This window comes from Saccopteryx leptura, chromosome 3, assembly GCF_036850995.1.
Source record: "Saccopteryx leptura isolate mSacLep1 chromosome 3, mSacLep1_pri_phased_curated, whole genome shotgun sequence".
Lineage (NCBI taxonomy): Eukaryota > Metazoa > Chordata > Mammalia > Chiroptera > Emballonuridae > Saccopteryx > Saccopteryx leptura.
This window is the reverse complement of record NC_089505.1, coordinates 365,562,438-365,626,144: the sequence shown is the minus strand read 5'-3', so window position 1 is coordinate 365,626,144 and position 63,707 is coordinate 365,562,438. Positions and strand designations below refer to the sequence as shown.

At 54.8% G+C, this 63,707-nt stretch overlaps 1 protein-coding gene across 2 annotated transcripts; it reads right to left on the bottom strand.

Moving 5' to 3' along the window:
• Positions 1-5,386: 5,386 nt before the first annotated feature.
• CCN4 (cellular communication network factor 4) lies at positions 5,387-32,464 on the bottom strand. Of its 2 annotated transcripts, none has more exons than XM_066379560.1 (5): positions 32,252-32,464; positions 19,951-20,230; positions 12,546-12,806; positions 9,256-9,446; positions 5,387-7,359 (listed from the first exon to the last, which is right to left on the bottom strand). In XM_066379560.1, exons 1-5 carry the CDS (start codon positions 32,318-32,320, stop codon positions 7,060-7,062), a joined length of 1,101 nt encoding a protein of 366 aa, XP_066235657.1. In that variant the 5' UTR covers positions 32,321-32,464; the 3' UTR covers positions 5,387-7,059. The 2 variants fall into 2 exon arrangements, with proteins under 2 accessions (XP_066235657.1, XP_066235656.1); XM_066379559.1 differs by having other exon boundaries at positions 9,256-9,449; positions 32,252-32,462.
• Positions 32,465-63,707: the final 31,243 nt, after the last annotated feature.

Below are 63,707 nucleotides of genomic sequence, written 5' to 3'. Positions count from 1 at the left end.
AGTGATCTCAGGGTCCCAAACCTAGGTCCTCATCGTCCCAGGTTGACCCTCTATCCACTGCACCACCACCTGGTCAGGCATACCATGTACTTCATTAACACATTAACTAGTAATGCGGAGGCAGGCATGGCATGATTTCCAAGCAGCAATAAGCACAATATCTTGGCTATCTACCACAGCTGTGCTAAGTAAAATAGGTGTGGTTTCAACTGGTGGTATTAGGGTTTGTGCCTATATTTATATAGAGCAAAATGCTCAGTTGCAATGAGAGGTTAGTAAAGAGAAAGATGCATTTCCTCCCATCCTACTACATGGCCCCTGTACTTTCTCCATGGATTCTTGGTCCGAAGACTCCAGGTTAATAAGACCTGCTCCAGGTGCAGGAGGAGGAGCATGTAGGCTCATAAGTATCCAACATTCATAGTGAGCACCTTCTCTGTGTCAGCTCCTGGTGGGAGTCAGAATGAAAAAAAGGCAGGTTGGCCCAGTGGTAGAGTGTCGGCCCAGCCTATGGATGTCCTGGGTCCTGGGTTTGATTCCAGGCCAGAGCACACAGGAGAAGCTTCTCCACCCCTCCCCCTCTCACTTCTCTCTCTCTCTCTCTCTCTCTCTCTCTCTCTCTCTCTCTCTCTCCTCTTACAGCCATGGCTTGATTGGAGCCAAGCTGTGGCCAAGCTGTGTCTAGCAGCTTCCTCTGCCTTCTCATGGGGTGAACGAAGACACCCACTTTGTGAAGGCTCTATGACAGACAAGAGTGGTCAGGTGTAGCATGGGGGTCTGGAGGCAGGATTTACGAAATGCAGACTATGAAACTGGCCATGGGCTTGGTGCCCACGTTCTCATCTCCTCAGAAGCCATTTGTGCTCAGTCCTACAGTTAGAAAGAAGCCAGGTTCAGCGAGAACGCGGACCTCTGGAATACAGCGGATGTTTTGCGTTTTTATCCGTGGGGGAGAGGAGCGGAGAACTCTGCTAGATGTCTTTTGTTTTGTTTTGTTTTTTACTTTCAGAATAAAATGTTCTGGCCATTCATTCTGTCCAAGGACAAAATTCAACTGAGTAAATTTGAAGATCTAATTGGCTTTATTAAGTGGGGTCAAGGTGTGGGTACGGACCCTAGAGGGCGCTGCACTTGGGTCCTCCTTCCTAAGGGCTTTTAAAGGTGGGAATTTTAAGGGGAGGTCCCAAGGGAGGATTAGAACATTCATTAGCTCTCCAGGTGTGTCCTTGCAGGTCACATCTCCACTGATTGGTCGGCACCACGTCATTGGTCAATGCAGTGACTGCACTTACCTCTCCGGGCCCTGGCCTGGCTCCTTTGGCCTTGCTGCCTTTCTGGGCGGCAGCTTGTTTTATCAATGAGTTTCTGGGGCTGCCGCAGCCAAGTACTGCGGGGTGGCTTAAACAACAGAAGGCTACAGAAGTTCATTGTCTCAGTTCCGGAGGCTGGAAGGCCAAGATCAAGGTGTTGGCAGGGCCATCCTCCCTCTGAAGGGCCCAGGGAAAGATCTGTTGCATGCTTCTTGCCTCACTTCTGGTAGTTTCTTGGCTTATGGTAGCGAAATTTCCACCTCCACATGGAGTTCACCCTATGTGCTTGTCCTGACATCCCGAAGTTAGAACGAGGTTCATTGTATCACGCAGTCTCCCTTACACTTCCTCCTCCTCCCCTTGGCTCCTAAGGCAGTTGGCAATAGATACTTGTTGGGCAGGTAAAATATATTATGCTCACTTTGTTAAAGATGACGCTGCCCACATGGAAGCCCGTCGCCCAGGTGATTGGGATGGGCGTGATTGTATTAATGTGTGTTGGGAGCGTGCTATGGGCAGGCAGGATCCTTGTAGCCTGGGGCTTGGTTTTAGGACTAAGCCTTTCCCACCCTTTTTGATGTGGGGTAGTGCACTCTCATGAGGAATCCCATCATGCCTCAGATAAGGGACTTTGTATCAGAGACTTCCTTGTTCGTATATTGGATTAAAGGTTTGGATTTCTATACTATAAAGTGGGGCAGACTGGGAGCTTGCTCTCTCTCGGTTCCTGAGATTAGCATTAGAGAGGAGAGCAGAGAAAGGCCACGTCAAAAAGGTTAGGAGAAGCAGCCAAGATGGTGGAGTGCTGAAGGAAAAGCCAGTTTGTGCAGAGAGAAGGAAGGAGATGGGGAAGAGAGGTGAATAAGTCTGGTGAGCTAGAAACCTTTGATTCTAGGAAACTCGGATAAGTCAGTAGCTTTGTGAGCACTGAATGAGTGGTCTTTGGAGCCCAGTGTGTGTTTTTACTTGCCCGCCGGGTGCAAGCTAGGATTAAAGCTAATGGCCCACCAGTTCATGGCTCTGTTGTTTCATTACCGTCTGTCCGAATCCAATGCGAACCTGCATGTGAATGGCCACGATGGTGGCTCCTGGCTTTACAATACTCTTATTTGTCCACCTCTCCATCCAACTGCTTGCCCATTCCCACAGGGGCCAGGTGCTGTGCTCGGCTCAGAGGAGGCCGTCATACTCCCTGACCTCCAAGAACACAAGTCTGGATAGAGATAGAGAAAGGCACCAAATAAATGAATGAGTGACTCAGTGACTAAGTGGATGCACGCTAACATTTCTGTTTGCTGTACATGCGAAGTGTCTGCCCGCCTGGACACATGCGTAGCGCTGGTCCTCTCTGAATGCCAGAATTCCTACTTCCAAGTGTATCTCCAGACTTTGAGCTTTTTTGACCACATATAAAATCGCTGGGACCTAATCTCCACCATCTGCACTTTTATTGAATGGTCTCAGTGCTTTGTCATTGCCTTGTAATAACTGAATATACAAGAAAACCCACCAATTCTAGCAATTCACTTTGCTGATGATTTATTGATTAATAATAATAATAATAATAATAAAGGCTATAAACAGGGAACTTGAACAATGAATACCCTTCACATTGAACAAACACATTTACACAAAACAAATCAGGAAAACAAGGAGGAAGACTATCAAACAGGACAGCCAGGGGCTCCTTTCTCACTGTGGGGAAATTCCAAGGCATTGTTCTCTTGTATGTATTTTTTTTTTTTTAGTCACTTACAAAAATGGCAGGAGGAATACTTAAATATTAAGTCACAGTTTGAAAATAGCTACATACATACATATGTACATACACGTATCCGTATATGTGCAGAGACACACTGATCATTCCGGCCGTTCAGGACTTGCAGCTGTGTAGGGTCATGCTCACGGTTACTTTGGATCAAGATAAGTCTTTCCAAAGCAATGACCTAATTCGGTCTAACAGTCACTCCCCACATTACTTCCCCACAACCCCCACGCAGACGCAGCACAGTGCTAATGGGATTGTAGACAGTTGTGTCATCTGAGTCCGCTCCCTTCCGTTGCTCTCCGAATCGCTCTCAGACTTCAAGTGGCAGCTGTCATCGGCAAAGCATCTCTTGTACCTTATGCTTACGACGTGGGGCGGCCGGCTTGCTGGGCTTAGTGTCAGCAGAGACGGCAATCCCGGTCTGCTGTTTGTGAGCTGGTGAGGCCTGGAGCAAATGACCGAGCCTCTGGGAACCTCAGCTGTCTTATCTCTAAAATGGGGAGATGATAGCCGTGCCTGTCTTAGGGAAGAGCTGGCAGGGAAGCATCTAGCACAGGCCGGCTCGCAGTTAGCACTCACCAAATGCTTACGACAGAGCTTGGCAAGAAGGAGTGGTTCAGAAAATCCCGGCCTCCCCCCCCCCCCTCCCTCTCCCCACACAGAAGCGCATGGAAGTCTGCTCTAGGTACAAACATGAATTTCTTCATCAACAGTCCACTAATCTAGTGGTTTTCAACCTTTTTACCCTTGGGGACCAGTGAAAACAGGAGGATTATTTGGGGGACCGCTAAGGCACAAATCACCCTGAGCATAAGCAAACTGGACTCAGATCACTGGGTCTATACTCTTCCTGCAACGTCAGGGCGGTTCACTCCTTCACGGACCCACGGGAAATTTCTGGCAGACCGGTCTGCAGATCTAAGGTTGACAGACGCTTGCTTTAGTGTGTCTTTCCCTTGTCCGAGAGCCGGGAGTTACAGGGACTGGCGAGGCCATCTCCCTGACAGACTTCGTCTCCGGGGACCCTCTGATAGGGGCCGTTCGTGCGGCGCCTGGGGGCTCCCCCGAGAGCCAGGCAGCGTGGAACACGCTGAGATTGGGACGTCAGCTTTCCGAGGGCTGATTTCTCAGCCTCTTTGAGTCTCAGATTTTCCACTTCTCAAATGGGGAAGACAGACTTACTCAAAATCGCTGGGATCATTATTAGTAAGATAATGAAAACTTGGCATAGTCCTTGGCAACCAAGTAACCACTCGCTAAAGGGACATTTTATTGTGATGATTGTTATTCTTAACTTTGATGGAGGTAGGTCATACCAAGGCCGGGTAATTCTGACTGCTTCTTACTGGGCCCAAACCTCTGTCCCGACGTGGATCTGAGACTGTCCAACTGGGCCCTTCATAGGACAGGCCCGTTTCTCAAAACAAATATTAACGGGGGCCTTCCGAGCACCCCACCCCTCCCCACCCTGTCCCAGGAGTGTCCCCAAGTCCTCCAACCAGGCTTCCTATGAACCTGGAAGCTATGCTTAGTTTCCCAAATTGGGACACCAGTCCAGTGAGAACCCTGCTTTTAGGCTGCTGCCGAATTTCACACGGGGTTAGCCATTCCCTGGTCCTTGTAACCTGCAGATGGCAGGTGAGCAGCCCGAATCTCACACGGGGTTAGCCGTTCCCCGGCCCTTGGAATCTGCAGATGGCAGGTGAGCAGCCCGAATCTCACACGGGGTCAGCCGTTCCCTGGTCCTTGTCATCTGCAGATGGCAGGTGAGCTCACCCTGAGGCAATCCAACACGGTCCACACAGACTTACACAAGAGCTCCGCCAGGGGGGACATTCTCTTCACACAGAGTTTTGGTGTCTTTTTTTTTTTTATTTCCCCAATAACACATGCATTTCTTGACATCTGCAATGTCTCTTTTCTGATGGGCACTGAAAGTAAGGTTCAGCAGATAAAAATTAGGTTGTCACATAACCTTGGGAAGAGGGGAGCCTCTGGATAAAAGGAGGAACCCACACACAATGTCATTCCTTCCTCAGATCCGTACTGAACATCACGGTACGCCTCACACCCGGCTCGGCGTTCAGAGGTCGCGGTCCTGAAAACACATCCCGGTCCTTTGTCCCTGTTGAGGAATCCCCGTGCACATCACAGAATCCCCCTACCCGCACCGCATACACCGGGCAGTGTTGGGTGCAGAAAACCATCTTTCAAATACACGGCGAGCCCGGCTTCCGGTTTGAAGGGAGGGACGCTCTCTAAGGACTTGTGGGTTTCTGTCTATCCCATGTGTTTTTTGGACACTCGGGCACCTAAATTAACTGAACTTCAGATTCTCTTCTCTTACAGAAGGGACCCGGAGAGACAGTACAGAGTGAAAAACATGACAGTGAGAAGTGGCTTATTTTGACCCATTTTCCTGTTGGGATGCATTTAGAAAGCTCTAAAAGTAGCAGCGGGGAGGGGGCGGGGACTTCGAGTTATCAAGTCAGCCCAGCTTGGGATTGGAACCTCGACTCCGCCACTTACAGGCCGGGTGACTCTGGTCAGATTTCCTCACCTTCCTGACTGCTCCCATTTCACACTGGTCAGAAAAGAAGTAACAATGGGCCCTTTTCCCCACAGTCCCCAAGCTTGCCTAGGGTAGAGAAAGCGCTGAGAACATGGCACGTGGAAGGTGCCAAATAAAAATAACAACAGGAAATAAACACAAGCCTCATTTCCACGAGCAACAACCTTCTCTTCCCGTTAGCTTCATCTCCTTTGGCTCCTAATCCCACTTGAGTGGGTTCCTGTTTCTAAACAGCTGGTAAACCTCTGTCCTCCCACCCGAACTGGGTGGGTTGGGTCGGGAGACCCAAAGTCTGTGACACGGGTCACTGAGGCAGAAAGAGATGTTGTGTCCTGGGCCCAGTGACCCTCGCCACCCAGGCCGATGCCGACTGGACCCCCTTCTTCTCGGTCTGCCCCACACCCAGCCTGGACCTCTTCGTCACTTCAGGGAGGTCTGGCCCGGACGTGCGCTGAGGCCCCTCAAGGGCAGAGGAATGTCCCAGGACACCGCTCCCATGGGTCTAGAGGCCGTCTCAGGGGCTCCACCAACTCCCAGGAGCCCCCAAGCCGGGCGCGGGTCTGCATTTGAGGAAGGGTCTGGCCAGTGCCCCAATGTCCTGGTGGTCAGCAGCGGATTCACGCTAGAGTCCATTGCTCCTTCTGAGAACTGGCTGACCTCACTCTGCCCCTCAAGCATCGACTGGACTAGGGACTTTTCCCACGAATGAGAATACGATTCATCAAATTGCATTTCTAACTGAAATGAACCCAATGTGTACCCTTCACAGAGGAGTGAAGAGAAACTTAACCGCAACGATACCCGGTTAATAGATACAATTTCCTATGAACAAGCAAACCCAGATGACCATTTGCTTCACTTGGGGTATACAGATCTTGGGGGTCAGAGACACTTTGGGGTGCTGTGCTCAGGGCTGCCTATTCAAGTGCCACTCAGGGGCACACAGGGGCCAGATAATAGACTGTCCCATCGTCCTCACTCCCGTCTGTCCTTTCGAATGGATCCAGAGTCCCATGGTTTGGCCTCTCCAGAGGGAATCAGCGATGTTGGGTGTCCAGCTGATTCTGTCCTCGGGGACCCAGGAGGACTCCTGGCGATTTGCACCGGCCAGACCAGGCTTCGGGCCGTCCAGGACGGATGGAGACAGACACTTTCTTCATAGTGTACGCAGAACGCAGCCAAGGACGGACCCGAGCCTGGGCCCGAGAAGCAGCAGCGTAGCGGGTCATTTGGGCGTTTGGAGGCAGGGAAGGGGCCCAGGGTGTGGAGACAGGGAAGGGGCCCAGGGGGTGGGTCAGGGCCATTGGGAATGAATGGGAAGGGACCAGGGAAGGCTCACTGGTGGGCCTCAGAGGGCTGGCTGCTTTGCAGGCGCGGGGCCAGGCCGGAGCCCTGAGTCTTGTGCCCGCCTAATTGGCAATTTCCGAGAAGTCAGGGTAGGATCGCAAGTCGGCGAAGATATCATTGGGGTTCCTGCAGGTCAGGTTGCAGAAGCAAGCGTTAATCCAGAGGACCTGGCGGGAGAAGCCGGGCCCGTCGGGACACTGGAAGGAGACGCTGATGGTCTTGGACTTGTAGGGGACGCAGCACCTGTTGTCCGTGCAGACCCCGCAGTACTTGGGCCTGTAGACGCGCGTGCTGACGCAGCCGGCGAGGGTGAGGTTGACGGGCGCCTCCGGCTGGTACACAGCCAAGCACTTCTTCCCCTCCTGCGGGCAAGGAGATCTCAGGCGGGCTGCGCAGAGGGCGCCCGGCCCTCTTCCCTCCTCACGCCCCGCGGGGGAGCACTGGCCTTGCCTTTAGATGGACAGCACCTCCAGGCTCGGAAGGCCCCGCCCCCTACCGCCACACCCGCCCTGTTACAGGGTAAACTGAGGTCACGGATGGGGACTGCTCTGCTGACATCGCACTTCGCAGTCTGCAGTCTCCCTTCTTGCCTCCATGTCTGCCTGGCCACTGCCCAGTCCTTTGTCACAGTTTCACCAACACAGGACGCACGCTTCTGTGGCTCCTTCAGTCAACCAAGTGGCCCAGCTTGGTAGTGGCAGAGCCACCATGGGACTCCATGACCGGGGACACGCTTTCTCCTAGCCTCCCCCTCCTCTGCCTCCCACGGCCTCTCACACACCCTGACCGTGCGCCTGACTCAGCTGGATTGGTGTTATTTACAAGCAGCTGTCTCACCACGGGCTGTGGGTCACCCCAGAGTGGGGCTCTTGCTGCGTGGCTGCAGTCTAATTCCACGCCTGGTACCAAGCAGGCACTAAGTAAACTGCTTGGACTAATAGTTCCAGGGTGGGAGGGGGGGTGCTACCTTGTACCGGAACCAATCCAGAACCAGCGGGAAGGAGGAGATCCAGGCAACATGGGGCCTGGGGCTCATACAACGTGAAGAAACCCCTTAGGCATATGATTATGGAAACAGAATTGGGTGGTGAGGGCAGGGGGCTGGGGTGACAGAGGGGACTTGAATTAGCTTTATGGTAAAGCCGAGCAGTCACCAAGCTGGGACCTTTGCTCCTGTGTTTCCTGCTCACTGTCCACGCACACTTGCGTCATGAGATGTCTGCTGGGTGCCTCCCGCCCACCAGGCACCGAGAACAAAGGCTGGGGAGCAGGGGAGATAACCAGAGAGAAGAGGAGAAGGAAGAGGAGGAGGAGGAGGGCCCAGCTGAGTGACAGGGGTGACTGGCGTAGGGACAGGGGCCGTGGCCGTCTGCCGTGTAGGGAGGTATCGTAGGAAGCTGGGCTGTCGGGTCTACTGGGCAACCCCGTCCTCAGCATCCCCAAGGAACCATTTGTACTGACTTTCTTTTTCTTTAAGTGACACCAGGAACACGCACAGCCCCAAGGCCTAAGCACGGAGGCCCTGACTGAGGTCATGGCATCCATTTCTACCTCTGAGGCCTGGGGCTCAGCCTAGTGTCTTCCACTACACACCCTTGGTCTTTATTTTCATGACGTCAGCCTCTCAAAGCTAGAAGGCGGTCTGAGGTCAGCTCCAATGTTTCACTGACACGGGGCCAGGGGCTCAGAGACAGGAGACTGGCACAGCCACGTGCAGGCAGAGCAGACGGGCATTTGACCCCAGCTGTCCCCAGACCCATTTTATTTAGTGCTTCCCTGTCACCCGACGTGGCTGTCATGAGGTGCACACGGTGACAGCTGATCAGGAGCAGAGCAGAGTGGCAGTCAGTGAGGGGGTCCCTGGGTCCTCTCCAGAGTGACCTTGATTCTAATACAATGGTCACCACAACCATTCCCGTTGAGTGACATTCACAACACACCAACCCGGTGACACCCTTGACCCCAGTAACCATTAGGAGGCGGGCTTGTTTATTCCCAGTTTACAACGGCCTCACGAGAAAGCCCGGGAGCCAGGCTCAAAGCTCCGCTTTTCCGTGAAGTCCGAGACGCCTGCCCTGCCCTGGGAGGTGACCCACCTTGATGTGCCCTGGGAGGTGACCCACCTTGACGTGCCCTGGGAGGTGACCCACCTTGATGTGCCCTGGGAGGTGACCCACCTTGACGTGCCCTGGGAGGTGACCCACCTTGATGTGCCCTGGGAGGTGACCCACCTTGATGTGCCCTGGGAGGTGACCCACCTTGATGTGCAGACGGATGTCCGCGTCACAGGGCCGCAGGGTGCACAGGCGGCTCTCCTGCTCGGGCCAGCAGCGGGCGTTGGCGTTGGAGACCCGCGTGGAGACGCCCAGGCCGCAGCTGCTGGAGCAGGGGCTCCAGGGGCTTGTGTAGGTGACGCAGTTCCTGTGCCAGGGCTCGACCTCGCCCGCGGCTGCTGCGGGCACGGACCAGACTCCCCGTGAGCCTCCAGCCTCCATCTCTCCTAACTCCCCCGTCACCACTACGGGTTGGGTCCCTGACACTCAGCGAGGAGGGAACTGGCAAGGTGGCTTCTAACTGGTCACGAATCCCCAGGGGGAGAAGGACTTGTTCTGAGCTCCTTACACTTCTCTGGAGGGAAGACCATCTTTTCTTTTCTTTTCTTTTTTTTTTTACAGAGACAGAGAGAGTCAGAGAGAGGGACAGATAGGGACAAACAGACAGGAACGGAGAGAGATGAGAAGCATCAATCATTAGTTTTTCGTTGTGGCACCTTAGTTGTTCATTGATTGCTTTCTCATATGTGCCTTGACTGTGGGGCTACAGCAGACCAAGTAACCTCTTGCTCAAGCCAGCGACCTTGGGTCCAAGCTGGTGAGCTTTTGCTCAAACCAGATGAGCCCGTGCTCAAGCTGGCGACCTCAGGGTCTCGAACCTGGGTCCTCCACATCCCAGTCTGATACTCTATCCACTGCGCCACCGCCTGGTCAGGCAAGGGAAGACCATCTTTAGAGATGGGTGGACCTGAGTTCAACTCCTGCTTGACCACCTACCAGCTGTGTGGTCCTAGACAACCAGCCTGGCCTCTGTCTCCTCATGGGAATATAACATCTGCCTTGTGGGGCTGGTAAGACAAGAAAAGGAATCTAGAAGCTGACGGAGTTGTATCAGGCATCTGTTTGGTGCTGGAAGTAGCAGGTTACAAGACACTGTTCCTGACCCTGCAGAGGTGAAGTTTATTTGAGGGAAGGTCAAAGGCGAGCAGCACACCCAGCATTGCATCCGGGTGAAGCTGAGGGCATGGTGGTTACAGAGACACACAGGTTTCAGAGCTGGAAACGCATGGGTCCAACTCGGGGCATGCCCACCTGCAAGTGGGCCGAGGGTGGCATCTCCCTCCCAAGACTGTGCGTGAGAAAGATCGGTGCACACACGTGGCGGCACTCGAGCTGTCCCTGCCTTTAGTAAGCCCTCCATAAATGTGAGCACGTGTGGTTTCCTGACCACCGGCTCTCAGGTGGCTCTATTAATGTTTCTGTCCTGGTGTCTAGGACGCGGTGAGTGTTCACAGACTCTCGGAGAAACAAAACTGGAGTGAGCTAGAGGAGGAGGTCAGTGGAAAGCCAGGGAGACAGGAGAGAGCCCACTGAAGATGGACTGAGGGACACAACAGACAGACCCCAAGGGGAGGCCAGAGAGAAAGGAACAGGCAGGGGGTGGGAGGGAAGACAGATGGAGGGCAAGCGTAGGGGAGGGGAAGAGAGAGGGAGAGGGAGAGAGAACGGGCCTGGGAGACAAAAATGGGGGTGGTGGAGGGGCAAAAAACAGGAAAGAAAAGACATCTAGTAGGGTGAGGGGAGAGAGAAAACGGAAGGGTCAGGTCTTCATACCCGCCCCTCTAGGCTAACAGGTGTGCAGGGATCCCTGGTGAGTGAATGAGGGATGGATGAGCGAGGGGACGGCAGAGAAGGGGAGACCTGGGAGACAGAAGGGAAAAGGGAGAGGCCTCCGGGGACAGAGGAGAGGCTGGTCCGGGTGAGCTGGGCTGCGAGGGTGGAGGGAGGGGGTGCTGGGGAGGGATTTGCCTAGGAGGATAAAAGGACTTTGGTTTCTGGGTCACCGGCTGGGCAGGGAGGCTCTGCTGTGTTCAGTCAGAATGGGGTCACTGGGCCACACACAGCGGCTGACAGCTGCTGCCTCCCCCACCCTCTGACCCTCCTGTGGCTCTGCCAAGGTGGGCTGTGGTGGGACTGCTGCCGGGACTTACTAGGAACAGAGCTTTCCCTGTCATCGCCTCTATCCACAGGGACCGCTTTGTCATGGGGCTGACTCATCCCTGTGGGGGACTCTAAACCCTGCCCAGAGAGGCTGTGCCATCTTGAACTATGGCAGGGGGTGGGGAAACCACCCTCCTTCCTGGTCCAGTCAGACCCACCCAGGGTGCACGGCCTGAAGGGTTGGTCCTTTTATACCCTCTGCTTTCCTGCTTTCTGGTTTGTTCTTTCCTGAAACACTTCCTTCACTTGGTTTCTGCACAACCTCTTCCTGTATCCACCCCTTCCTTGTCACCTCTACTTCCACTGCCCAAGTTCAGATCTCCAATCCACCCATAATTCATCCATCCATCCATCCACCCATCCACCCACCCATCCATCACCCATCCATCCATCCATCCATCACTCACTCATCCATCCATCCATCCATCCTCCATCCATCCCCTATCCATCCATCCATCTTCCACCCATCCATCCATCCATCCATCCATTCATCCTCCATCCATCCATCCATCCTCCACCCATCCATCCATCCATCCATCTATCCATCCATCATCCATCCATCCATCCATCCATCCTCCACCCATCCATCCATCCATCCCCTATCCATCCCCCATTCATCCATCCATCCATCCATCCATTCATCACTCATCCATCCATTCGTCCATCACCTGTCCATCCATCATCCATCCATCCATCCATCCATCCATCCACAAGACAAACATTAATTGGTACATGCTAAGTGTCTGACATTGGCTAGGCTCCAGCAAACTGGTGAAACAAACAGACCTTTCTCTGCCCTCCCTTTCCAGGGCTTCCTGTAACCTGGCTTACCTGGCTGAAGCCTCACCTGTTCCCACCCTCCATAGTAAAGGAGAGCCATGTCCTCCCACTCCTGCCCTCGCACCTGCTATGCTGGCCTCTCCTCTCCAGGTACCCACTCACCAGCCCTCCTCCACTTTGCACCCCCCGCCTAATCTCCTCACTAGGATAATAGTGAATCACGCGTGACTGGCTTTGTTCTTTACAAAGCACATCCTCGTTTTACACTCAGAGGGTCCCACAGGACAGCAGACAAGAGGTGTCATTCCCACTTTGCCCAGGGGAAAACAGGGTCCAGAGGGGATGTGACTTCCCCAGGGTCACACAGCTAGTGAGTGGCGGACAGGCATGGGGTTCTGGGGCTTGGGCCAACCACATGCAGGTGCTCGGATCCCCAGGAGGGTCTGCCGCCCACCCCCAGGGCCGCCCCCTCTGCTGCCACGCCCAGCACCCACCTAGGTCTCCCGTGTGACGTGGTGCTGTCTTCCGCAGCCTCCTGGCTTCATCCTCGCACACCCACTGCTCACAGCAGCGGCCGGGCAAGCTGACCCTCCGCGGGTGGTGGCACCAGAGGCGCGGGGGGCGCACGCGGAGGCACAGCGGCGTGCAGCCCACCGCGCCGTCCATGCACGTGCAGTTGAACTTGCAGTTGGGCTGGAAGGACTGGCCGTTGTTGTAGCGCACCCCATCCAGAACACAGCCCACGCCGACCACCTCTGCGAACACAGCACGGCTGGGTCAGGCCCAGGGTCCCCACCGGGGCAGCCGCCGTGGTGGACTGCGCCCAAACCCGGGACTCTCCCACCATCGGGGAGGGGAAACAGCAAAGGCAGGCCCAGCTAGCTAGCCATGGTGAGTTGGCAGGACGTGAGCAGAGAGCGGGAGTTCCTTCCGCTGCTGCTCATTGAATAATAATAACACCTGATGGTGGAGTAAGAGGATACCGCATCACCGGGCCAGGGACCCAGGTGGCCGGCTCCCTGTCCTGTCCCCAGCACAAAGCCTGCAACTGACAAATATCTGTCACTAGGTTCACGGTTCTGAGCAGGTCAGACATGGAAAACCAATCAGAACACTTTGAAACAAAGGTTCCATTCATTCCATACATATTAATGGTGTATTCTAGGTGCCGATGATTCAATCGTGGGCAAGACAGACAAAAGCCACACCCTCCCAGAGTTTACACTGCAGTGGCGGTGACAGAGGACGACATGCAGATCATCTAGAATGTCGATGGGGACACGTGCCAGGAACAGGGAAGCAGGAGGGGAGTTGGGAGCTGGGCAGTTGCAGAACTAAGTAAGATGGACAGGCAGGGCCTCGCTGAGGTGGGCAGGTGGGGCGGGACGGGCCTGAGCTGCCCAGGTGCTGGGGGAGGACATGGGCGGGGGCCAGAGATGAAGGGAGAGGGGGCTTGCTTGGGGGCTCAGAGGAAGGCGCAAAGTTGTTGGAGCCTAGAGCCTAGAAGGGCGCCTGACACGCAGTACGTGCTCACAGGAAGCTGCTGACTCAGTGTTGGGAGCTGTACTCATCAGGAACATTGATGCTGCGGGTGGAGACTGGGCTGAAAGTAGTGAGCACACTGTCAGGAGGCCACCCGGTAACCCAGGTGAGAGGTGGCGACACCTGAACCAGGGAGAGATGAAGAGAGAGTCGCAAGGAGAGGCTTTAGCATTCTGGGTCCATTTGAAAGCAAGAGCTACCGGGACTAGCTAACCAAAGGGATGCGATGATGAGGGCAGAGGGCTCCTGCCAGGACTAGCTGACCAAAGGGATGCGATGAGAGTGCAGGGCTGCCGGGACTAGCTGACCAATGGGATGCGATGATGAGGGCAGGGTTGTCGGGACTAGCTGACCAATGGGATGCGATGAACGGAGGGCTCCTGGGCTCCTGCCGGGACTAGCTGACCAATGGGATGCGATGATGAGTGCAGGGCTGCCGGGACTAGCTGACCAATGGGATGCGATGAGAGTGGGGCTCCTGCCGGGACTAGCTGACCAATGGGATGCGATGATGAGTGCAGGGCTGCCGGGACTAGCTGACCAATGGGATGCGATGATGAGTGCAGGGCTGCCGGGACTAGCTGACCAATGGGATGCGATGAGGAGTGCAGGGTTGTCGGGACTAGCTGACCAATGGGATGCGATGATGAGAACGGAGGGCTCCTGGGCTCCTGCCGGGACTAGCTGGCTAATGGGATACGATGAGAGCAGGAGGCTCAGGAATGACTGTCAGTTCTGGGACCTGACCCCTGGACAGAGACTTGTCCTTAGAGGAGTAGGTTTTGGGGGCAATGAGACTCAGTTCTTCATTAGACATGAGATACGTGGTTGACACCCGAGTGGCCTCAATGACGTGTCCGGCCTTGAGGACAGTGCGAGGAAGTGCAGGCAGGAGGCCCGGGCAGCCAGGGTCCCCACCGCGGAGACTAGTTTGGAATCCACAGTCTGCCAATAGCTCCGCCTTCTCCTGGATGTGCCTGAGGGTGGGTATTAATAATGATAATCGCAGTATCAACCAGGAGAGAAGGGGTCCTAAGCGCCGGCTCTGTGCTACGTTTCCTGGCATGGCTGAGTCCATCCCGTAAGGAAACACTGCCACCTTACCACCTGACAACAGTAAAGGAGGGAACACGGGTGAATCACTCATTTCTGTGTCGTCACCCCGACTGCGCCCTCTCACTCCAGGAAGGCATGTGCCCGCGTGTGCATGCGTGCGCACCTATGAGTGTACACGCACATTGGTGGCGGTGGGGTTTGGCGGGGGTCTAGGGTGTGTGCTGAAGCCCAGGTCGCTGCCCCTCTGTGGGTGGACTCCGGTTGGAGGAGGCAGTGCCAGGTACCTGAGCCCTTGGCACAGTGGTTCTCACCTGGAGAACCACTTTTTAAAGTCCCAATGCCCACACCTGCCCCAGAACGTGGGGGTGGACCTGGGACACGGTGTTTTTACTTTTTGGCCTTAAAAAAATTTTTTTTAAAGCTTCCCAGGCAAATTCATTTGCAACCAAGATTGAGAAACACTGTTTCTAGGAGCTGTCCCCAGTCTCCTGGGCGATGCGGGGGGCGGGGGGCAGGGGTGCTGGTGGCTCTGCTGTGACTCACCTGCCACTACAGGCTGAAGGGTGGACGGTGTGTTCGATGGCTGCGGGGGGACCAGCGGTGGCCTCTAGCGCCCCCACTTTCTGGCTAACAAGTGGGAGGAGCAGCTTCAGTGAAGCTGGGTGTTTCCTCCACCATCGCCTATCTAATCTCAGACTTGCGCATCCGGCCATGGCCTGGCGAGCTTCCCTCTTGCTGAAGGACTTCCAGGAACTCAGGTCACCTTGCTCTGCTATCGAGCCTTCACGCCCGTAACTTACAGCCCTACAGGACTGACTATCAGCTGCGCAGGAGCAGGGACAGTGGGTCATGCCTTGTTGGAACCCCGTCACTGTAACACCGTGTGAATACATCGATGGATGGATGGGAGGTGGGGCGAGCCCCACTCTTTACATTGGGCGGCTGGTATGGATCAGGTACTTGGCATCTCAAACATCTAAAGAGATAGGTGTTATCCATCTGTCACTCCTTCCTTGGAAAGTGACACTTACAAGGTCAGGTAGCTAGCCTAAAGTCATATCTTAGTTATGTTACCGGGATTCCAACTCAAGTTGTCTAGCTCCAGAGCCCATGTGTGCTGGGTTTTGTCCAGCCTCACTCTTCCCACTGGGGAGCCTGAGCCTGGCCCTGGACTGGCTCCACCTCTGAGGATGACCTTGGACAGGGCCGAGATGACCTCGACAAGGGAAAGCTAAAACAAAGCCGCACAGCAGTGAACACAGCCACTGATCACGTCTGAGGCTTTCGTGCGTTCTGTTGTTGATGTTAAACAGCCACTCGAGGCTGGTTTGGTCAAGCACCTTAAGGGATGTGTCCAAGGTCACGTAGCCGGCAAGTGTGGAGCCAGGATTCAAAACCCAAGTCCGTCTGCCTGTAGACTTCATGGTCCCTTCAGCAGGACACACTGCCCAGGCCCGACCAGCTGTGCTAAAGGCAGAGTAGTGTTTGTGTACGGAAACAGGCAGAGATGGAATTCAGAGGTTGCCCTCTGCCCACAGAAGTATTTAGTTTGGCTCACAGAGTAGTTAAAAACTCTCTCTCTCTTTTTTTTTTTTTTTTTTTGAATATGCTGCCAACATGTACAAATTATACCCAAATCTGAATTTTTGCATTTTCTTGAAAACTGAGCAGCGTGGCCAAGACCGGGCTCACTTTTCTGCCCAGCCACAGTGGCTAGTGCCCAGAACCGGCCACCTCTGGCTGCCAGAGCTTGCACTCACCACTTTGGCCACGACCCCCACCACTCTCCCTTTGGGTTTATGTCCCAGTGTTGCCAATGGTGACGTTTATTACACACCTTGTCCTGACGCAGTTATGGGCACATCTCCAAGGACAGACAGCCTGCCCAGGGACCGTCTGCTGGTTGAATTGACCATTTGATGAATTTTTCTATGTAGAGAAACTCTACTTTTTCTCCTGTGGTCCCCGGTGCCTTCCTCTCTGTCACTGTCAGAGCCTAGACTCTTCCTCCCTGTACTAGCGTCTCACACTCAGACACAGTGGCAGCCTTTCTGGGAAGATATTCAGTAGAGCAGTGCTTTCCAGCCTGCTGACACTTGGGGACCGGTGAAGATAGTAGAATCACTTTGGGGACCGCTAAGGCAGAAATCACCCCGAGCATAAGCGAACTCGATTCAGATCATTGGATGTAGAACCTTCACACAACATCAGGGGGGTTAACTCTTTTGCAGACCCACATGAAATTTCTGGCCGAGCAGTTTGCAGACAGCAAGTTGAAAAACACTGCAGTAGAGCACTACTTAGTTGTGTTGTGGTTGTGTGTACACACCACACAAGATGTGCATATCTGTGGGTGTGCACGAGTGTGTGTGTGTGGAGGGGGTGGAATTGGGAGGCTGGGGGTGGGTAAACATCTACCTGGACAACAGAGTTCACTGTGCAAATAAGTTTGAAAAAAAAGGGTTTCTTATGATAGCTCCCCTTTTGAAATTTGACAATGCCCATGAACTTTTCAACCCTCTGAGAAGTTCTGTAACACCTGTTTAACGTTATCTATTCCAATATCCGCAAACCTCTCTGACCAGGGAACATGGGGCGAGTGGTATCCCTGTGACAGTCCCCTGCCGGCCACAAGGAAAGGGAGGAAGAGGAAGCACACACAGAGAGGCCCACGGTGGGGGAGCTATGAGGCTGGAGTGATTGAAGCAGGGCCTGAGTTATCATGCGGTGTGAGGGTGGGAAGGTAGTTCTCCAGGCCCCTGGTGGGGAAAGGCGGTGAGGCCCCCACAGTCTCTGAGTCCATGGGAGAATGCCCATAAGGGCGTGGTGCCTGGCACACGGTGAGATGTCGGCACAGCTTGAGAGATTAGTATGATGACGGTGAACTGAATCACCTTTCCAATGATCTTGAAGGACAGATGGGAAAGAGGTGACGAGACAGTCTCCTATGCCTGGAGGGGCATCTAGTGCAGGGAGGCTCAGCCAGACTTCCTTAAAGGATTTGGGGGGAGAGCATGTGACTGACTATATACAGGGCCCCTGCCCCACCCGCGGTTTTGTTTCCTATGATCTCAGTTACCTGTGGTCAACCATTTTGTAGCCCTTTCTGAAAATATTCAGTGGACTATTCCAGAAGTAAACAACTCACAACTTTTAGGTTGCAGGCTGTTCTGAATCTTGTGATAAAATCACCCGCCACCCTGCTCTGTGGCACCCGGGACGCGAGTCGTTCCTCTGTCCAGCACGTCCACGCTGCGGATGCTCCCTATCCCTGAGCCACTGAGAAGCCGTCTCGGTTATGAGATCGACTCTTGGGGGGTCACGGTGCTGATGTTCAAGTCACCCTTATTTTACTTCATGATGCCACAGCCACTTAACTTTGTTTACATACAGTATATTGTTATGAGTATTCTATGTTATCATTAGCTACAATTATCGTTGATCTCTTACTGTGTCTATAAACTCAACTTTATCATAGGTGAGTGCATATAGGAAGAACGTGGCTGTCTACGGCCATACCACCCTGAACGCGCCCGATCTCGTCTGATCTCAGAAGCTAAGCAGGGTCGGGCCTGGTTAGTACTTGGTTGGGAGGGAGAACGTGGTATCCGTAAGGTTCAGCACTACCTGACGTTCCAGGTGTCCGCTGGGGGGCCCGGGATGTGTCCCCTGCAGATTTAGGGGGGCTACTGTATATTAGCAGTCAGTCTCACACCTGAGCATGCATGGGAATCACGTGGGAAGCTTGTTAAGAGTGTGGATGCCATCCCCGCTCCCAGAAGTGCGGAGTACCCAGGAAGAACACTCTCCCCCCGGCACGGCAGGTGACTCTGTGCCGGTGGTGCTGGGAGTTCTGTTTGAACACACTGTTCTGTGGGGCTAGGGGTGCATCTGAGGAAAGGGAAAAGGGAAAAGATGGGAATGTCACCGGTCAAGCTAGAGACTTGGTATGAAAGCGGAAGCGTGAACCAATGACCGCAGAGCAGCAGGTGCTCGTAAACGGACCGTGAGGCTCAGATAGGATTGTCTGATCAGGGATCTGTGCGCGATTCACCAACAAGCCAACTCAGGAGACGCAGTGAGGGAGCTGAGGACGAAAGACTGTGCCGTGTGCAAATATGGACCAGGCGTCTGTGGAGCCATAGTTCATGGCGAGGGAGGGGAAGAGGCGCTTGGGCTGACGAGGCTCTGGGGAACCTTTCAGAGGTCAGGCTGCTGCGCCATGGTGCCTAGTTACCTCTCCTTGTCATGCTGGCTCATGTATCTTGGATACACGCTTAGATGATTCAGGCTAAAGGAATACCAGTCCAGATAGAAGCAGGAGATCAGAAAGTCCCAGAAAGGAGGTCTCTGGGAACAAAAAAGGACATGATGTAGCACTTGGAAGAGAAAAACTGACAACACACCCCAACAGCCCTCCCCAACATGAGAATATTATAAAGACCAAAAGTTAAAAGCCAATAAAATAAATAAAAGCAAAGGCAAATAGAAACTTCAGGAAACACAAAAAGGCTTCATAAGAAAGGAAATTCAAACAAGTATCTCATGCTGTAGTAAACCGTATTTGCATACTTGTAATATTATAAACTGTGATTACTGAATGAACAAAAATATGACAATGATATTGGAAGATGGGGAGGTATCATTGAGGAGCTAAGTCATTAGGTCATATACTACCATATAAGATCATCAATAAATGATCTAAAATTGATATTTTAAATCAAACAAGTTATAACAATAGTTATATAGTCATCACTACCAGAAGAAAGGGCTACAAAATCAAAGCTGACTGTAGTAACTGAAAGAATAGTAACTGGGTTAAGAGGGAGGAAAAAGCGATTGTAGGCTGCTGGCTTTTATTCTTTCAAGACCACTGAATTTAAAAAGCTTGTATTATTTTAATTGACAATATCACTAGAATAACGGGAGCTGCGCAGGGTCCTAGTGCCCCTGGGAGGCCATGAGCAGCCAGCAAAGGGTCCTACCACTAGGAGAACAAACACAGGCTGAGTCATTCCTGCCGGCTCCTTTCCCCTGGAGTCGGCCCGGGGTGTGCCTCCAGGTCTGAGAAGAGAGCAGGACCCCTGGTGATGCAGACAAGAGAAGTGCAGGCACCTGTCCCTCTGCAGGTAGGTCCTAGCCCTGGCCTCTTATTCTGAACTGGAGTGTGTGTGTGGGTGGGGGGGAAGGGGTACTCCTGCAGAACAGGGGCCTGGCCATGGGGGGGGGCTCCTGGGGGGTCCCTGGGCCACAGCCGGGGATGCTGGGAGATGGCTGGAAGGTGGGGAAGGTGTCACTTACGTGCACACACTCCTATTGCGTACCTCGGGCGGTCCCCACTGTAGTCGCAGTAGAGGCCCCGGTGGGAGTCACAGACGGCAGCCTCTGTGCAGTTGTCCCCGAGCTGCTGTGCACACATCTTGCAGCACTCACAGCCGTCCGTGATGAGGCTGACCCCCAGCGGGCAGCGGGGTGGGGACGGCGGACACTCGCACGGCCACTTGCAGAACTGAGGGCGTGAGGTCGTGTCCTCCAGGGGCGCCGGGGTGAAGGCCATGGCCGTGGGGGCTGGGGAGAAGGCCTGCGGGGGGGGGGGGATGGCAGAGATGAACAGCGGCTGCGGGGGGGGGGGGTCACCCTCTCAGCTTCGTGGTGTTCATAAGGTTACATAAAATTATGTCTGTGCTTTCAGCACGGGGTTGCACATCAGACATCTCCTTGCTCCTCAATGAAAGAAACAGGGCCAAGGACCTGGCAGTTCAGAGAAGTGAAGGCGAGTGCCCGAGTCACCCTGCTGGTGGGCAGTGGGCCCTGGTGCTGCATCAGAGCTCCGCCATGCTGAACCACATGCCGCTCCCTTCCCTCCTCCCTGCTCGCTCCTCCCTCCCCTCCTCCTTCCTCCCTCCCCCTCCTCCCTCCCCCTCCTCCCTCCCCCTCCTCCCTCCCCCTCCTCCCTCCTCCCTTCACTCTCCTCCCTCCCCTCCTCCCTCCCCCTCCTCCCTCCCCCTCCTCCCTCCTCCCTTCACTCTCCTCCCTCCCCCTCCTCTCTCCCCCTCCTCCCTCCTCCCTTCACTCTCCTCCCTCCTCCCTCCTCTCTTCTCTCTCCTCTCTTCCCCCTCCTCTCTCCTCCCTTCTCGCTCCCCCTCCTCCCTCCTCCCTTCCCCTCCTCCCTCCTCCCTCCCCCTCCTCCCTCCTCTCTCCTCCCTTCTCGCTCCCCCTCCTCCCTCCGCCCTCCCCTCCAGAGGTCGGTGAGTCGGCCTATTTTACAGAGGGGGGAGCTGAGGCTTTGAGCAGGAAAATGCCTTCCAAGAAGTCACCCATAAGGGGTATGCAACATAATCAAATGTCAAAATAACCTGGAAATGTTTTCTCTGAACATATGTACCCTGATTTATCAATGTCACCGCATTAAAATTAATAATAAAAAATAAAGAAGTCACCCGTGAGTCGTGGCCCATAGCCCATTTCTCTTTTCTCTGCATCCTAACGACCTGCGCTCTTTACGTCATTACAAAGGGTCCTTAAGAGCTCACAGCGCCGGGACTCAGATCAACAGCTGACTTTTATTATTATTATTCCCCTGAGCACCAGGAAAGCGCAGGCACAGGGGCTTCAAGCTGTCTGGAGATCCAGTCACCTTCACGCCCCTCCCTGGACCACCATCCAGACCTCCTTGCCCGGAGCAGAGTGTGGGCTGCGGCCAGCTGCCAGCCGCCCAGGCCAGTGTGGTCCCTGCTGGGAGCTTCCTGTCCGAACATCTCAACCATGACGCCGGAGCTCTGAGGAGAGCGGAGGTGGCCCAGGACTTCTGTGTGTGTGTGGGGGGGGGGGGGTCCCAGGCTGCCCCCGCCATCTCGAACCAGAGGAACACGGCGCTGTGGAATTTATAGACCTGCGTTTCATTCTTTGAATAACAGATGCTGAGATGTTCAGACAGACTCTCCCTCCCTTTGCCAAGGAGGAAAATCAAAGAGGCAGAGGGACATGTTCAGGGTGACACCTGGGCTGAGACACACACGGTCCTCTCTGCTCTCATCTCTACCCCCGAGCCTCCTCTGGGCTCCTTTAGTCACTCAGCAAACGTTGGCAGAGCGAGTTCTCAGTGTCCCTGAAGTTGAGGCATTTGAAGAGGAATGTGGACACTTCCTGTGCATGTGGGACCCACGGCTTACAGGAAAAACACACACGAGAGGCTACTTAGGACAGCGTGAGGCTGGACGCAGGGTGCTGGGCCCCCCAGGGGAGCCCCAAGCTCTCTGAGCACCAGGCAGGACTGCCCGCAGTGGCGAGTGACACCCACGCTTGCGCACTTGGCTGCCAGGACCAGAGGCCAGGGCAGGGGGTCTGGGGTGAGAAGCTGATGTGTTGGACTCCTGGTCCTGGGTCCGGCACGGCGTAAGCGCAGTCAACACCGGCTCAACAAGTAGAGGGCCCTCGAAAGGCGGGAAGGCAAGCCCCGGCTTGAGGATTGTCAGCTCCAGGCTGGTTTCAGGCAGGTTTGCCAGCGGCAGTGACTGCTCTGGGGTTGGCAGTGCTCCTGATGTTCACCTGTTCTTTGCTTTTCCTCAGAAACACAACATGACCTCAAACCCCCAAATCCTCAAAAACAACCAGACGCGCACACACACCCCTTCCTGACCGTGGAGAGAGCAGCCTTCCGTGCCTTGCACAGCCCACGGTACAGGAGCTGCCCACCCCCCCACACATTAGAGGGTGTGTGGCAGCCTCCACCCAAGAAGAGAGCATGAGCCCGGAGACAGAGGTGGCTCCCTCGGGCGGCCTGGGACGTGTTCTGAGCCTCAGTATCCCCTCCGTGACCTGGTCACGATAACGCCCCATCCAGGAGTCATTGAGAGGCGGAGGGACACACTGGTGCAGGGTGTGGTGTAAGGCAGGCAGACGCTCAAAAGCATGACTTCCCCTCTCCGCCCCCATAGCACCCAGCACTTGGGGGGCTGGACACTTTGACCTGAGCTGGATGAGCTATTAACCTGGGGGGTGCCTCTCTCTACATGGCCACTGTTCATCTTGCTGTCTCCCTACCAAGTCAAAGACCCCCAGAAGGAAGTGGCAGAGCAGACACTGGACAGAGGCAAAGTGGTTTGTGTCCCCCGGCACAATGGAGAAACGGGCTCTGGGCGCTCTGAGTTAGGCCCTTGCTATTGGCGCCATCTAGTGGTACAAAGCCAGCCAGCCCTCACATGCACGCTCATGCACGCTCATGCACACATGCACACGCGCACGCACACACACACACACACACACACACACACACACACACACACACGGGACATCAGCCTGCTCGAATGTCCAGCGGGATATGGCATGCCCACCTGCACATTGCCTTGGTACATGGACCATTGTCATAAAACTATGGACTTTCCGTTTTCATCCTAAAAGGCACAGGAGAAACCTCCCAGCCCAAGAACAGAGGCCCCCCAGACCGTCTGTTCATTGAATCCCTGGAGAATTCCACCAAATCCGAAGGTCCCAGCACGCTCGCCCTTCCCACACCTGGAGACCAGCCATCAGCACGGCTGTAGCGCTCGTCCTCACTGCGAGTGGTGGGAGGCGCTGCGGTATTGTGACCTTGTGCTGACCTTGAATGGTGGTCTGGGGCTGTTTGGGGCATGGGTCTCTGGTCACTCTAGCACCCCACATTTGGCCTGAGGAGATATCTAGAGCCTCATTGCAGAGCTGCGGCTCTGTAGGGCACCCCACGATGCCACCCTGGCCTCAGCTACCTGATTGGGCTGCGTTAGGGTCCGCGCCCCAACCTGCAGTGCCCGCGCAGAAAGACACGTCCTTCTCTACAGCGGACAGTGAGAATATAACTCCTGTGACTCTCTGTTTCTGCACTAAGCAGGCAATCTGTTCTCGTCTAAGCAATAGGTACTGGGGCCAAACCCATAAAGCACAGAGGTTCACGCACGTAGGTGGTGACATCGGAGGACTTGGAGGGCGCTCGGTGTTGCCAGCAGCAACAGATGAGGCGGCCAGAGCACCTACCCAGAGACCTCTCTAGCATCTCCCAAATGGGACTCTCTCCTTCTGGGGCTGAGGGCCCTGAGCTCACACCCGAATCCTGAGTTCTCTGGGGATTGGAGTCTGTCCCTGCTTTCCCAAGCACAGACAGGGGCCGACCGCACACCCTGATCCCTCCTCGAAACAGCCCTGACTGTTGTCATTTTATCCATGGTGAGCTGCCCGACCTGGGCTGGCTGTGCCCGTTGTACAGATGGAGAAACTGACCTTGGAAAACTCACGGCCATACCAGGCCTGCCCTGTTTTCTCCTAACAGCAGAAGTCAAGAGGGAAATAAGGTGACGGGGGTGGGGTGGGGGACGGGAGGGTGGAAACCAATCATGAAGCAAGAACATGGTATAAGGAAGTTCAGAGAAAGCGGAGCACAGCCTTGGGCGTGTCCAAACTGCCGTCGGTCGTATACAAGTCCCTCGTACGAAGTGCTTCCGGAACCGACGCCTGCAGATGCCACGGTGTTTACAGGGAAGACAGGAAGAAGGAGGCGACCCCGAGATGCCTCCCCGGGCCGGGTGCCCTGTGCTCCCTCAGTCAGCCTGTCCCTGCTCGGTTCTGCCTGCTCAGCCTGAACACAGCAGCCTCCACCCAGCTCCCAGCTCAAACAGAGTCCCTTCCTGTCGGTTCCATATGTGGCTGTGTGTCAAAGGACCGCTGAGGCCCCGACGCCGTCCCCAGACATCCTGACTTACGAGGGCTGGGCAGGAGGCTGGCACTGAGATTTCTCAGGGGGGTTCAGAATGCACGGTGGTGGGTGGACCACCCCGGGGACCTGAAAAGTCCCGAGTGATGAGAGAGATGGACCCGCCCACTTCTGAGAGCATGTGGCTCTCGGTGCAGCGGGCTCTGGGATGCAGAGCCCAGGGCTTGACTTCTGCAGTGAGGGGAGCCCACCTCCCCAGCCCACGGCCACTCCCAGCTCTGCGAACTGCGCCGCACTCGCCCTCTCTGAGCTTCTAAGTCCTCCTGTGTGAGACGGTGATGATGACAGCATCCTCCAGCAGCCCGCAGGAGGAGCCACTGGTACCATCCCCATTTCACAGGGATGAAAACTGAGGCTTCAGGAGCTTACGAAACCTCAAGGCCTCGCAGCTGGGAAGTGGTCCGTGACCCGGCTGTCCCTCCAGAGCCCTCGCTTGTCATCGCCATGCTGCATGCTCCCTCATTCACTCACAGTCATCCACCCGCCACTCATCCTCCGTCCACCCATCACACACCTGCACTAAGCATCCCCCATGCGGCTGGTGCAGTTGAAGAAGACGTGTCCCTGACCCAAAGGGAGTCACAGTATCGAGACCCAAAATATGACAACTGCCTGCAGTTGAGCCCAAGCTAACAAGGGCCCCAGAAAAGGATACAGGAGCCCCTCGAGGGTCTTTTCGGAGACAAGTTGCTCTTTCCGGCCCTTCTGTGCCCAGGAATGCGCCTGGCACACCCTGGGCAAGCACTCAGTGAACAATAGGGAAGGAAAGGCCCAGAACTTCCTTTGCTGGGGTTGGGGAGGCCGCACCCAGATTTTCCACAGGGGGGCAGGGTTGAGACAGAAACAGCCCGAGCTGGCCCAGCTGGGCCTGGGAGCTTTCAGGAAAGGGCTGCCCTGTCTGGAAGCTGTTTGTGTCCATCCTTTACTGAAATAAGAGGTCCTGGGACAAGTGGAAAGACGTGGCCCCAGGCCGGGGCTCAGGGTGGTGGACGTGACCCACCTGCCCGCCCCACCCCACCCTCTTCATCACTTTGTTCTCACGTTTCTGATGTAACTGATGGGGGCAGCCACAGTGTGAGAGGGTGGGCACCTCCTTTCTGAGCACCTCCCAGGAGTGAACCCCTGGATCGCTGGAGGGGCTGGCCTTCTGCTGTCCAGCAACAAGCTATCTCCCTGGGCTTCTAGCTAAACAGGCAAGACTACCATTCTGTCCAAAAGGCAGGGTCATGAGTCCCTGCTCCCTCAGAGGATTCCTCCTCCCTCAGACCACCCCTTCCCCCTCCGCCATCCTCCCCTGGGCGGCTCACGGCACGAGGCCCTTCCCTCTGCTCCTAGACACCACGCAGGGCTCCCAGAGACACAGGGTGGACCCCTCCCTTGCTCTCCTTTGGGCCTGGGCTCTCATTCTCTCTTGCTGCCTCTCCACCCCCGCTCACACCCCCGCACCACAGCTTAGCGATCCACAGTCGTCCCAAGTCTAGACTCACGTCCAGGTTGGGGGCCTGGGGCCGGGCGGGCACAGATTTTGTCATGTCTCCTGGCATGACCGTTATTCAGGGTTTGAGAGGCCCAGTTCCTTCTCATCCAATTCTATCTTCCTCCCCCTCCTCCTCCTCCTCCATCTCCTCTATGAAAGGAGGAGGAGGAGGGGGAGGAAGAGGAGGAGAAGGAAGAAAAAGGAGGAGGAAGAGGAGGAGGTGCAGAGTTGGCAGATTAACAGAATGTCAAGGTTGGAGGAGAGACTAGAGTCCATCAAATTCAATGTTTCTTTTTAAGCCAAGTGTGCATAAACATCCTCAAGGCACCCCTTAACATGCAGGTGCCTGGGGGTGTCCCCAGGCGTTCTGGCTCAGGGCCCTGGAATTGGCATTCCCCCCCCCCACAGCCCTCTGATTTCTCAACACACTCCTTTCTGCTAGTGTCAAAACTCTATCTCTAATGTGCGAGCCATCCTCCATGGTGGGGACAGAGCCAACCCTGTATCACCAACCACATCTCCAGAAATAGGAAGGGCTGGGCATGTAACAGGGCTGTCAGCAGTCATGGAAAAAGCATATGGGTGGGCTATGAAGTTCATAGTCAGTGTGCAGGGACCCTGGCTATGGGCTGTAAGACACAAGTCTCACCTACAAGAATCATTAGCACCACCATCAGCACCATCAGCACCACCATCAGACCATCATCAGTACTATTGGCACCACCATCAGCACCATTAGCACCATCAGCACCATCAGCACCATCAGCACCACCATCACCATCTTTACCACCATCAGCACCATCAGCACCATCATCATCAGCACCATCATACCATCAGTACCATCAGTATCACCACCATCACCACCATCAGCACCACCATCACCACCACAACCATCACTACCATCATCAGCACCATCACCATTATCATCACCATCACCACCATCACTACCATCACCACCATCACCACCATCATCACCATCACCACCATCAGTACCATCAGCACCATCACCACCATCACCACCATCACCACCATCACCACCATCAGCACCACCACAACCACCACCATCACCACCATCAGCACCACTATCAGCAGCACCACAACCATCACCACCACCATCAGCACCACCAGCACCACCATCAGCACCACCATCAGCACCACCATCAGCGCCATCGGTATTTCTTTCTCCTACATGACAATCCAAAGTGTTCACTGACTTTCTTTAAATGTGCAGGGAAGCCGGCCAGGATGTGAAAACCTTGAAGTTTCAGGAGACTCTTCCCCCTGCCCCCCTCCCCCACCTGAGCCCAGCCCAGCCTACCAATTAGTCAGTCTTTCTTCCCACACCCCTGGTACTGAGACGGGGGCTTTGCAAACCTCTGCTCACTGGGAACTGGCCCTTGTCTGCTGTCAGCATTTCCACTCAAGCTGGGGATCCCCGCCCCTACTATTGCAACAGCGGGACCCCTTCTCCATGTCCCCTCGGGGGCTGAGGGGCTTCATATAGCTTATCTCCACTTCATTCTAATTCCCCCAACAGCCCCAAGAAGCAAGTGCGAACATTATGCCCTTCACAGATGCAGACACTGGCTCAGATGGGCCCAGTCCCTTGTCTGGGGGCATGCGGCTTACAGGCGGAGGGGCTGGGCCGGGGACCCTCAATATTCTTCCTCCCCTCCTGCTATAACTCCTTCGTGGACACTTGCGTCTTTCTGCGCCAGCGCTGTCTAGTGAAACACAACGTGAGCCCTCTCTGAGACTTGACATTTTCTAGTAGCCACCCTAAAAGTAATAAGAAACAGGTGACATTTGTTTTAATAAATTTAGTTTGACTCAACACATGAGTACATATTATCACCTCAATATGGAGCCAATGGAGAAAATGGTCATGAGGATTTTACATGCTTGTATTCACACTGAGTCTTACGGCTCCTTTGGGACTGGCCCCAGGTCTGATCTCAGTAGCCGCCCGTGGTGAGCGGGTCCTGATTGAACACGGCTAGGCTAGACTCTAAGGGTACTGCCTGCCCCATAGGAGTGCGGTTTTCTAGTGAGCTGAAGTGTACAGAGTGCTCAGGACACTGTGCCAGACGCAGTGAGCACTTGGTCCCCGGGACATAGGGTGCGCCGTGGTGTTATGAATGAATGAGCCATGCGTCCACACTCTGCTCCTGGACATCTGAGTGTCACACGGTGCTATGGGGACCTCTCCTTGCTTTCCGGGCTTCACCTGGCACCCCGCCTGGCCCCTCCCGGGACTTGACCCTGTGCCATACGGAGCCCACAGTGTTGTGTAGCAACCCCTCCCCGCTGCCCAGAGGGACGGTGCAGGTTCCTGGGAGGAATTCCGGGTTTCTGTTTGTACAAAGCTAAAGGCAGCCTCCTGCCATTTGGCTGTTCTGCTGATGGGGCTGGGGATGGGGGTGTCCTTTCTGAAACCTGGGGGAGGTCCCTCTCTTCCATCCTGCTGATGGGCTCAGGGGGACTGCCCAGCCTGAGGTCAGCGTCTGGTCTCCCAAGGAGCACAGCTCTGTTTGCATTCCAGAGGCGAGCCTGCCAAGGGCTGTGCCAGGTGGAACATGTGCCCGTCCTGCACCTGAGACAAGCGGTGGGCAGAGGGGCCCAGAGCTCAGAGCAGAACACCCAAGTGGCCAGGAGAGGCTCTGAGCAGGGAGCTCGTGGGTGTGGGGCCCGGGGTGGGGTTGGGGATGCTTGCTCAGGTCTAAACTGTGTCCAGGAGGTGTAATGAAGGCACACGGCTCATGCTCCCACTCTTTTTTTAAGGGCTACGCCACATACTCAGGTCCACACCTTTCTGCACGGGGTCCGGGGGGGAAGGAGAGAAGAGTTTCCATTTCACACCCAGCACACCACCCTGTTGCACTCACACACACCTTGGGGATTTATGTGCTCACACAAGCTGCGATCACACACATGCTGTGCATACGTGTACGCCTGTGCACGCCCACACACGTGTACATGAGAGACGCGATATGGAAGCCAAAGACCCAATGCTTCTGACCCTCCCTCGAGGGGTCCCGTGTTCACTGCCCAGCAGCAGGGAGCTGGGGAGCTGAGGTTCTGGGCCCCGTTACCAAGCACAGATAGTGAGGTCCGGAGTGGCCAAGGGACTCGCTGAAGCTGGGTGGCCGTCACCAGCCTCACTAGCCTGTAGCTCTTATAGGGGCAGGGGCCACACGCTTCTCATGTCTACACAAGTGCGTGGGCCACGAAGGCAGCAGGCTGTATGGCCAAGAGCTGGACCTAGGCTCAGATGTCAGCTCTGCTATTAGCTGTGTGACCTCAGGCAAATGACTCAACTTCTCTGAGTTTTAGGTGTAGCATCTCTAAAGGAGGATCATGCTATCTTCTTAATGATGTTGCCAGGAGAGTTTTAGGAGGCACTTACTGCTAGTCTGGTGGACAAACTGCGGGAGATCTTAGGTATGTATATACATGGGGGTCTTAGGTGTGTGTATACGTGGGGGTCTCAGGTATGTATATACGTGGGGGTCTTAGGTATGTGTATACATGGGGGTCTTAGGTATGTGTATATGTGGGGATCTTAGATATGTGTATACGTGGGGGTCTTAGGTATGTATATACGTGGGGGTCTTAGGTACGTGTATACGTGGGGGTCTTAGGTATGTATATAGGTGGGGGTCTTAGGTACGTATATACATGGGGGTCTTAGGTAAGTATATACGTGGGGGTCTTAGGTATGTATATACGTGGGGGTCTTAGGTATGTATATACGTGGGGGTCTTAGGTAAGTATATACGTGGGGGTCTTAGGTGTGTATATACGTGGGGGTCTTAGGTATGTATATACGTGGGGGTCTTAGGTAAGTATATACGTGGGGGTCTTAGGTACGTATATACGTGGGGGTCTTAGGTATGTATATACGTGGGGGTCTTAGGTATGTATATACGTGGGGGTCTTAGGTATGTATATACATGGGGCATCTCGCCCAGGACTCAGCGGGCGGTGCACCAAGTGCCTCCTCTCAGTGCCCGGTGAGTAATGAGTGTTTGCAGAAGGAGGAAAGAACGCAGAGAGGGAGGAAGAAGGCATCCCTGCAGCACACCTTTACCTTACAGGCCCTTCCCTGCACTGGGCTCCGGCTCTGCCCTCGCCACCCCATCTCGCTGCTTGATTTCTCGCTCCCTCCTTCAATTACGGAACCTCCAGAAAACGCCTTCCCCTCCGATAGGACGAGTTCCCCCCTCCACAGCCTCACTTCCTCCAAGCTTTCTTGGCAACGCGCACAGCCTCTTTCTTCCATAGGCACACATCTATAGTCATTTTTTCCGTTAGAATCCCACGGGGACCCCGAGTGGACTTGCATTCTGTGTACGTGTCAGCGTGGGAGGGAGGGTGGCCGTGTCTGGGACTTGGCTCCGAAGCAGAGCCCTGGTTGCCATGTGTGTCCCACAGCCCTCGGGGGGTGGGGACGGTGAGGATGCCCTGCGTGTCCCAGCGCTGGGCTGGGGAGCCCCTGAATCGGGCAGCAAGTGGGGACTGGCTCGTGTCCGGTTCCCAAAGAACATCTCCAGACGGGGGCTGCACAGAGGACAGATGCCTCGCCTCCTCCAGGGAGCCTTCCTTCCATCTTGCTGTCTTGGACCGTCTGGACTTTTGAGTCTTGTGCGTGTCCCCTCAGCTGATCCTGTGGCTTGGTGCCCACCCTTCCCCAGCGTCAGTGGCTCTGCGGAGGCATCTGGGGTCCCAGCGTCCTGGGTCCCACCAGCCGATTCCCTGCCCCCGGCTCCACCTCTCTCCAACCTCGCTACTCCACACCTCGCACCATTTCTCCATCCACCCCCTGTCCTCCCAGCCGGAGCAGCCCTGAGATTACGGCTGGCTTGGCTCTCGCTAGCGGGCAGGAAATGTTCTCTTCCCTGAAACTTGGGAAGCTCTGGAAGAAAGAGCGGGTTTGGCAGGAAAAGTTCTCAGTTTGAGCCCGGGCTGCTGATTGATTACGGGACCCCAGGCAAGCCCCTTACCTGCTCTGTCTCCACTTCTTTCATTTGTAAAAATGGAGTTAACGTCTTTGGGGTGGGGTGGGGTGGGGGCAGGCAGGCACCATGCAAGCTATGGAGGCTTTAACAACGAACCAGACAGACAATCCCTGCCCTCACTGTCCCTATTACCCAGCTCCTGCGAGGCAGCTGCCCACAGTCAGCCATCAGCTCTGAGCCTCAGATCCGGTTCAGTCAGAGCCAGCTGCTTGCTGACTGAGCCTCAGTTTCCTCATCCATGAATGGGGCCCAGGGACCCCAATGGAAGCTGTCAGTGTGAGCGGGGAGAAAACCTCTCTTGCCATCTCCCTCCATCTCTCGGTTTTCCGATCGGCCCTGGCCGGGCTGAGACGCCCTGGGTGCCGAAGCTCTCCCCAGCCGACCCCCTCCCCACCGCGTGCCTGCCTCCACGCCCAGCCCCTGCAGGCGGGCTCTGTGTGTCACGTGTCCTGCTCCCCTGGCTTCTGGGAGGTGCAGACCGTTCTCCCTGCCCCTCAGTGTGGCCCGGGGTGGAGGTGAGAGACAGAGAGCCCCCCGGCACTCCTTGGAAACCGCGGGCTTCGTAAGCAGGACCCAGACGTGCACGCTTTCCTCCACTGTAGCGGGCTGAGCCAGCCCGAGGCAGCGGCAGCTGAGCTCAGAAACCACCCCAGCGCCGTTTACTCAAGAGATGCTCTTCTGTGAAAGCTGGCATCTTCCTTTCCAACATTTCTTGGCATTTTCCATGTCCCCTTCCTGTAGTATGTCCAACCCTTGCAGACACATTCCCCCCTTCCCTCCAAACCCAAAGACTCAAGAAATTTCCTAACAACGTGCTCACTTTAGGCTGCTCAGAGAGGGTGAGGGACTAGCCCAAGGTCACACAGCCAGCCCGGCCGCCAGCTCCCTGGGTCCCTTCCTTTCAGCTTTGTTTCAGGGGTGAGAGAAGGCACCGAGGACCCGTTAGTTTTGTTTCTTCAGGTGTGTCCCTTCCGCCCCGCCTTCCGGAACCTGCTGACCCCGTGCAGCCCTCCTCCTCACCCTGGGCCCGGCCCTTGCCCTCTACGTGGGCACCTCCCTGCCTCCTCGGCCAGCCCCTCTCCTCCTGCTGGGTCCCCCCTCCTCCTGCTGGGTCCCCTCTCCTCCTGCTGGGTCCCCTCTCCTCCTGCTGGGTCCGCTCTCCTCCTGCTGGGTCCCCCCTCCTCCTGCTGGGTCCCCTCTCCTCCTGCTGGGTCCCCTCTCCTCCTGCTGGGTCCCCCCTCCTCCTGCTGGGTCCGCTCTCCTCCTGCTGGGTCCCCTCTCCTCCTGCTGGGTCCCCCCTCCTCCTGCTGGGTCCCCTCTCCTCCTGCTGGGTCCCCTCTCCGAGTCCCTCCAGGCAGGACTCACCGCGACCAGGGCGCTGCCCGCGGCTGCTGCGGTCACTGCTGCCAGCGTCCAGGGCAGGAACCACCTCATGCCTGGAAGTCAGTGGCACAGGCATCGACAGAGCAGTCCAGAGGTCCGGCAGGTCTCGGGGGAGCTGGGCCCAGACTGGCCAGCCCATCAGGAGCGCCAGCTGTGGCTCTTCCCGCCGCCCTTGGGGGTTTTATTAAAGCAAGATCTGACGTCAGGGGTAAGGACAAACCCTGCATTTTCCTCTGAAAAAACTTTTCCTGCCTCTCTCCTCTCTCTCCTCTTTTTTTTTTTTCTTTCTTCCCTCTGTCCCCACCTCCAGCCCAGGCTTGGCCGGCCTCCCTGCTCTGGCAGTCTTAAAGGGAAAGTTACAGGGCTATGATTTCACACCGCGGCTGGGCCCGCACATTCTGACAGAGGCGTGGGGGGCGCCCTGGGGGGGAAGCTCTCCAGGGTGGGGAGGGCGGGGTCCTGGGAGGGTGCCCCGTGGAGGTGGAGATTCAGTTACCCTGGTGGGCGGTGGGGGGGCTTTGAAAGCGCTCTCAGTGGGGAAGCGAGCTCCTCTCATCTCTGTGGGTGGCTCCCGCTTCTGGTTCTCATTTGCTGCTGTCCACTCTCTGCCCCGGGCTGCCAGGAGAGAGGGTGGCACTCAGGGCCCGAGCTGGGACCGCAGGGATGCACGGGCACACTCAGCGCCCGGCTGGAGGGCCCGTCGCGATTGCCGCTAGGCACTGAAGCCGTGGTGGCTCGTTGTTCGCAGCCTCAGCCAGGCCCTCTGGGGCCGGATCCACCTCCCCACGTCTGGGCGCGTGCTGTCCCTCCTGGGTTTGGGGTGTCTGGCCTTTACCCTCTGCTGGACACTTGCCACACAAGAGGAGGGGTCTCCCGTGGGTCCTGTTCTGTCCCCGTCCAGCCCCCTCATCCCCATGTGGACCTCAGAAACAGCCTCCTGGGTGGTCCCCCAGCCTCCCCTCCCACCCTTGGTCTACCGTGCTTCTCAGAGCCTCCAGAGTGACCCTGGGACCTGGCACGAACATCAGGGACCTCCACCAGATGCAGCCTGCTCCAGCCTGCCCGCTGACTTAGCTGGAGTCCCCAGTTCTGGCGTGGCCCAAGGCCAGCAGCCTCCCTGGACATTCCGCCTTCCACTGTCCCCTGTCATGCCGTACTCTCTGCCGCCATGGCCTCCGGGCGGTGCCTTCACACCCCAGCGGGTACCATCCCTGGGCCTTGCTGGGAGCTCACCACCCTGTGCCCAGAAGGACGCGTGACCCATGGTGTGTCTTTAGAAACCAGCTGCCGAGAGAGACACGGTGGGTGTGTGTGTGGGGGGTCAATGACAGATGGGGGCTGGGCGCCGGCCCCGTGGGCTTGGCTGACAGCAGGCGTGTGCCGGGTGGGGTGGGAGTGACAGCCTGCATTTTCCCCGACGTGAGGCCAGGGGCACCACACAGCGTTCCCCCTTCCATCCTTCTTGGTCATCGATTTCTGCCTGTGCTGCTGAGGGTGCCTGGCCCCAGCCACGGCCCCACAGGCCCCCCCTGAACTGAGCACTCATCTGCTCGCTCCCCTACGCCCGCCCCACGCCTTCCCTCCATCCTCCCCCAACAACAGGGTCTGCATCCCTGAGCTGGTGTCACTCGTATGTTCGTGTCCTTGTAACACAGGCAGTGTGGCTGTTGATTTAACCGTCCCGTGTAAAGCGCTCACTGTGCGCTAAGCACTGCTCTGAGTTCCGTGCGGGTAGGTGCTCGTCTCGTCCCCTCTTTATATTTGGGGAAATCGAGGCCCAGAGAGCTAAAGGAAGTGGCCCCCGGTCAGGTCACACAGGGGGCAGACTCCAGCGCCCACGAGCTCCGCGCAGGTCCGAGGTTTTCACGCAGGTAAAGGGGGCAGACTCCAGCGCGGGTCCGAGGTTTTCACGCGGGTGAAGGGCGGCGGGCGACAGGCAGCAGGGGGCAGACTCCAGCGCAGGTCCGAGGTTTCCACGCAGGTGAAGGGCAGCAGGCTGGCAGCAGGGGGCAGACTCCAGCGCGGGTCCGAGGTTTTCACGCGGGTGAAGGGCGGCGGGCGACAGGCAGCAGGGGGCAGACTCCAGCGCCCCCGAGCTCCGTGCACGTCCGAGGTTTTCACGCAGGTGAAGGGGGCAGACTCCAGCGCGGCCCGAGCTCCGTGCAGGTCCGAGGTTTTCACGCGGGTGAAGGGCGGCAGGCGGCAACTTCCTTCCGTGGCCCATTTCCGCCAAGTCCTATGCTTTGCGGGTCTCTCCGGCTGCCCCTTTCTAGGAAACGTTTCTGACTGTTGCCTCCGTTTCCCCACGTGTGACCTTCAGATCCAAGGTCACCTCATCCCCCTCGTGAGGGGCCCTCACATTACCTCCGACCCGCCAGCAGCAGGCACAGGCAGGGCCCCTGGCAGGCCTACTGAGAGCGGGTCTCTGGGATTCGGGCCCCACCCTGAGTTATCACGGGAGCTGACATCATTCCCACGTGGCAGGTGCTGCTTGCACAGGTCTGGGCTGGGCTTTTGTTTCTGGCCGCTCACCTGCTGTGTGACCTTGGAGAAGTCACCTGAACTCCCTGTGCGCCAGTTTCCTCTTCTCTAGGACAGGATGAGAGGTACTGATCACTCTGCACTGGGCACGAGGAAGTGCTGTGTGGGAGGTACGAGACGAGCTTGGCACGTAGTAAGTGCTCAGTAAAACGCCTCGACTAGGATGAGTGTTCTTACTCGACCTCTGCGCTGGGGGCGCCTCAGGGGCAGGGTCTGGGCTGGGCAACTTCTGTGTCCTGGACCCTGGCTGGATGCACAGTGGGTGCTTACGACGTATGTGGGGAAGGACGAGGAGCCCGCAGTGGGGGCAGTGGGGGCTGGGCCTCACTTCTCGCCGCCCGGGGTTGCGGATCCAGCTGTTCGTGCGGCCCCTCAGCCTGAGCCAGCGGCCAGATGCCTCCTCCACAGTCTCCCCGGAGCAGCTGTGAAAGAATCCCACCGAGGGGCTGGCGGAGGGGGTTCATGAGCAGAGCCTGGGCGAGAGCATTCCCACGCCAGACGGAAAGGCCCCCTTGACCAGAGCCAGACGCACAGAAGATTCCAGAACCTTTCAGGACCAGGCACTTGGAGGCTCCAGATCTGCTTACAGCCTTTTGTTTGTCATTTCCTTGTCTCACGGAGACACATGGAGCCCACACAGTGCAGGTGGCACAGTACCAGACCCGGGGGCCACTGGGACCCTCACGACCATCTGCCTGGGCACAGAGGCCGCTCCTGCAGCACCGCCCTGGGTGCTCCTGAGGGTGGGTGATGGGAGGTCTGCCCGGTCCGCTGCCTCCTGCCAGGCTGGCTTAGCAGCCCAGGTGGGGCTCTGCTTCACTTCTAGGGGCCCAGGTAAGAAGAGAGGAACCAGCGAAGGGGGTCAAAGTAAATAAATGTTCCTCGCGTGCCAGCTGGACAGCTAGGTGTGCTCTGGGAGGCTGGGCTCCGCTGCCTGCTACCCAGCTCTTGCGTCACAGCTGACTTCGATGGGAACACACGTCTAGCGTCAGACCTGGGCACAGGTGGGGGCCCCCAGGACTCCCCACCTCTCACTTGGGAAGGTGGAAGGGAAAAGTAAGACTGGCCTTAGAGTCAGGCTGGCCTGCATTAAACTCTCACTTTGTTATGTACCAGTTGGGAGATCATGGGGAAGCCACCTTTCCTCTCTGAGCCTCAGTTTTCCTATCTGTAAAACGGGGGTAATGATAATGTCTACCTCCTGGGTTATGGTGGGGGGCTAATTAGTGCTGAGGCTATAGTAGATGCAGAGTACATGGTGGTTATTAGTTGACCGCTCACACTCATGTTTGCACTTGAATTAACTATTTCAATTTTTGAAACTCAGGCTAATATAGGATTATTGTATTTGTGACTCTTCACCCTGAGGGTCGAAGTTTGAAAACCAGCACACAGTCTGTATTCTCATGAGGATTCATTTTCTCCCCACTCCTCCGGGTGTGAGACCGCAGCATCGCGGGTACAGTAAACAAAAACAACCACAGTGTCCAGCTGTCCACACCTGGACTATCTTCTATCCGCTCGCAGTTGAACCATACCTATCAAGAGTATTGTAAAATCTTTCTTCGCCGTGTGCAATTGAACTAGCATGTGTAGAGTGTGTGTTTCAAAAGGAACGTGCAGCGAAACCTGATGCATTTGCAAAACATGTTGAGCACCATTACACATAGGTGATTGCTACATAGTATATACCACACCAAAAAACTACTCAAATATATAATATGTATAAAATATCATATGTAGCAGATATGTACAAAGTTTCATTTAAATTCATTATGTATAAATAAAGTATACTGAAGTTTATTTAGATTGTTTCACTTTCATACTCAATTACAGGGGAAAAAAAATAGCCGGTGACATGAGATAACTTCTAAGTAAAATTGCCAGTCAAGAATGTGTTAATATTCCTCTGTGTTCGTCATCACAGCAATTCCGCCTGTGTTTCTATCCATGTCACCCTATCCCAACACTTGCCCTCTTTCTAAATCTCCTTTCCCCTCCCCTCCCCTCCTCTCCCCTCCCCTCCCCTCCCCTCCCCTCCCCTCCTCTCCCCTCCCCTTTCCTCCCTTCCTTTCCCCTCTCCTCCCTTACCCTCCCCTCCCCTTTCCTCCCCTCCTCTCCCCTCTCCTCCCTTTCCATCCCCTCCCCTTTCCTCCCCTCCTTTCCCCTCTCCTCCCTTCCCATCCCCTCCCCTTTCTTCCCCTCCTCTCCCCTCTCCTCCCTTTCCATCCCCTCCCCTTTCCTCCCCTCCTTTCCCCTCTCCTCCCTTCCCATCCCCTCCCCTTTCCTCCCCTCCTTTCCCCTCTCCTCCCTTCCCATCCCCTCCCCTTTCCTCCCCTCCTTTCCCCTCTCCTCCCTTTCCATCCCCTCCCCTTTCCCCTCTCCTCCCTTCCCATCCCCTCCCTTTCCTCCCCTCCTTTCCCCTCTCCTCCCTTCCCATCCCCTCCCCTTTCCTCCCCTCCTTTCCCCTCTCCTCCCTTTCCATCCCCTCCCCTTTCCTCCTCTCCCTTCCCCTCTCCTCCCTTCCCATCCCCTCCCCTCCCTTCCCCTCCTCTCCCCTCCCCTTTCCTCCCCTCCTCTCCCCTCTCCTCCCTTTCCATCCCCTCCCCTTTCTTCCCTTCCTCTCCCCTCTCCTCCCTTCCCATCCCCTCCCCTCCCCTCCCCTCCTCTCCCCTCCCCTTTCCTCCCCTCCTTTCCCCTCTCCTCCCTTCCCATCCCCTCCCCTTTCCTCCCCCCTTTCCTCCTTCCCCTTCCCTCCCCTCCCCTCTCCTCCCTTCCCATCCCCTCCCCTTTCCTCCCCCCCTTTCCTTCCCTCCTTTCCCCTCTCCTCCCTTCCCATCTCCTTCCCTTTCCTCCCCTCCCCTTTCCTCCTCTCCTTCCCCCTCCCCTCCCCTCCCCTCCTCTCCCCTCCCCTTTCCTCCCCTCCTTTCCCCTCTCCTCCCCTCCCCTTTCCTTCCCTCCTCTCCCCTCCCCTCTCCTCCCTTCCCATCCCCTCCCCTTTCCTCCCCTCCCTCCCCCTCTCCTCCCTTCTCATCCCCTCCCCTCTCCTCCCCTCCTTTCCCCTCTCCTCCCTTCCCATCCCCTCGCTTCCTCTCCCCTCCCCTTTCCTCCCCTCTCCTTTCCTCCTCTCCTTTCCCCTCTCCTCTCTTCCCAACCCCTCTCCTTTCCTCCCCCCTTCCCCTCCCCTCCCCTCCCCTCCCCTCCCCTCCTCTCCCCTTCCCTCCCCTCCCCTTCCCTTTCCCCTCTCCTCATTCCCATCTCCTCCCCTTTCCTCCCCTCCTTTCCCCTCCCCTCCTTTCCTCTCTCCTCCCTTCCCATCCCCTCCCCTTTCCTCCCCCCCTTTCCTCCCCTCCTTTCCTCTCTCCTCCCTTCCCATCCCCTCCCCTTTCCTCCCCCCCTTTCCTCCCCTCCTTTCCTCTCTCCCCCTTTCCCAGCCCCTCCCCTCCTCCTGTCTCCTTTCTGAGTCTCCTCCCTCAGGCTGTGGGTTAGGGCCCACTGTTCCCCTCCATCTCCATCCCTGCCTCCTCCAGTCCCCCCAGTCCTCAGGGCGAGGGTTTCTGTTGGTCTCTCTGATGAAACTAACTGGGGGTGCGTACGGATGAGGAAAGAGAAATGTAAACACTGAGGCAGAGACAGCAGTGCCTCCCGGTCTGACTCAGGCCTGCCCGACAGTTCCTGGCAGCCGGTGGGTGGGGCATCTCTCCCAAAGGGGAGACTGTTCAGCTCACCTAGGACCCCTTGAATGCAAATGCCCAGGCACCCTGGACTCTTCCCCCCGGGGACCCCCCTCCTGCCAGGACCTGCAGGGTCTCTGGGGTTCTGGACTCAAAGAATCGGGTGTATTGGTTTTCCAACCAAGGGACTGGTCCTGCAGAGCTCTGCCTGCCCGGTGGATGTCCCTGAGACAGACAGATATTTTGTTTGTTTGTTTGTTTGTTTTTTGTTTGTTTGTTTGGTTTTTTTTTCATTTTTCTGAAGCTGGAAACAGGGAGAGACAGTCAGATAGACTCCCGCATGCGCCTGACCGGGATCCACCCGGCACGCCCACCAGGGGCGACGCTCTGCCCACCAGGGGGCGATGCTCTGCCCATCCTGGGCGTCGCCATGTTGCGACCAGAGCCACTCTAGCGCCTGAGGCAGAGGCCACAGAGCCATCCCCAGCGCCCGGGCCATCTTTGCTCCAGTGGAGCCTTGGCTGTGGGAGGGGAAGAGAGAGACAGAGAGGAAAGCGCGGCGGAGGGGTGGAGAAGCAAATGGGTGCTTCTCCTGTGTGCCCTGGCCGGAATCGAACCCGGGTCCTCCGCACGCCAGGCCAACGCTCCACCGCTGAGCCAACCGGCCAGGGCTTGAGACAGACAGATATTTATGTTCATTCTTCTTTTAAAAACTGTGTGAGTATAATGTACAGGGAAACCCGCACATCTTAGTATACATGGGTAAATGTTACAGACGAGTTTGGAGTGCACTGTGTGCAGTTATGACTCTGTCCCCATAGATTCCTTTGGCTTCTTCCACACCCCACATAGTGGAAGCCACAGTTCACGTTCCTTTGCATCTGGACTCTGACTCAACATGGTGTCACTGGGGTCAAGCCTCATGGTCACTGCAGCCACAGGGTCTGGGTTTGCAGGGCTGAGGCGATCCCACCACCTTCCTTCTGTCCAGTTGGTTGGTAGTGAGGTCATAGACCCTAGCCTGGGGACCTGGCCCTATTTTCTGCCATGGGGGACCCAGCTGGGACCTTTCCTCTGTGTCTAGCTTTCATACCTGTCGCCCGGACCTGGGATCCAGCCACAAGGATTCCCAGCTGGATGCGAGGTGGGTACCGTGGGTGGCTCAGGGACACCCTTCTACGGCCGCACCATACCCTTTCTACCTCTGTGTGCCCCTGGGAGCTGAGCCTGTGCCTTCCACGCAGTGGTCACTTGGCAGACTCAGGTATAAACATAGAGCTCCCCCACCTCCTTGGAAAAGCACTCAGGAGGTTTCGTGAACACCGTATTTCCCCATGTATAAGACGCTCCCATGCATAATGCGCACCTCAATTTGGGGGCCCGAAATTTGAAAAAAAAAAGAATTACCTAAAGTTATTGAAAACAAGTTTTATTCATCATAAAATTCATACAACTGCTCAGCACTGTCAGAACTCCCATCCATGAGCTTGTCCTCATCTGCGTCTGATGACAGATTGCTGTCTTCATAGATTGCCTCGTCCTCAGTTCCATCTATGGCACTTGAAATGTCACAACCACTGTATAAAACTCACCCAGTTTTTAGACCCAAATTTTTCGAAAGAGGGTGTGTCTCATGCCTGGGGAAATGTGCTATTTAATAAAGCCTGTACCTTTCTGTGTCTCGGGTCCCAGTGCAAGCTGGTGGCCAGGCTGCTTCCATGTGCTGCTGGCTGCTCACCCAAGCCCTCCCCACCTTGTGAGGACTTGGTTTTTAGAGCAGTTTTAGGTTTAAAACAAAACTGAGAGGAAAGTACAGAGACTTCCGATAAGCCCTCCACACCTGTACACGTACGGTCTCCCACTTTATCAACATTTTTGCCAGAATTATATATATATATATATATATATATATATATATATATATATATAATATATATATTATATATTTAGCATATATATAATATATATATATATTTATGAACCTATATCAACACATCATGACCAGCCAAAGCCCACAGTTAGGTTCCCTCTTGGCGCGGTCCATTCTGTGGGTTTTGACACGCGTGCAGTGACACGTACTAACCGTCACTGTATCACACGGACCCTCTGTGCTGCACCTGTTCGTCCCTCCCTCCCCTCAACCCCGGCAATGACTTTACCATCGCCCAGTTCTGTCTTTTCCAGAATGTCCTAGCGCTGGAATCACACAGGATGCAGCTCTTTTCAGATGGGTTTCTTTCACTCACTAGTGTATATTTCTGGTTTCTCCACGTCTGTCCACGGCCTGAGAGCTCGTTTCTTTTCAGTGCTGTACCATGTTCCACTGCCTGGATGGATCCCAGCTGGTTTAGCCACACACCCGCTGAAGGACGTCTTGGTTGTTCCGAGTTCTGGCAGTTATGAATAAAGCTGCTGTATAGATCCGTGTGCCAGTGTTTGTGTGAACGTAACTTTTCAACACGTCTGGGTAAATACCAAGGAGCACAATTGCTAGAGTATGTATGAATGTGTCTAGTTTTGTAAGGGTCCGCCACGCTGTCTCCCAGAGCGGCCGCACCACTGTGCTTTCCCACCAGCAGTGAGTGGGCGTCCCTGTGGCTCCGTGTCCTCCCGGCCTCTGCTGTGGTCAGCGTTCTGGATCTGGGCCATTCTAACTGGTGTGTAGTGGTACCTCGTTGCTATTTTAATTCTTCACCGTGTTTTAATTCATTCCCTCAGAGTCACCAGATGAGGCAGGTGCTGATGTCACCCCCACGTTACCTAGGTAGAAACGTGGGTTTATAGAGGTAAGTCATGACCCAAAGCCACAGGCGGGATGGAGGTGGGGTCTGCACCTCGGACTGCAGGTGCCCTTGCTCAGGGCTGTGCCTCTCTGATCACGGCCTTCCGAGTATTGGAAGGGGAATTGTAGTCCGGAGTCCTGGGCAGGTGCGGGGAGAAGCTGGGCTGTGCTGGGTTTGGGTTGGCAGCGGGCAGCACAGACGCGGGTGCCAGGCGGGGAAGTGGCGGGCAGCCATGCTGTGCGGGGGGGCGTTGGGTTACACTTGTCCTTGGCGCCGCTGAGGCCTTCCAAAGCCCCCAGGCATGGAAGGCACGTCAGAGAAGCAGGTTCAAAGCCAGCCTTTTCCTGGAGGCACCCCAGCAAGCAAGGCACGCCGGGGGAGCCGGCCAGGGGCTGGATTAGGCCAGCGATCGGACTGCCTGTCTTCATCCTTGACCTCCTGGGCATCTGATCAGCGGAGACGCAGCCCAGCGTTGACTGGGCAGCCACAAAAGCTCTTGTGCTTGGACCCACCTGGAAGCTTTAGAAACGTACGGATTCCCAGGACTGTGACTCAGAGGGTCTGAGTCAGTGCGTCTGGGAAGGACCACAGGATCTGCCTTAAAGGAAACCGTCCCTGGTGAGTCTGAGGGAGGCTTCCTCGGGGCCGGCTGGAGCAGCCGGGCAGAGGGAACAGCCTGTGCCGAGATCCCAGCGGGCCCCCAGCTCCTGCCGGGTGTCACCTCGGAGTCGCTGCTTACCTGCTCCGAGCCTCCGACTATAGAATGGTGATAACTGTCCCACTGGGCGGTGAGCTGACCCGAGGCAGTTGTGCATCTTTCTAGCCTTGCTTTAATATATTACCATCAACTTGGTGACTTAAATCCATTGGAATTTATTCTCTCACAGCTCCGGAGGTCAGAAGTCAGAAATCAGAAATCAAGGTCTGGATTGGGTCAGACTTTCTCTCACGATCCGACAGGGGCATCCTTCCTGCCTCTTCCAGCCTCGGGTGGCCCCTACGCTCTGTGGCTTGTGGCTGCCTGACTCCCATCTCCGCTCCTGTGTACACGTGGCCTTCTCTTCTCTCCACGTGTCTGTCATCGGTGTCTCTTCTAAGGACACTGCGTTTACAGAGCACCCAAATAATCCAGGACGATCTGAAGCTTCTTCAGCTCAATGACATCTGTAAAGACGCTTTTCCCTAAAGAGGTGGCGTACACAGATTCGGGAGGTGACGAAGTGAACATATCTTTTTGGCGTCACCATTCAGCCCACGACCATAACATATAAAAAGTCTGTGTACAGTGCCCGGGGCATCACAGGGGCTGAATAAGTGCGGATCTCCCCCCACCCACCCTTCCTTGCTCCTCTGTCAGTCAATCTGTCATCTCCACCTTCAGAATAAATACACAACCTGACCACGTCTCTCCCCTGCACTGCCCCCCACACAGGCCCCCTGAGCCGGGCTCCGCAGGGCCGGTGCCAGCCCCAGGAGAGAGAGCGGCTCTCCCAAGGACAAGCCGGGGCCTACTCCGATGGCTGAGTCGGCAGCTGAGGGTGGACGCAGAGGTTCAGGACAGCGGCCAGGGTAGAACTCAGGGCCTCGCCAGACACAGGGATGGAGCCCGGCTGGCCCCCAGGAACTGGGACTTTAAGAACCAGCCCACCGCCCAACGTTTCCTGAGGGTGTTGGGCAGCTCAGTGTCCCACTCCGGGCCTCCGCTCCCTGTCCAGGGGACAAAGAAGAGGCCTCCGCTCTGCAGCGTGGAGGCCATGTGGCTCTATATTCAACCGCCTTATCTCCACATACAGGTGGCACCGGTTCAGGGGAAGGGGCTGTTGCCATGGGCTCCGGGAGAAAGTGGGGTTTGCTAGACGCAAGAGATCGATTTCCTTAACCTTGTCCCCAACACCGTCCCTGACGACCTCCCAGCCTCATCTCCGGCCACACACACAGCTTACCCCTTCTCTCCGCTCAGGCCGGGCTGGGCCACCCGGCGTGCCCACGGGACCAGGCCCCACCCTACGCCCCGGCTCTTCCCACAGAGCCCTTGAAGGTTCCTCGCCCTTCAGGGTGCTGCTCGGGCTCCTGTCCCCCAGCAGACGTCTGCGGCACGCAGATGCAGTGAGCGGACCGAGAGTTGCCGTAAGCACTATGGAAATGGGGGTTCCCTTCATTGCAAACGGCGGTTCATTCACAGAACTCACTCCACGTGGGAGTTTCCGGTATTAGAGCTCCCACGAATGAGTGCTGACCCGGCCCGTGAAGATCTGGGAGGAGGGAGTGTGCAGGGCGGGGGGAGGCTCAAGAACAGTCCCTGATGAGCGCACCCGGGTCTGATTTTTTCCCTGCTGCCCGTGAAGGTGTCCATGGCCCCCTGGTCTCTGGAAGTCACCACTCCGGGCCTCCATCGTCTCCACTGAACTCAGGGAGCCGGGGGGACGGGAGCCCCTCCCATGGTCGGCACTGACCCGCAGAGGACATCAGGCCGGGGGCTCCAACGATGCCCAGGCTCCTCTGACGAGGTCTTTCCGCAGCCTGGGAGGAGGGAGCGTGCAGCCTGGGAGGAGGGAGCATCCTCCGGATGCACGAGGGTGGGTGAGGGGATTGTATAAAGAACCCGTTCCAGAAATCCCACCCCCCTCAGGCCACTGGGCAACACTGAGAAAGTCCGCATTTCAACCTAGTCCACATTGTCCACCTTGGGGTCTGTGTTTCAGTGAGTCCGCCAAGCTAAGGCGTCCTTATGAGTCACTTAAATACATGTGAGCCAAGAGCCTGTTGGCGTAAATTAGCAGAACTCTGCAGGTGCTAGATCATGTCCCTTCGTGCTGCTGCAAATTGCATCTGGCCATAACTCTTCAAGCCGCGAGGGGCGGTGGAGGCGGGCCGTGGGAGGGTGGGAGGGTTGGCACTCCCCTGCACGGGGCTTCCTCCCGAGGTTCCTTAATAGGTTCCGCAGGCTAGGGAGGAGCCCCCTCTCAGGTGGGGAAGAAGGGTCGTTTCCATGGGGGCTTACAGAGTTAGGGAGCTGAAGGTGGTCCTCAGATTCACTGGGATGTGCCCTTCTGTTCCCATCTCCAATTCCTCCTTCCTTGCAAGGCTATGGATTCAATTAGCATCGTAATCCAGCCTCGCCAGGGTCTGGTGTTGGGCTTGGCTTTCAGAAATCTCAACCCTGTGGCTACAGAAGATGAGGATGTCTTTCAAGACCACATGAGAAGTGCATGTGCATGAGCACATGCACACACACGGGCACACATGCACAGCAACTGCTGGTCCACGCTTGTTCTAGGTAGTAAAACATTCCAGACACAAGACGTTCCGGCTGTCCCGAGCTCTGGATGGGGGCTGTGGGTGTCTGACGTGGGTGGTCTTGTCCGCCAGCTGGGAGTCATTGCCCTCTGAAAGTCACACCCACCTGCTCCCGCTGCTTCTGGGCCATGATGCTCTAAAGATGAGGGCTGTGTGGTCGTGCCTCCCTCCCCCGTGTCGGCGGGGGACGCAGCTCTGCTGAGCACCCCGACAGTGCTTCATAAAAGAGATAAAACAAAACCAGCATGCGCCCTGTGGCTCAGCAACCCCACTCCTCCAAGGCCCATGAAGAGGGACGTGGGGAGACAGGCCCCCCGGGGCTTTGCTGGGGCGCCGAGGAGCTGGAGGCAGCCCGGGTGTCCGTCTGGGGGAACGGGGAAGAAGGGTGTGTCCGCGGAGCCCTGTGTGGCAGCTAGAAACAGCGTGCAGATGGGCGCAGGAGAGAGCCTCCCGCCCAGAGCTGAATGCAAGACACGGACCAGGAGTGGGGCCGCCCGCCAGCACCGCCCACGGGAGCGAGGCTCAGGTGCTCACTGCTGCGCTCCCCCATTGACACGTTTATCCACACGTTCGTTCAAGGACACACGCGGGAGAGAACAGGGTGGGGCCGGAAACGGGGAACCATGTGGGCCGAAGGAGGCGGTTTGAAAGCAGGAAGGAGAGAGACCGCACCAAGGCACCAAGGACGGGTGAGTACCGCCCACCGCACCCGTGCGCACACAGGGGCAACGACACACATTGAAGAGACATTGAAAAAGAAGCAGGAGGAGGAGAAGGAAGAGAAAGGAGGAAGCCGGGGTGGGGGGAGATGAGGGAATGAGGAAGAGGACAAGGAAGGAAAAGACACGTTGGCACTGGAAGCGCCGCGGGCCTGGCTCGGCAGCGACACCTGGGGGAGCCCCGCACTGGAAACCTCCGCGCACCCGCACTGGAAACCTCCGCGCACGCGCACTGGAAACCTCCGCGCACCCGCACTGGAAACCGCCGCGCACCCGCACTGGAAACCTCCGCGCACCCGCACTGGAAACCTCCGCGCACCCGCACTGGAAACCTCCGCGCACGCGCACCCTTCTGCGGCGGACAGACGTCAGACCCCCGGCGGTTCAGATACACCGCTGAATACTGTTGAGCAATCAAACAGCAAATTGAAAGTTGGTCACCGTCTGTGGTCGGGTGGTCTCGGAGAATGAGAGAGTCGCCAGGCTGGGTGGTCAGAGGAACTAGCTGGGCCTGAAGATCTGACCCTCGGCTCTGAATTGGGGGCCATCGCTGCGTGTGAATGTGTGAGTACAGACAGGAGGGGACGGCCTCAAACACCCCCGCCTCGCTGGTCTGGGAGCAAGCTGCGTCATCACTCAGTGCTCTGTTCTCCTTTCTGTTAAGCGGGCATATGGCTTCGTGGGTGGTGGCATCCGTGTAGCAATGACCTTGTGGTCTTGGCGCGCTGCTGCCCCGAGCCTGGTGCACAGGTAGGGTGCCTTCCCTTAGGGCCAAGGGCATGTGGGGGGCCTCACCTCGCTGGGAGTCCCCTCTCCGGGCCTCAGCTCCCTGTTCTGTAAAACGAGGGGTTGGGAACGTCTGCCTCTGACTCCCTCTGACTCGCCTGATCAACCTCAGCCCATTCCTTGGGGTGAGGGGAACGAGGGACAGCCCCCTTGTCCCACTGACCAGCAGCCCCTGGCAGGGAGGGCACCGATCCACTTGTCCTGAAGACGCCTGGGGCATCCCGGGCCCTGCGTGGGCAGCCCGGCCAGGCGGGTGCCTGGTCCCCATCTTCCCGGCCAGCACGCCTCCCTCGGGCACAATGCTGCCTGTCTTCTCTCTTCCAGATCTGGGTCAGATAAACCATCTGTTTTTGCCTTTTCCCTTATTTTCTAGAAGTTCCAGTAAACTCTGCCTCAGAGAAAGCAGCCGGGTCAGTGGGAACCTGGTAGTTTTCAACAAATTGAGCTCAGTGTGATCTTCAACAGGAAAAACAGCCCAGACTGGTTTCCAAAACAACCCCCCCACCCCAGGCAGCTTGTGGGGGTGCGCTGTCGCTCAGCACTGGCACTCGGGCTGGGGGCGGGGTTCTTCCTCTGTAAATGACAATTACTAATGACAGCCCAGAGAGGGGTTTTGTGAGAGTTAGAACAGGACGTTTAGGAGGCGTCTGGACAAATGTCAGGCACCTTGAGAACGGCTGGCTATTTTGGGTGTGTATGTGCATGTGTGTGCGTGTGCATGTGTGTGCGTGTACGTATATGTATGGAAATAGATCACTGATATTTCTTTAAAGATAGTATTTGCTTATCAAAGAAACTATTTCTTTAAAACTATTTGCTTATCAAAGAAACTTTTTAAAGAAGGAATTCAAAAGGCTCACAAAGATTTACTCCCAGAGATAAGCGCTATTATTACCATTTTGAGTGACTTTCAGGATTTTTTTATCCACATATATGTATATTTAGAAACTGAGGCCATGCTACTTTTACTTACTCACTCTTTACTTGATACTTTAAAATTTGGGGGGCCTTCCCTGGCCTGGGAGGGCCCCTGGTTGGAAACGGCTGTCTGCTCGCCCTTGCGTGGACCTACAGAGGCTCACGAGGGCAGCCCCAGCGCTGAGCAGTGAGCTCCTTGCCAGCTCTCTCCACTGGAAAAGTGCAGGCTCGGGATTTGAACCCTGGTCTGACTGAGACCAAAGCCAGGATAGTTGCATTACCCACAATGCCCTCCTGTGAGGCTGAGGCTTCAACACCTGTCAATCTCTCTGAAGTCTCCCAAACACCACCTCTCACACCCATGGCTCCTCCCTCCAGAAACCCTGTAGCTCGGTGGCCACCCACGTCTCCCTGAGGAGTTGTACACGTCCCTACTCCTCCCCCTCGTGGCTGGCCTGGACCCAGGGCAGTAGATGAGAGGTTTGGGGACCGGAGATGGTGTGAGGGAAGATGCCAAGTCAACACGACAAGAAGAATAGTATCTGCTGAGAATAATGGTTTTTTCTTTTGTCCTTCAGGGCTTAGCCCTGAGTTTCAAAGACCAAGTTCAGAAGTATCTCTCTCTCTCTCTCTCTCTCTCTCTCTCTCTCTCTTTTAAAACAAAAACCTGCCTTCCTAAGTGGAAGAAGCCATCAGAAAACATTTCGGGCCGCTGGGAAGGCCTCAGGGTCTAGACAGGCTGTGTGCGGGCAAAGCCCTCTCCCTGCTGTGCGCAGACTGTGCTGAAATGAATGTCCCCATACAGGAAGCTCGTAGAGGTCAGAGCCCCCACCCTCCCCAGCAGCCAGCCCCCCCTCCACGCCCTCCTCCAGGCCCCCCACCCGCTGCCGTCATTGGCCTCATCCAGAAACCTGACCATGCATTCCCTCCCTTCACATCCACAGTTTCCTTTTTGTCCTGAGGCAATGGCCAAATTCCTAAAAACTTTGGCCCGAGGGATGCGTCCTGTCCTGACTCCGCCCCGTAACTCCCCACACTCCGTGCCCACCCTGCTCCCCGCGGGAGGGACCCTCCCTGAGCCCATCTCCTGTCACACGTCCTCCACGCAGTAACCTGGGCGGGCTGTGGCTCAGGCTGTGCGGCTTCCAGTCCTGGTTCTATCACTTCTTACCTGTGCAGTATCTGGGGATGACTCAACCTCTTCGCGCCTCATGCTTCATAAAGTAAAGGAGCCAATAGTTACACCTTCCTCAGCAGGGGGCTCTGAGACCGGTTCAGAGAGCTGTCACCTACGAAGTGCTCGCAACAGTGCCTGGGCACCTAGTCGGTGCGCAGCAAGTGTTCGGATCCTCCCGGCCTCGGATATCACTTCCTTCCGCAAGATTCCAAGTGGCTGGAGATTCTTTGATAATCTAGTAACAGGTAGAGTCTATTTCCACTCCCCTCGAACGTGGCCTGGCCCGTCACTACTTTGACCGACAGAGTTCGGAAGAAATCACTCAGTGTGGGCTCTTCCCTCTGAAAGGGTAAGAGGTCTCCTACTTGGTCTCTTGTAGGCAACTGGAAAGGCCCTGAGATGATGCGGAGAGGCGGAGTGCCCACCCGAGCCAGCCTCCAGCCGTCCTCCCCGCCCAGGCACCGTCTCGAAGCAGCCGTCTTGGAAGTGGGTGCTCCGGCCCCAGCTGTCTTAACTGACGCCGTGTGGGTCAGAGACGAACCGCCTAGCTGAGCTCTTCTCCTGTTCTTAATCCATAGAATTGTGAGAAAAGTTAAAGGGGTTTTTTCCCCCTCTAAATATTCAGTTTATTGATTTTAGAAAGGAAAGGAAAGAGCAGGACAGAGACAGGAACATCTGTTCCTGGTATGAGCCCTGACCGGGGATTGAACCAGCAGCCTCTGCACTTTGGGATGATGCTCTAACCAACCAAGCTACCTGGCCAGGGATAAAAAATAAAAGAGTTGTTTTAAGACACTGAGTTTGGGATAGTTTGTTATACAACAATAGCGGAAATGCCTCCTCTAGGAAGGAAGCTACTTGGATATTTGAAGTCTCAGATTTCTGGCTCAACATAGATAATCACCCCCTGGTGTCACTTTCTTCTGCCTCTTCTGCATTTTGGTTCTCTGTTCTGCAAAGCATCCTGGAATGGACTCAAACTCAGGACTCAGCCCTTTTCCTCTCTCTCTCTCTCTCTCTCTCTCTCTCTCTCTCTCTCTCTCACACACACACACACACACAGACTGCGTATGTCACAAAACTCACCATAAAGCTTGAAGGGTTTGCAAGGCAGTTTATTCCCAGTAATACAAACAACTTAACATGAAATAGAATTGTATCCTTCTCCCATCTAACCGGGCCACCCGCCTCTCTGCTATGTGACTTGGGCTCCCTCTTCTCTTTTCTCCCCTCCCTTTGACCCTGAATTCATATTTACTTCTAACACTTCTTGATTCCTTGCCTCTTATTCACTTATGTCCACAAGCTTCCAATAAAAGTCACTTCCTAAACAAACATCTGTGGTGAACCGTCAGCTGCCTAGAGGGACTCCTCAGACCATGCTATCGAAAGTGGCTAACCCTCTCCTCTCTGCCCCTTTAACCGTCTTTAACCCACCTAATACTATACACGTTTCACGTGTTTATTATTGTCCCTCTCCCCATCGGACTGTAAACCTGAGGAGTTTAGGGACTTTATCATCTTTACTATGAAATCCAACAGCCCAGAAGACTGTAGGCACAGCATAAAGGTTCACTGGGTATTTTTCACAAGTGTGAACACATAAATGAATTGAAGGAACTGTGGTAGCAACTGTACCTTTCAAAACATTTATTCTGCTACGTCATTAATGATCTAGAGCAGGGGTAGTCAACCTTTTTATACCTACCGCCCACTTTTATATCTCTGTTAGTAGTAAAATTTTCTGACCACCCACCGGTTCCACAGTCATGGTGATTTATAAAGTAGGGAAGTAACTTTTTACTTTATAAAATTTATAAAGAAGAGTTATAGCAAGTTAAAGCATATAATAATATAATTAATTACTTACCAAGTACTTTATGTCGGATTTTCGCTAAGTTTGGCAGAATAAATCTTTATAAAACAACTTACTATAGTTAAATCTATCTTTTTATTTATACTTTGGTTGCTCCGCTACCAGCCACCATGAAAGTTGGAGCACCCCCTAGTGGGCGGGAGGGACCAGGTTGACTACCACTGATCTAGAGCCTAATTGTTGTTAGAAATCGGTTGTCCACAGACTGGGTCTGAAAGATCAATCAGAACTGACAAGATCAGGCCGGGATGAGAACTCAGGTGAGGGACAGAGTGGCAGCGGCGGTACCCTCCCTCCACCCCTCCCCCACCACGGCCCCGCCTGCACGATGAAACGGCCCTTGCTCCTCTCCTCCTGCTGCCTTCCTTGTTCTGGGCCTGACCACGGCCAGGCTGGAGGTGTGGCCGGCAATGCTTCAGAACTAATGTTTCCCAGGCTTTTGCATGGTTACAGCAGACCCAGGACCGAAGGCCGCTCCATGGATCTGGACGAGGGACGTTCTCTCCCGTGGCTGGTCAGTGTGCTGCAGCAGCCCCAGCCCAGCTGATCCCGTGGCCCCTCCATGGCTCACCCACCATGAGCTCACTCACCAGCCCTTCAGGTCGCCCCGAATGTTGGCTAAGACAAGCCTGCCTTTGACGTAAACCCCCCAGACCTCGTGTACTGGGGTTGTTGGCTTTGCATTCTTGCCACTGAAGGACAAGCAGACAGTCCAGAGACGGAGGGAGAACCAGCCTGGGCCCAGGAGTCCTCACAGCCCAGCGTGGGCACAGACTGCAGGCGAGAGGCAGTGAGCAGGGTCCAGACCATCCACTTATGTCGCCGACGGGAACACTGAGGCCAGGAGAGGCCCGAACCGAGCTAACCAGGAAAGCGGGCTGAGGTGCTCACTCCCACTGGCCAAACGTGAACCTGAGACGAGGGCCCGAGCGCTGCTGCTGGCGTTAGACGGGTGCAGGCTCAGGTCCCACTCTGTCACTTTCTACTGTGACTTCCAGGGAGTCGTGAGCTGCTCTGAGCCTCAGTCTTCTCATCTGGGAAATGGAACAAATACACTCACTTCAGAGTATCTGTTGGGAAGATTAAATAAGAGAATGGACTGTGTATTGAAATTATTGGGGGTGACATTGGTTAATACAATTTTTTTTTGGTTAATAAAATTATACAGGTTTCAGGTGTACAATTCTATAATACATCATCTGTATATCACACTGCATGTTCACCACCTCAAGTCACGTCTCCCTGGACCACCATCCATCCCTACTCTCTCCACCTCCCCCAACCCCTTCCCTCCTCCAGTCCCCACACTGTTGTCTGTGTGTGTCTGTCTTTTTTGACTTAATCCCTTCATCTTTTCCACCCAGCTTCCCCAATCCCCTCCCCTCTGACAGCTGTCTGATTCTGTTTTGTTTGTTAGTGGTTTAAAAAAGCCATGGTACTCTCACACAATGGAATACTACTCGTCCTTAAAAAAGAAGGAAATCTTACCTTTTGCGAGAGCATGGCTGGACCCAGACAGCACTGTGCTAAGTGACATCAGCCGGTCAGAGAAAGACAGGGACCACAGGATTTCACTCGTGTGTGAACTCTAACGAACAAAATAAACTAGCAAACAAAATAGAGCCACCTGATTGGCAGATCTGAAAAGGTCCGTAACACCTGTTGCTGGTGGGAATGCCACAGAGCGAATGCTAGCAGCCATGGAGGCGGGAAGCCCAACAGAGGACGTAGAGAGGAGAGGACCCCCACGGGCAGTGCTTCCGGGTGTCTCGGTCCACAGAATTCAGATGGAGAGGGGAGGGGGAATCTCCACTGGTGGTCCATCTGTCCTTCTGGTTCAAGCAATTTGATGAATGATGATCTCATGAACAGAAATGAGCAAGACTGGATGAGGGTCAGCCTCAGAGAACAAAAAGCATTGAGAACTTTGTTTCGGATGTAGCTTAGTGAGAAAAGCTCATGAGACAGCCCGCGTGGAAATCGCCAGTGGGCAGTTGGCGAGGCTGGGAGAGTGTCTGTCCTGGGGACACACCTGAGTCTGGAGGCGAGACAGGAAGGGAGCTGGTTTTCTGCAGCCACGCTCTCCCTGAGGCAGAGGCTGCGCCCCGCCCGCCTCCCTCGGCAGGGACCTCCACCTGCCCTGACATCAGCCGTCCCTCCTCTCTTCTCCTCTCCTCTCCCCTGCCCGTCCCCCTCAGGCCCCCGTGCATCTGGTCCCGAGGCTTCCCCAGAATAAAATCCCACAGACCCAGCTTGCTCATTTCCGTTCTGGACACTAGTGACTAATATACACTGAAGCTGCAGCAGCATATGGAAAAGGAGGTGAAATGTGGCTGTAAAAATCCTTAGAACCTTTCCAGAAGTTTAAGACCAAAGTCCCATTGTCTGGGAGCAGGGGTGGGGCGGATGGAGGTGGAGCGGGAGGAAGTGGGATCTCAGGGCCCGGCAAGGGGGAGCCACTGGCAAGGACACGGTTTCCAAGCTGGCTTTGCACCGCGTGGGCCAGCCAAGGACCGGGGCCAGCAACATAACTCCTGCAGCCAAAGATGACTGTGGAACCAAGCGCGCGCGGAGGAAATCCTTTCAAACCCTTTATTTACAAAACCCTCAAGCATCTGGGGATTTTGTATGAAAATAACTGAGTTGGTTTTTGAACTTTCCAAGGGCTCTTCTTTGCTTCACCCATGAGCTCATTCGTTCCAGTGCTTTTAAACTCCAACTGTATGCCGACGACTCCCAGATGCACACCTTCTCCTGGGAACCCTAGACCCAGAGGTCCAGTGACCAGCACAGACATCTCAAGGACAACATGCAGAACTGAGCTCTCAGTGGGACCTCCAACATGCCCCCCCCACCCCACCCCCCGGCTTTCCATGTTAATAAAGACATCACTATCCGCTCATTTGCTAATGCCAGAAAAAATGGAGATGTTTCTTCCTTTCTTTGTCTAACTTCTTAACACATCTTCTTGACTTTATCTCTCAAATGGATCTTGAATCTAGTGATTCCTGTCCTTCCGCATTGCTACCTTCTGATCCAGACTGCCTCCCTGGGTGACAGCAGCAGCCTTCTAAGGGATCTATCAGAGAGCGGGGGTGAAGTCGAACTGGCACTTGAGCGTGTGCTAAGACCTGGGATAAAGGATATGAACCTCTTCGGAAGTTTATTCTGACCCGGATAGGCTTGCACCTATGGGATTTATATGCCTGTTCATTCCAAATAAGCGTGTGTGCGTGGGCGTGCACGCCCCCTAATGTGCCGATTCTGTCATTTCTATGGAATTGGGTCCCAAAAATAGTGGGATTGCCAGATTGAAAAATATACGTTTAAGAGGTTTTGATAGATATTGCCTTGCTCTTTGCAAAGCCGCTGTGACATTTGCATTTCCACCAGCAATATACACCATCGTTCTTTTTTTTTTTTTTTTTTTTTTTAAATATTGATTGATTTTAGCGAGAGAAGAAGGGAGAAAGAGAGAAAGACAGGAACATCTATCTGTTTCTGTATGTGCTCTGACTGGGGATCGAACTCACAACCTCTGAGCTCCGGGACGATGCTCTAGCAGCCAACCGAGCCACCCAGCCAGGGCACCAGCATTCTTTCTATGGCCCTCCTATCAGCCACAGGGGTCACTGATCTCTGCAGACCTTCCAACCAGGTGGATGCAAAGTGATGCCTCTCATCCCACTCATTTTTTTCTTCTTGAGCTCTCATGAAGTTAAATATCTTTTACTATATTTACTGTTCATGAGGATTGGCCTCCACTCATTTTTTTTTTTTTTTGTTAGGTGGTTTGCATTTCCTTGTGAATTCATGGTAGAGATCTGTGTATGCCCCAGCTGTGCATCCTCTCCACCTGTTAACCCAAAGAAGAGTGCTCCATGCCTCAAGCCTCTTCCTTCCTTTTCATCTCCATTTTACAGATAAGGAAGCAGAGTGTCAAAGACATGAATTCCCCCCCCCCCCCAAGGTCATAGACATGGCAGAGTCAAGGTTGAACCTATGTCTGTCTGGCTGTAAAACTTATTCTTTCAAGTGCTCTCTCCATTGGCTCCCGGGTCCCTGGAGGCTCACAGCCACCTGGCTAGATGGGAGACAGCCTCCATCACCCCCTTGCCTAGACTCAGAGGGGTTGAACGGCTTGACATTGTCCTATACAAGGTGGGCTGGAAACCTGTGGTTTTCATCATCAAATCTAGGACTGTTTCAACTATGGTGTTCACCCACCCCTCTTCTCTGGAGTTAGGAGCTCTGAGGATGGATGGCAGGGGTGTTATTCGGTGAGCTCGTTTCCTTCACTGAATTCTGTGCTACCCAAAGGGGCAGAGGGGCCACGGCTTTGCCTCCAGTAGATCTTCCTCCTGGGGCTCAGGTGGGCGGGACGGAAAGGAGATGTGCAATGTGAGGGACCCTGAAATCCCCAGGACAAAAAGTAACTTGTTTCCCCCCACCTCCACTTCCACCACCCCGCCCCCTCTCCGCCATCCAAGGAGAGGAGCCGCGAAGTTTCAGAACCTCTGAATGACTAGAAGCAGAAGGCAAAGGGTCTGGTTGCCCGACACTGACATAGGAAGGCTCTTGCATTTTCCTTTCCCGTCCTTAGCTTATGAGCTGGCACACAGACGTGGACTCCCACCCACACACACTCAAGGACGCATGCCCAGATCCGTGTGTCTCACACACGCAGCCCCCAGAACATGGGAAGCCACCCCAGACACCACAGACCACGGACCCGGTGCAATTGGAACGTGCCTCATCTACTCCCAGACCCGTGTCTCTGTTCTTCGTAGGAGGAGCCTACAGCGGGGTGTCTCCAGAGGCGGCTCCCGGGTTAAGAATTCAAGTACAAGGGACTCATTGGGGAGGTGTTCTGGGAAACACCACTAAGGGAACGGACATCTGAGGCAAGGACGTCATCAACCCACAGTGGTGACCCCTGGCGATGGGTCCCGTTCCCCTGAAATCTGAGGCAAGGACGTCATCAACCCACAGTGGTGACCTCTGGCGATGGGACCCATTCCCCTGAAATCTGTGGCAAGGATGTCATCAACCCACAGTGGTGACCTCTGGCGATGGGACCCGTTCCCCTGAAATCTGTGGCAAGGACATCATCAACCCACAATGGTGACCCCTGGCGATGGGACCCGTTTCCCTGAAATCTGTGAGTGAGCGTGTAGTAGGACATGTCTAGAGTATCCCACGGGGGGCAGGACACGGGAGTACGTACCGATCAACTCCCTTCCTGTCGTGGCTGAGGGCTAGTGCAGGGAGGGAAACTCGGACTTTCTTGTTAGCTTGTCTGACAGGCAGGTGTAGGACGGCCAGGCCAAAGGACTTGTCCGTTATGGCAACCACAAAAGGCTTCAGTCCCCGTTCTGTTACTTCCTTATTTGATACCTCAGTAATTCCGTTCTCTCTGAGCCTCAATTTCCCTCATCTGCAAAATGGGAGGAAAGCCTTTCTCACAGGATTGGAGCGGAGGCGAACTGCTGAGGAACAGATGCAGGTCAGCCTCGACAGCTTGCTCAGCGGCTCTCAGGAGAGTGTCCTTTTCTGTCTTGCCGCCTGGACTTTCTCCTTTCAACCTTTGCCTGTTGGCTCGTTCCTCCACCACCTTCAAGACTTTGTGCTCAACCATCACCACCCAGGGAGGTCTGCCTTCTGCATCCCTTCCAAACTGCAAGGCTACCCCTTCTTACCTCTTCCCCTTCCCCGTCTTGCTATTCCTCATGGCACGTGTAACCATTCACTACCCTGCAAAATAATTGCCTTTATTTTGTTCACGACCCTTTTTGACCCCATGAGGTCATTTCTTTTTGCCTGTTCTAATCACTGATGAGCTCTAGAGCAATGCCTAGCAACAGCAAGTGTTCCATCATCTGTAGGATGAATGGATGGATGGATGGATGGATGGATGGATGGATGGATGGATGGATGAATGGATGGATGGATGGATGGATGAATGGATGGATGGATGGATGGATGGATGGATGGATGGATGGATGGATGGATGGATAGATGGATGGATAGATGGATGGATGGATGGATGGATGAATGGATGAAGGTATGGTATGCTGTGATTAAGAGCCTGACTGCAGGTGTCTTATACATCAACTGAGTCTTATTTCCACAACTTATTATCTGTTCCCTTGGATGATTTACTTCCTCCATCTAACTCTTAGTCTCCTGATCTGTAAAATGGGGGACAAAGAAGTACCCTTTTCCCACGGCTATTGTGAGGGCAGGTGAGCTAAGATGTGTTAGCCACGCCGGCGGTGCCTGGCATGGAATATGCTCTCAAGAAAGTGTTGGTTTTCTTTATAAAATTTCTCTTTCATCCCGTTCTTTTGTGGCTTCACTGATATTTTAACAGAAAATTCAAAGAGCTCATGACATACTGGTAGGTGCGAGAAAAGAAACAAACAACAGAACAAAGGAGATGCAAAGTGCATGTAAAGAATTGGGAGACCGTGTAAATCACGCGCCCACACACAGCGACAAAAGGCCAGGGGAGAGAGTATGTCAGAATCTTTACAACACTTATTTCTGGCAGGATTATGCATAACTTTTCAATTTTTATTTATATAATTTTTACACTTAAAAAAAACAACGTCCATTACAAATGTCTGTGGCATTTACAACGGGAAAAACAATGCACATTTTACAGGAAAAACAACAAAACACCAGAGGCCCTCGATGGAATGCGGCTCTTTGCTGACGTGGATTCTTTCTGGCTCTGAGTCCTCATCCTGGTCAAGCCAGTAGAATAGACACTCAGACCAATGGAACAGAATAGAAAACCCAGAAATAAAACCACATATATATAGTCAAATAATTTTTGATAAAGGGGCCAACAACACACAATGGAGAAAAGAAAGCCTCTTCAATAAATGGTGCTGGGAGGCCCTGGCTGGTTGGCTCAGCGGTAGAGCATCGGCCTGGTGTGCGGGGGACCTGGATTCGATTCCCGGCCAGGGCACATAGGAGAAGCGCCCATTTGCTTCTCCACCCCCCCCCTTCCTCTCTGTCTCTCTCTTCCCCTCCTGCAGCCAAGGCTCCATTGGAGCAAAGATGGCCCAGGCACTGGGGATGGCTCCTTGGCCTCTGCCCCAGGCGCTAGAGTAGCTCTGGTTGCAGCAGAGCGACGCCCCAAAGGGGCAGAGCATCGCCCCCTGGTGGGCAGAGCGTCGCCCCTGGTGGGCGTGCTGGGTGGATCCTGTCGGGAGCCGATCCACCAAGGCTGGCTAACTAGGTCACAGCAGGAGAAGATCCACAATTGCTGGCTGACAAAGTCACAGCAAAAGAAGATAGAGTCACCGCAGTGAAGACCAACAGCTGCGGGTTGACAAAGTCACCACAAAGGAAAGGCACAACGATACTTCCCCCTTTAATCTTTTGAATTAATCTGGCCTTATATCCCCCCTTTCCTGGGTGTGTGCTATTATTTATGGCACAGGGATAATAGTACCGTGCTTTCTCTGTAGATTTGTAGTAATTTCTTTGGAAATGAGACAGAAGGTGTAAGTTCCACAGAAAAGCCTGTAAGCCCCTTGAACTGGGCTCATAGACATAAGAGGCTGGCTATGATATCCCTCATAAAGGGTTAAGTTTGTAGGAGAATTTCTTCTTATTAATCATGTTAGAAAGAATAAAGTTAGAACTTAGCTAGTATATGAATATAGTAAATAAATAAAGTTTAACTAGACATTAGAATCTTAGGTAAAGTGTAGTGGAGTGGCCTGTTGTGTGGCCTTGGATAGGAGTGCAGCTGGCTAGTAAAGAATGTCTTGTTAAAAGACTTGTTTTGTCACTGAAGACAGTCCCTGGGCTTTTCTCAGTAAAACATTCTCATGAGATTTTTGCATTTTCCAAGGATAAGGAGAGGAATGTGGTGGGATTCATAGCAGCAATAGCAACTAATGCCTTCTGATATTATATTGCTACTAGCTATCTTGCAGGTGCACTCTATGTATCTCTAAGTAAAAATTACTCTTTATACTATGTCAGTTTCTTAATAGCAAGGCTTTTGTAGTCTTGTGAGAAAAGAATTAGGACACTACAGGAACTCAAGGCTATTTGCCTGAGCAAGCGGTGGTCCTTTGCTAGTCCTTGATGATTTCCTCTGCTATCTCTTTCTGTGCCCTTGACTCACAACAAGAGTAAAATAGAGTTATTAATTAGTACTAATCTTTTAGAAGTTTGTACCGATATTGTTATTATTATTCAAGTTATTGTATAACTGTACTTTGAATAACTTACCACCTGACTTGTAGCTTATAGATATGAATTAACTGTTATCTAGAAATATGTAACCATAGTGAAACTAAAACAATGATGTATTCAAAATACCATGTGATTGTAACTTAGTGTGTTTGCATAAAAAGTAAAGTTAGACCAGCCATTGGCGGAGATGCCTGGCAGTAAATGCTAACCAGAGAATAAAGAATTCGGCTCTCTCACTCGAATTTTGCCGATGCCGTCTCCTCCTGTGGGACCCCTGGATTCCCCCCGGGGCTGGACCCCGGCAGGATCCCGGTCGGGCACATGCGGGAGTCTGTCTGACTGTCTCTCCCTGTTTCCAGCTTCAGAAAAATACAAAAATTTAAAAAAAAAATGGTGCTCGGAAAACTGGAAAGCCACATGTAAAAGAATGAAACTGGACTACAGTTTGTCCCCCTGTACTAAAATTAACTCAAAATGGATCAAAGATTTTCTCTCAACATATGTACCCTGATTTATCAATGTCACTGCATTAAATTTAATAAAAAAATAAAAAATAAATTAAAAAAAATGGATCAAAGATCTAAACATAAGACCTGAAACAATTAAGTACATAGAAGAAGACATAGGTACTCAACTCATGGACCTGGGTTTTAAAGAGCATTTTATGAATTTGACTCCAAAGGCAAGAGAAGTGAAGGCAAAAATTAATGAATGGGACTACATCAGACTAAGAAGATTTTGCTCAGCAAGAGAAACTGATAACAAAATAAACAGACAGCCAACTAAATGGGAAATGATATTTTCAAACAACAGCTCAGATAAGGGCCTAATATCCAAAATATACAAAGAACTCATAAAACTCAACAACAAACAAACAAACAATCCAATAAAAAAATGGGAAGAGGACATGAACAGACACTTCTCCCAGGAATAAATACAAATGGCCAACAGATACATGAAAAGATGCTCATCTTCTTTAGTTATTAGAGAAATGCAAATCAAAACTGCAATGAGATACCACTTCACACCTGTTAGACTAGCTATTATTAACAAGACAGGTAATAGCAAATGTTGGAGAGGCTGTGGAGAAAAAGGAACCCTCATTCACTGTTGGTGGGAATGTAAAGTAATACAACCATTATGGAAGAAAGTATGGTGGTTCCTCAGAAAACTGAAAATAGAACTACCTTATGACCCAGCAATCCCTGAAAATAGAACTACCTTATGACCCAGCAATCCCTCTACTAGGTATATACCCCAAAAACTCAGAAACATTGATACGTAAAGACACATGCAGCCCCATATTCATTGCAGCATTGTTCACAGTGGCCAGGACATGGAAACAACCAAAAAGCCCAACAATAGATGACTGGATAAAGAAGATGTGGCACATATACACTATGGAATACTACTCAGCCATAAGAAATGATGACATCGGATCATTTACAGCAAAATGGTGGGATCTTGATAACATTATACGAAGTGAAATAAGTAAATCAGAAAAAACCAGGAACTGCATTATTCCATACGTAGGTGGGACATAAAAGTGAGACTAAGAGACATTGATAAGAGTGTGGTGGTTACGCAGGGAGAGGGGAGAGGGAGAGGGAAAGGGGGAGGGGGAGGGGCACAAAGAAAACTAGATAGAAGGTGACAGAGGACAATCTGACTTTGGGTGATGGGTATGCAACATAATTGAACAACAAGATAACCTGGACATGTTATCTTTGAATATATGTATCCTGATTTATTGATGTCGCCCCATTAAAAAAATAAAATTAAAAAAAAAAAAGACAGTGTTCCGATTACGTACTGATTCTTGCGTGTCAGGGAGGTCACACTCTCATATATTGATACAAACCCACATCGGCCTCCTCCAAAGCCCACGTTCCTACCAGATGTCAAGTAGCAGCCTCTATGTGGAGGCCACACTTTCTTCTCCTGCAGCTTCCCCTAAGGGGCCTGTGACACCGTCCAGGATTGTAGTGCAGGGCCGCCAACAAGAACGTGCGACCTGCACCCACCCCAGAGGACCTCTGCTCAGTTCTGTCCTGGCCACAGCCCGGAGAGTGGCGGCTTATAGCCAGGCAGCCGCCCTATAGGCTCTCCCCGCCTCTCACAGCCCGGGCCAGGCATGCCCGGCAAGGCCGCTGGGTCTCTGAGATCCCGACACACAGAGACCATATCCTGGAAGACCGTAGTACATCCGATGGTTGTCATTAGGGGACGACTGGGGGACCTTGACCCAGACATCCAATCCCCACCCATGCCTTGGCTCTGGGTGACAGGTTCTCACAGGGAGTGCTAGCTAGTAGGGCACAAAGAGAGAGTTGGCCAAGCGCTTACGGCCACTAGGACCTGTGGGATTTTGGAGACACGCCAGGACCTCCAGCGGTGAGTAGGGGAGACTTTAGCTGGGGACAGTTTTGAATCCTACGTGCAGAAATGGCAGAGTGAGCTGTGTTCTGGGGAGGGGACCAGCAGGAGGAGGGGCCGTAGGGGGGGATGGATGTGATGGGGGGGTGCCCGAGGCCCCTCCAAGCTGCAGGGAAGGGACGCGGGTCCTCGGGGGCATGGCCTGCAGGCAGGGCTGAGCTGACTGCAGCGTGAGGCTCCGGTCGGCCATGGCAGGCCCGCAGGCTTTCAGAATGAGTCAGGGGCGGCTGCCGGCACTGGTATTTTCCACCCCAGACCATATGGGCTGATTCTGAGCCGCAGCGGAAACCGCTGGGCCAAGGCAGCCTGAGAAATCTCAAATCATATACATATTTCTCCCTGTCCCACACTCCACCTCGACTCTACCTCGAGCATACGTTAGCATGACACACAGCCTCGTCCCCACCCAGCACAGTGTGTTCACGCGTGTGCACATACACACGCACCCACACACAACTTCCAATTCCAACATCTTCATACACTCCTTACCTCACACAAATAAAGAAATGGGGTTCACTCCTTCCCTCACCCGTTCACACTGTGCTCCTGTAGAAGGAAGTAGTCATGCCAGGCATGACCAGCGGGGGCTCCCCGGACCCGGCACCTTGCGTGATCAAGACAGTGGGGAGGGGCGGGCTGTGTCTCTGAGTGAGAGTGGGCTAAGGGACTCCTGTGGGCGGGCTGTGCCCCTGAGTGAGAGTGGGCTAAGGGACTCCTGTGGGCGGGCTGTTTCCCTGAGTGAGAGTGGGCTAAGGGACTCCTGTGGGCAGGCTGTGCCCCTCGTGAGAGTGGGCTAAGGGACTCCTGTGGGCGGGCTAAGGGACTCCTGTGGGCGGGCTGTGCCCCTCGTGAGAGTGGGCTAAGGGACTCCTGTGGGCGGGCTGTGTCCCTCGTGAGAGTGGGCTAAGGGACTCCTGTGGGTGAGTGAGAGTGGGCTAAGGGACTCCTGTGGGCAGGCTGTGCCCCGCGTGAGAGTGGGCTAAGGGACTCCTGTGGGTGAGTGAGAGTGGGCTAAGGGACTCCTGTGGGCAGGCTGTGCCCCGCGTGAGAGTGGGCTAAGGGACTCCTGTGGGCGGGCTGTGCCCCTGAGTGAGAGTGGGCTAAGGGACTCCTGTGGGCGGGCTGTGCCCCTGTGTGAGAGTGGGCTAAGGGACTCCTGTGGGTGAGTGAGAGTGGGCTAAGGGACTCCTGTGGGTGGGCTGTGCCCCTGAGTGAGAGTGGGCTAAGGGACTCCTGTGGGCGGGCTGTGCCCCTGAGTGAGAGTGGGCTAAGGGACTCCTGTGGGCGGGCTGTGCCCCTCGTGAGAGTGGGCTAAGGGACTCCTGTGGGCGGGCTGTGCCCCTGAGTGAGAGTGGGCTAAGGGACTCCTGTGGGCGGGCTGTGCCCCTGAGTGAGAGTGGGCTAAGGGACTCCTGTGGGCAGGCTGTTTCCCTGAGTGAGAGTGGGCTAAGGGACTCCTGTGGGCGGGCTGTGCCCCTGAGTGAGAGTGGGCTAAGGGACTCCTGTGGGCGGGCTGTGCCCCTGAGTGAGAGTGGGCTAAGGGACTCCTGTGGGCAGGCTGTGCCCCTGAGTGAGAGTGGGCTAAGGGACTCCTGTGGGCGGGCTGTGCCCCTGTGTGAGAGTGGGCTAAGGGACTCCTGTGGGCGGGCTGTGCCCCTGAGTGAGAGTGGGCTAAGGGACTCCTGTGGGCGGGCTGTGCCCCCTCGTGAGAGTGGGCTAAGGGACTCCTGTGGGCGGGCTGTGCCCCTCGTGAGAGTGGGCTAAGGGACTCCTGTGGGCGGGCTGTGCCCCTGAGTGAGAGTGGGCTAAGGGACTCCTGTGGGCGGGCTGTGCCCCTGTGTGATAGTGGGCTAAGGTACTCCTGTGGGCGGGCTGTGCCCCTGAGTGAGAGTGGGCTAAGGGACTCCTGTGGGCGGGCTGTGCCCCTGAGTGAGAGTGGGCTAAGGGACTCCTGTGGGTGGGCTGTGCCCCTGAGTGAGAGTGGGCTAAGGGACTCCTGTGGGCGGGCTGTGCCCCTGAGTGAGAGTGGGCTAAGGGACTCCTGTGGGTGGGCTGTGCCCCTGTGTGAGAGTGGGCTAAGGGACTCCTGTGGGCGGGCTGTACCCCTGTGTGAGAGTGGGCTAAGGGACTCCTGTGGGCGGGCTAAGGGACTCCTGTGGGCAGGCTGTGCCCCTCCTGAGAGTGGGCTAAGGGACTCCTGTGGGCGGGCTGTGCCCCTCGTGAGAGTGGGCTAAGGGACTCCTGTGGGCGGGCTGTGCCCCTGAGTGAGAGTGGGCTAAGGGACTCCTGTGGGCGGGCTGTGCCCCTCGTGAGAGTGGGCTAAGGGACTCCTGTGGGCGGGCTGTGCCCCTCGTGAGAGTGGGCTAAGGGACTCCTGTGGGCGGGCTGTGCCCCTCGTGAGAGTGGGCTAAGGGACTCCTGTGGGCGGGCTGTGCCCCTCGTGAGAGTGGGCTAAGGGACTCCTACAGCCTCTGAAATGTCTGGATGAAGCGAATAAGAGGAAGAATGGACAGGATGGTGGAGCCGGAGAATGTGGGCGGCTCTTGTTTTAGAAGGACAATGCCAGAGAGAGCCTTTGGGTTAAGAAAAGCACACCTACCTCCCCCACTGTACTCAGGACAGGGACACAGACAGGCTCTAGGGAAGGAGGGCTTAGGTGATAATGACATAGGAGCGCCAGACTTTTTCCTGATGGGCAGGGGGAGGGAGAGGCCAGCGTCTGGAAAGAGAAGAGGAGGAGAACAAAGGAGGACCTGTCGCTAGAAGAGCGTGTGGGAGGGGACAGAACGGGAAACGGCCATGGCCCAGGGGTAGGGAGCCGAGAAACCCGAAGGTCTCGTGTCAGACGTTGAGCTGTTGCCTGCTTTCTGCGGGGGCTGTGTTTATTAGCTACCCTTCGGGATGCGCCCACCGTACAAGTAGTGCCGTTCGGGAAATGAAGAAAGGAGGGGGGGGTCGCTGCAGGCGAGACCCTGGGAAAGCAGGCACGAGGGCAGGGGCGAGGCGAG

Excerpts from the sequence above, each read along its gene's own strand:
- CCN4 (XM_066379559.1), bottom strand. The coding sequence starts at position 32,320 with ATGAGGTGGTTCCTGCCCTGGACGCTGGCAGCAGTGACCGCAGCAGCC. Across the intron at positions 20,231-32,251 it reads CGGGCAGCGCCCTGGTCGCG|GCCTTCTCCCCAGCCCCCAC; the intron begins GTGAGTCCTGCC and ends CCCCCCCCGCAG. Across the intron at positions 12,807-19,950 it reads CGCAATAGGAGTGTGTGCAC|AGGTGGTCGGCGTGGGCTGT; the intron begins GTAAGTGACACC and ends CTGTGTTCGCAG.